This window comes from Lotus japonicus, chromosome 1, assembly GCF_012489685.1.
Source record: "Lotus japonicus ecotype B-129 chromosome 1, LjGifu_v1.2".
NCBI lineage: Eukaryota > Viridiplantae > Streptophyta > Magnoliopsida > Fabales > Fabaceae > Lotus > Lotus japonicus.
The window spans coordinates 44,300,549-44,371,871 of NC_080041.1; the positions used below are offsets into that span (position 1 = coordinate 44,300,549).

Genomic DNA, 71,323 nt, shown 5'->3' on the forward strand with positions numbered 1-71,323 from the left:
TTAGGTAAGGTCGTCAGGATAGTGCAATTGCTTTTGTACTTTGGATAGTGACATGACCTTTATCCTAGTTGACTTCTGATCAGAGCGATGCTTCATGTTGGAACTTGTGAAGCTTGGTGATCAGAGTTAGAGGGAAGCTTGGATCCTCTGACCTTTGTAACTTCTGCTTCTGGACTCAGAGGAGAAGTAATTGGTCTTCAGAGCCAGCTTAGTCTTGGACTTCAGAGTCTTCACTTCTCAGCTTCTGGACCTTCAGAACTTCTGGACCTTCAGAGCCTCTGGACCTTCAGAGATTCTGAACCTTCAGAGCTTCTGGACCTTCAGAGCGTCTGGACCTTCAGAGCTTCTGGTCCTTCTGAGCTTCTGGACCTTCAGAGCGTCTGGACCTTCAGAGCTTCTGCTCTTCAGAACTTCAAGTGATCTGAATTCATATCAGAGCTTTACTATCTTCAGATCTTCTGAAGCTTATTCTACTGTTCAGATTTAACATAGAGAGTGCGAAAGCGTTGCGTAGGTTACTCTTTGAGCATAGTGCTTCTGATTTATGTGTAATTAGACCAAAGTCAGAGCCTGTCATTTAAACACTCAGAAAACAACGTTAGAGTACTATAATTGTTCATACACAATAGTTAACATGTAATCATCAAAACATAGAGTTGTACTACATGATCAAAACTTGATCTTACAATTATTAACAAGTGTTTTGTTTTAATTAAATAAAATTACTTTTTTTATTTCATTATTATGCAATATGCAACAAGATTGTCATTAAAAAAAGACTTTTTTTATTTCATTATTATGCAATATGCAACAAGATTGTCATTAAAAAAAGACTGGGAACATAACATAGTGACCAAGGTATGCAGGACAAGATCAACCATCAAATGGAATTGGAAAGCAAGTGGTAAAAAATGACAATATTATAGTTTCTTGATAAATGGAAGAACAACCAGGAAATGAATACCAAGTGATAAATGAAAGCTTTTATTCACAACAATATGGTTGCAACTGCTGCTTGGGCCAGTGCAGTCACAACTGGTGGTAGTGGTGACTCCAGATGAAGAAGAAATGAAGAAGTGGGGTTGGCCTTATGAAATTTGAAATCGATAGAGAAAAATAAAAGAAAAGAAATGAATAACAAAGTTATAATTCAGTGGATATTGCACACTGAGAAATGAAACAAACCAAAGGATCAAAAGCTTGAGAATAAAAAACATTGGATCAAAAAATTGAGAATAAAACAAAACAATGGTATTGGGGGGGACTATAAAACCCAATATCCAAGTACCTTGGTATATTATTTGTATAATTGTTGGCACCCAAAAATCCGTTACAACTACTTTGGTAGTCGAAAAGATAAACTAACCACAACGTAGAGACTAACTGTTGGGATAACAACAAAAATATGAGATTAGTTGTTGGCACAATAAAGCGAGAGAGCCGAGTATGAACAATCATGCACCTGGTCATGGTTTGTGGACAAAGACAGAAGCTTAAGTGAAAACATATTAGATACTTTGAGTTTCCAAGACATTTCCCGTATTTTCTTTGTTCATTTACTTTTTCTCCTTTATTTTTTCAGCACTTTATTTATCTACAGCCCTTTACTTATTTTTTTCACCTTTGCTTTACCTTTCCAGCTTTTACTTTCATCCGTTTTAAGTATTTATTTATCCATTTTAGTCGTTACCTCAGTTTCAACTAGTTACCTCATCTTCAACCTTCTAATAAAAAGTCCACGTAGTTATTCCTCAACGAACTGGGCTCACCACGTACGCATGTGAGTGGAAAAGGAAGAAATTCATGACATGTAGATGGTGAGACATCAATTGGACTATCATAAAACAAAAGAAAATTTCAGGGACCTATTCCAAATGAAATTATTTTACAAGGACCAGTTTAAACTCGTCATTAAATGTCTAAAAATATATTTAATACAATAAATAAAAAAAAGGCACTAATATTTTCATCTCTCTATAGCTTGTACTCGATCTCTCTCGCTCACTCGCTCGCTCACGTTTTTATCTCATCTTGAATTTTGTGAGCGTTTGATTAAAATTCTGTAGAACTTGTTCTCCACTCCAGTCCACACAATCAAGGTGGAAAGAAACTGTCGCTGAAGATCATTCATCCTATAAGAGGTAATAGTGCTGAAACCAAATTGTTGGTTGTTAGGGTTTCTTAATTCCTTAGAGCTTTGGATTTCTTTGTGGGTAGGTTACAATTGTGATTTCAGTATTGTGTATTGGTAATTTAGTTTTGAATATCTGTTCTGAATCTTATTTGAGGTGTAGGTAAAGGCATAGGTATAATAGATATAGGGTTTCATGTTTTAGAGAATTTATGGAATTTCCATATAAAATTTGGAGAGTTTGGTATGAAACTTTGTGCCTCTGGCCGACAGAGCTAGTGAACTAAGGAATTTGAATTCTTGTGTTGATTCTAATTGGCTGATCTTGCTTCCGTCTTGGAAATTATTGGATTCGTATACATGTGTTTTGTATTTCAATCTTTTTTGGATTATTGAACTGGACGCTGCCGGGTGGGGTGTGAATTGAATTAGTGGATGTCAAGTGACTTTTGGTTAGCCTTGCGTCCTAGCCACAATGGTCTTGGCTAGCTGCCAAGTACAATGGTAACAATATACCCCCGAGATTATTTCCTTGAGTGATATCAAGCGTCAGTTGAGGGTATTCTAGAGCAGAATGTATGAAAGTTGTTTAAGCACAAGATCTTGACAATGGATAGATTTCCAATGAACCACGTATTGGAACATCACTCCTGTATCCTAGCCTCTGATTATAATATTTTAATCACACCACAAAGAGCGGTATATAGTTTGGGTTTATCAGTATAATATTTATGTGTTGTGTGATTGGTACTGTAAATTATTAATTTGGAGCTACCTGGTATGAATTGGAGTCTTGTAGACTGTATGTTCCTGAGTTACTGTTTGTGTGTCTAAGTAAATTATGCTCTTTTATTGCTGTTATACCATTTGGTATTTTAACTCAATTCTTCTTTGGTGCTATTCCTTGTTTGTTAAGTTATTCGGGGCATAGACATCCAACCTTCCGACTTTAGGATCGATGTGGAGTATGATGATGCAGAAAAATGGGAGTTAGGTCTAGTAGATAGTACGTTCTGTTGTCGTGGACCTGGATGGACCTTTGTCACTTGCGTGCTGGTGCGCAATCAGTGTCTATAATAAAATACTAGAGTTGGAGCATGTGGTAGAGTCCTTAGTCTACTTAATGACGGTCCGAGGATCTTCACCTCATAACTTGTTTATATTATGGGAATGAGGATATGCATATGGATATACATGTGATATATATAGGATGTTATCTATGTATGAGATTGATGTTCTACTTAGATGTTCTATCCAAGGTAAGTTATTTCTCTTGCTCAGTTATGGAAAAAAAAAGGTTCTAATTTTTTCTATACACCAATTTAGTCAAATCATGATGGAGTTGGTAGTCTAACCCTCGACCTAATTTTGGTTCTTGGTTAAAAGAAAAAAAATAAAAGTCCTGCTCCTTTTTCTAGTTATCTATTGGTTTGAATGAATCTCCATTTCGGTCAACGCAAGTCATAACCCAGGCCAAGCGTGCTCATTGTATTGTAGATACTATTTCTCTACATGAACAATCTCTCTCTCTCTCTCTCTCTCTCTCTCTCTCTCTCTCTCTCTCTCTCCCCATTTCTTCATCTTAGGACCAAACTGAACTGCACAATGTTTTTTGTGAGTGCTCATAGCTTTAGTTATCTATTTATCTGCTTGGCTATGCTTTGGTTGTTGATAGTGCGTGCAAATATATTTTTTTCTTAATTTTGTTTTGAATAATGCTTTTGTCTTTTAAAATTTCGTTGATTTCGTAATTTCTCCTATTCCCAAATGACGATTGGAAGTTACAGAAAAAGAACTATTATTATTATGAGAGTCTGGGGAGGGTAGCATCTTGTGAAACATGTGTTATTGGAGTTTGTGCTCTCTTTAATTTTATACATAATTTTTTTCATACTTTTTGTTATTATTATATGTTATCTTATGTTGATATTGACAGTACCAATGGTTTATTCATTTACTTGAGAACAGGGAATCTTTCGGCATATCTCAAAGCTCATGTTCAATTGAATTCAGTTTCTATCATATTAGTATCTAGTGCCAAGCCCGAAGGTAAAGAACTTACCAATGGGAACACAACCCCAACAAACATATCTAGAGGAGGAGGAGGAGCAGCTTCCAGGTCGTGGAGCTACATTTTCTGGTCAATCAATGTCAACAAGCAGAAGTGTTGGCTCGCAATCCAGCCGGAGCGAACAGACAATGGCAACACCAGCTAGTGACAACACTTTTCTTATATTAAACCATCTTGACATACATGGTGGCGATGATGTTGGATCACAGGGTGCAGTTGCGTGAGTTCTCTATTAAACTTGAGCTTGTGCTAGTTCATGTGATGTGATGCGGTTTAACATTTGGATTTTCTCTTTATGATGTGGCAGTTTATTTCTCATTTCCGATGATATACTATTTCAAATGAAAATGGATTTGGGTTTGGTTTTTTTTTTAAAAAAATTATTAAATATCTGCCATGAAGTTTTATTGAAGATCAGATGAGAAAAGTAAAAAGTTTTACGAAACACAATTATGAGGCAGGTATCTCATGAACTCTTTTGAATCTTCGTAAGGTTCCTGTTACTAGTTTATACATCGCGGTTGCAACATTTGTGTGAGAACTTTCTCTTTGTTAGCAGTCTTACTGGTAAATATTCAGCAAGTCTTCTCTTATGCAATGATCATTTCCTTTATTCTTTCATTTCCCATAGGACCCTTTTGATGGAAGAATTAGACTTTTAAATATTTTGAGAGAATGAGATCACTCTTTCTTGTAATTTTGTTTTTCGACATGACTTGTCTTCCTCTCCTATTGTTTGAATGTCAAGTTCTTTGAGATTAAGGCATTTGTAGCACTATCTTAAACGTAAAGATTTAAATGAATATTCTGGTATTTCACATTTTTATTTCCCAATATCTTGTATGGGTCTGTTGATTGGTGACACATAGTCTAGTGCAATGTTGTCAAGATTGAGATCTTACTTAGGATCAGTTGGGGGTGAAAGATTGTAAATTCAAGGATCGCAGATCATTTGTGTGTGTGTCTAGTGTGCTTACGAAATCTTCTGAGAGGCTTGTTTGTTGGGTCCAGGTGGGCCAGCATCCTGCCTGCTAGGTAGCGTTCGAAACGGGGCGCTGTCTGCTACGTTATAAGGAAATAACGTTGCGCCCTCACTAACACCAATTGGTTTTGGCGTAGTGGTAAGCGCGTGATCCTTCAATTGGTATCAGAGCCAGGTCCCGTGTTCGAATCCCACGGAAGGCATGCTGTGCAGCTAGTTTGGCTGGCAGGTGCTGGGGGGGGGATTGTTGGGTCCAGGTGGGCCAGCATCCTGCCTGCTAGGTAGCGTTCGAAACGGGGCGTTGTCTGCTACGTTATAAGGAAATAACGTTGCGCCCTCACTAACACCAATTGGTTTTGGCGTAGTGGTAAGCGCGTGATCCTTCATTGTTTATTAGTTATATAGAGGGATCATATGGCGTTTAGTTTAGGTTAAATTTCTATTGTTTTTGGATTTTGGAAGACAATAATAGTATTTTTCATGTTATTTTTTTTATATAATTTGTACTACCATAAATGTGTAAAAAATAATTAGTTTTTGGATAAAATATTGGCATTTCATGTCATTTCTGTTTGCTATTTCACAATTTCTTTAAATGTTTTTTATTACATTTTATTGATCGATACTCATTCCGAGTGTTTGAACAATAGCAAGAAGAAAAAGAGAGTCCAACGTGTTGTTGCAGGTGATAAGAGTGGAAGGGGGCTCCGCCAACTTAGTATGAAAGGTTCGACCAGTTTGTCCTTTTATGAAAAAAGGGTTATTGATACTATTCTTATTGTTTTTTTTTTTCTTATTTATTGTTGCCTTTCTCTAGTGTGTGAGAAGGTAGAAAGCAAGGGAAGAACAACTTACAATGAGGTTAGACAGATAATTTAAGTTAGTTTTTGCTGAAGTGGAATTAAAATTTGGCTTCTATTTATAATATAGTCAATGCACATAAATAAATTTGTATCATATAACAAGTGCGTGTTTTAATTAATTTTTAATATATTTCTGTCAATATGTTTGCATTTGTTTGTGCATGTTTGGAGCTCTAATTTGTAGTGTACTAAATCTAAATTGAGTCCATTGAAGAGCATGCTTATAAATTTTAAAATGGAATCATACTTAGAATTTCCTGTGCTTATATTCATTTCAATCTGTCATTCATATTTTCTTCTTTATGAGACATAACCATAATCCAGACATAAGAGTTACAACCTGACTTCTTAGATGCATATGATGTTTTCATTTAGGAATTCTTCGAGAACAACAATATTGACTCTGCTTGTGCTTCCTCTACATTTCATTTCTTCTGTTTCTATTGTTAATGGAAGCTTATATATTGAGGATTTAATGTAATTTGAGGGTAAGAGACAGGATAATATAATTTTAGGGAGAAGTTTTCTTCTCATGCTTGTTTTTATATTGATTAGATTTTCCAAAAGTTGAATGTATTAAATTCTCGGTTTGTTAACTACTTGTGAGAAAATACATATGCACATGGATGCCACAGTAGGAAAAATGACCATCCTGATACTTTTTTACAGATTCATTAAATTGGAGAAAAATTATAGTATTGGATCTATAAGCTAGTTAGACTTTCAAACAATGTAGGATAGGAGCTGAGGTTGTGGTTGTGCAAGTTATATCACTTTGTACATGGTCATTTCCCTGTATTTTCTTACGGGCTCTAGCAAGTGAACACTGTCTTTTATTGGCTATAGAAAAATTATTTTCATTTGTATTGTTAGGAAATGATTCTAAAGATACTATTCTAAGCCTACAAAACAAAACTGCTGAGAACATATGCATTTTCAGGTCCTTCTTTGAATCTTGTTGAAAAAGTCCTAATTTATTTTTAAAACTTGATGTACATTGTGGATGGGCTTTATGTTGTAGGTAGCAGATGAACTTGTGACTGAATTTGCTGATCCAAGCCATAACTCTTTATCCCCTGATCAGGTTTACTTTCTTCGCATAAATAATTTTAATAATATCCTCTATCCACGGATTGTGATGGACTTACATTTTTCACGGTCAACATTTCTCAGCAACAATATAATGAGAAAAACATTCGTCGAAGGGTGTATGATGCTTTGAATGTTCTCATGGCAATGGATATTATTTCTAAGGATAAGAAGGAAATACAATGGAGAGGTCTTCCTCGCACTAGTTTGAATGATATGGAAGAACTAAAGGTTTATAAACAGTCTTGAGTTGACCTAAATGATCTGTTTATTTTTATCTAATATGAAAATACAGTAAATGATAATTTTATTAACTAGAACTGATTCAACAGGCAGAGCGTCTTGGGATAAGGAATAGAATTGAAAAGAAAAGAGCCTATTTGCAAGAAATGAAGGACCAAGTAAGGACCCCTCGCCCTAGCTGATTTAATCTGTAAAATGTACTCCTGGGCTTGGCTTACAACCACAAAGAATATATTTTATTTTTTCATTTTGCATTTTCACATGGTTAGAGAAGGCCCTAACAAATGATTTTTTTCCATAATGGTCAATTTATTTATGTTAACTTCTTGTATTATTTTATCAAGTACATAGGTCTTCAGAACCTTATACAACGAAATGAGCAATTATATAGCTCAGGAAATGCTCCAAGTGGTGGTGTATCTCTGCCTTTTATTTTAGTGCAGGTACACTATTATCTCATTGTTTCCTGTTTTTGGTTATAGTTTGTCAACTTTTAATTGGTTATCAAGTTTTCCTCTTGATCTTCATTTTGTACGGTGAATCTTATATTTTGCATGTCTCAAGTTCAAAGTTCCTAGCAAGGAATAGATGATTGGCTTGAGATTTGAGTTGCATAAATCTATTATAATTTATTTATGCTTGCAGTGTATAGTTATTTCTCACTCCAGCTTCTTAGCTAACCACTAGAAATAACTTATTTATGGCAGTGTGTAATTTATTTATGCTGGCAGTGTATAGTTATTTCACCATCTCACTCCAGCTTCTTATCTAACCACTAGAAATAATTTTTCACCTTTCATGTGACATTCATTAGAATTTGTTAACTGAAAATTAAATGTTGTTGCTATGGTTATCATATGCCCCACATTAGAAAGATAATATCATTTTACATTGTTAATTGTTGAGTTCACTTTACATGGGTTATGTTAGGCAGTACATGTAAGAAGAGAAGTTTGATAGAATTTGAGAGAAAACATAGTGTATTGAATCTGAGAAAATAAAATTTTGTATTATTTTTTTCGTTCATAGCTATTATAGTACAAGATATGGGTATCTAACCCAGATTCTGTTCAAAGTACCTAACTGAAAGATAACTCCCAATTGTGACAATTAGGAGCAAGTGAGATGGTGAAGCCTGATAAGATGTATATGTACAATTTATTTATGCTGGCAGTGTATAGTTAATTATATATTAAAATTTTAGTTGGGTCCCTCTAAACATTTTATTGAAGCTCTGACACTACTATGGAAGATTCATGATGATTGCTCTAAGATGGTTGCAAGTTCATCATTTTTTTTAAAGAATTATTTTTTTAAAGAAATGAAGAAACTAAATTACACACAAATATATACATATATGTGTGTGTAGATGTATAATATAAAATTGAATTATGAATTGCTGGTATTACTTTTAAATTAATATAATTTCTGGTTTTCGGAAATTGCAGACTCGCCCCCATGCAACTGTTGAAATGGAAATATCAGAAGACATGCAACTTGTGCATTTTGATTTTAATAGGTAAAAGGCTTCAGTCACTTGGTATTCTTCCTGAAAGAATCATGATGGCAACATCTTGTCCTATGTTGTCTTAGTGTGAAAATTTCCTTATTCACTAGGGTCATATTTTCAAACACCAATTGGTCATTTTATGGTCTAACTGAGCTTTTCTTGAGAAATGTATTATATGCCTTTCTCATAGCCTCTTATTAAAACTTTATTTTGTTCAAATTCTTTTTCATATGTATGCTTACTTTTTCTTCTCTCTTTCCACAGCTCTCCTTTTGAGCTTCATGACGACAATTATGTTCTCAAGGAAATGAAATTTTGTGAGCGACCTCAGAATGATAACATGACGCCCAATCCTACTGATGGGGGTGAAGGTTCTAGCATGTTAGGTATGTATCATACACAGGTTCCTACTTTAGTTCCAAACCCGACAAATAGGCTTCCCGCATCACCACCACTACTTGGAATATTGAAGGCAAGAGATAAGAATGAGCATTGATCTGCAGAATCGTCTTGTCTCTATAGGCATTTCTGTATATTTTGTAAAATAATTTGCCAGCGACTAATTGCCCTTCATAATATTCAACCAGCTAGCCAGAGTCAATATCTAGGTTAGAAGCAAATTGGTCAGCTTGCTTCTCTATATTCTTCTTTGACAAACCCTTCGCTAACCATATCCATTATCCAGTTCTATTTTGTCCCTGTATGTACTCTTTTGTAGTTATACTAGAGAAATTTGTTTGTACTAGTTCATGAAGATCATGGAATGCTATACATCAGCGCATGATTTACTTTTTAATTCACATATTTTGGATTAAATTATTGCATCCTATGTCAATCGTGGTATTTGGACAAATAGATATCTTGCAGGTCTTTGTGTTTGCTAGAGTCCCCTTCAGGACCTGCATGACTTATGCAATATAATTTTGGGGGAAAAGTTTTTTTGGGTTGTAAGAAACACCACCCTCACCCCAAATCCCACCATCCATTCACGTTGTAATTTCCTAAGATACCCTATGTTTAATTGTTTTTTTGGAATTTACATTTCACTACACATTTTCATTATGAACGTACTGAAAATTAGAACCCAGCAACATAAGTTTGAAAATAGGTTTAGAAAACTTAATTTATAGTACACATTTTTGCATTTTTAACTTCTTAATTTGAGTTAAAAATATACCGGAGTTTCTGGAATCCTGGAGTGTGAATTAATATTACTGGCTTTCAGAATCCGGTATATGATGCTTTTATGCTTTTACTTTATTTTAGAAACTTAAGTTTTCGAAGCACATTACCGAAAAGTACAAAATCTAGTACTCCCTCCGTTCCAAAATGAAGTTTTTTAGAGTTTGTACTATATTCCAAAATATAAGTTGTTTTGCAAAACCAATGCATCTTTTCTCTCTTTCTTCCTTATATTACCCTCTTTTAATATTAGATCTCTTAATTCTCACTTTCAATTTTCACCTATCACGACTCTCACTATCCACTTAACCAATAATAACATTTGTGAGCGTTTGATTAAAATTCCCTAGAACTTGCTCTCCATTCCAGTCCACACGGTCAAGGTGGAAAGAAACTGACGCTGAAGATCATTCATCCCATAAGAGGTAATAACGCGCAAAAACCAAATTGTAGGCTGTATGGGTTTCTTAATTCCTTTGAACTTTGGATTTCTTTGTCATTAGGTTACAATTGTGATTTCTTTGTGCTTTGTAAATTGATTGTAGGTGAAGGCATATGTATGATAGATATAGGGTTTCATGTTTTATGAGGAACTTCGGCTTGAGGGTCGTCGAACTACATATGGGTGAATTGCTATTAAATTTTGATGTTATGCTTATGATTCATTCCATACAAAAATTGGAAATTGATGCCTTAGTAAGTGATGTTATTATTCCATTTTGTTTCTTCCTAATATTATGTCATGGGCGAGGTTGGTAAATCAATATTGGAGAAATAACATTGGTTCTTTGGTTGACATATTATTGTGGAAAAGTTAGTTATGGTTGATATATTATTGTGAAAAGTTTAGTTATGGATTAGCTTTTAATACTATGGCAATGTGGTTGAACATAGTATGAGTAAAAGCTTACTGATTATGCTTTAGAGAATTTATGGAATTTACATATAAAATTTGGAGAGTTTGGTATGAAACTTTGTGCCTCTAGTCGACAGAGCGAGTAACTAAGAAATTTGAATTCTTGTGTTGATTCTAATTGACCGATCTTTCTTCCGTCTTGGAAATTATTGGATTCGTATACAGGTGTTTTGTATCTCAATCTTTTTTGGATTATTGAACTTGACGCTACCGGGTGGGGTGTGAATTGACTTAGTGGACGTCAAGTAACTTTTGATTAGCCTTGCATACTAGCCGCAATGATCTTGGCTAGCTGGTAGCTGCCAAGTACGATGGTAATAATATACCCCGAGATTATTTCCTTGAGCAATATCAAGCGTCGGTTGAGGGTATTCTAGAGTAGAATGTATGAAAGTTGTTTAAGCACAAGATCTTGACAATGGATAGATTTCCACTGAAGCACGTATTGGAACCGGTGTTATTAAATATCAGTATCGGCCATGGCGGCGCCATGACGTTTTTCCATATCGGATTTTCAACATGCCACCACAAAAAGTGTATGGCGCTACGGTTTGGCATGGCAGGGCCATGGCGGCCGCGATTTCCATGGCGGTATGACGGAAATAACGGAAAATGACGGAAATTCCCGAATTTGTTTGAAAAAAAAAACTATACAAAGTGCCTATGGATTTTAATGGCCCAAGTCTATATTTCAGTTTCTAAACCCCAAATTCATTTGACCAAAAAGAATAAAAACGGGAGTTGGGTTTGGGGCCCCCCCTATGGGGCTCCGCGCCCCACTTAAAGTGGGGAAATTACGGAAAAACCCCCCTTTAAAAGAATACGGAATATTAAATTTCGTATTCAATACGGAATATAAAGTTCCGTATTATATTACTATGTAATCGACAGGGGTTTTTTCAAAACCCATTTCAGCGCTCCAAACCCATTTCCCAACCCTTGCTCTGCAATCTTCGAGACCGACGCTCTCCTTGCTTCAATCATCATCTGGACAGGGTACCATCGTCTCCATCATCAACCCCATTCTCCCCATTCATTGCATTGAACCTAGAGGTAAGTAAGTTTGGATTTCAACTTGAATTCACCATTTAACTTGAAATTATGGAATCTTTCAACCCTAGGATAGTCGATTTATGCTTAAGTAGATGTTAGGTTGGCTGAAATTGTATAAATTGGTCTTTGGGGCGAGTTCCAATCATGCAATGTCGTTAATGGAGTTCTGGTTCGATACGGAACATAATATTCCGTATTCAATATGAAACTTAATGTTCCGTATTGGATATGAAACTTAATGTTCCGTATTGGATATGAAACTTAATGTTCCGTATTTGGTGTCTGTTTAGAGTTATAAACTTCATTTATAAAATGTTTTTATAAAACTTAATATAATTAGCTTAGTTTATTTATAAAACCTAATCTAATTAGCTTAGTTAATTTATAAAATGTTTTTAAACTTATAATTAACATCGTGAATTATTTAGTGATTTTATTTAGAGATTTAATTGAGAAATTTAGTAATTGAGCGAGTATAATTTATTCAGTGAATTTATTTAGAAAATGTTTGCTCTGAATATATAGTGAGAATGAAGAACAGAAAGAGGTCTTGAGCTAGTGAGGATGCGGGGCCTATAGAGGATAGACACCGGCGATTACATGCTTCTAGCCGGCGCGGCGATCATGCTGCGACCTCTCAGGCGGTTGAGGCTTCAGCTCCAGCTCCAGTTGATTCTATGCAGTCGCCCATGGTAGAGGCTTCAGCTCCAGCTCCAGTTGAGCCTACTGATCCAGTTCCTACTCCGCCGTCTCCCATGGTTGAGGTACCTGGCCATGAGTCACCAGGCGAGGAGTCATCAGGCGAGTCGTCATCCGGCGAGTCGTCATCCGGCGATGAGTCATCCGGCGATGAGTCATCCGGCGATGAGTCATCCGACGAGGAGTCATCCGACGAGGAGGGGTCATATGACGAGGATAGTATTCCTCCTCCTGATGTTGATGCTGATGTCGTGCCAGAGGCACAGGGTGGCGAGGAGGACCTGATCCAGAGGTTGCCGCCGTTTCCGGGGGGGCCTGTTGATCTGTCGCTTCTCACGCATTATGCTGATCACAAGGCTCCCTGGACGTGGCATGCACTCCTACGCACAGACGAGCGGTATGTGGACCGTCGACACTTGAGGGTGGCCACAGCTGGGGGGAAGGTTTGGAACCTTGCTTGTGATGGTGATTCAGACAGTCACAGGAGGGTTCGAGAGTTGATTGAGCAGACGGGTCTTCATCAGCTACCCTGGTGCAGCTACTCGGAGACAGATGCAGGCCTCATTTTGGCCCTTGTGGAGCGATGGCATGAGGAGACTAGTAGCTTCCACATGCCGTTTGGGGAGATGACCATCACCCTGGACGACGTGTCGGCTCTTCTCCATCTCCCCATGGGGTCGAGGTTCTATACGCCTGGGAGGGGGGAGAGGGACGAGTGTGCAGCGCTATGTGATGAGTTGATGGGAGGATCTGTTGCTCGTTATCATGCTGAGTTTGATAAGAACAGGAGCCAGACTATTCGCTTTGGGGTCTTGCAGACCCTGTATGATGCTGCGTTGGAGGGTATGTCTTAATTATTACTTGATTAAATAGTATCTATTATTATTGTATTGTTATAAACTGTTAACTCAATTCATTTCATTGTAGAGCACCGATATGAGGACGCTGCACGGATTTGGCTGGTGAACCAGCTAGGCGCGACGCTCTTTGCTAGCAAGAGCGGTGGATACCACACGACCGTCTACTAGATAGGTATGTTGCAGGATCTCGGTCGAGTGTCCGAGTACGCGTGGGGCGCGATTGCGCTCGCTACGTTGTACGACCAGCTTGATCGAGCGTTCAGGAGGGGGACGGCCCAGATGGGAGGTTTCAGCTCACTCTTGCTAGGATGGGCCTACGAGTACCTTTCTGATCGCGTCATTATCCGGAGGGCGGATCCGGAGTACTCGCAGGCCCAGCCTAGGGCGCGGCGGTGGGTTACGTCCCGGGTCGGGCATGCAGGCCTCGATGAGAGGCGAGTCATGCTCGATGAGCTGACGGTGGATGACATTATATGGACCCCATTTGAGGACCATCGGGCTCATCGACCACGGGATCAGAGGGCCATGTATTCTGGCTACATCCGGACGCCATTTGGCCGTGTTGTTCGACGACATCTACCAGAGAGGGTTCTGCGCCAGTTTGGCTACATCCAGGATGTCCCTCGACACCCCTCCGAGATCCAGACGACTGGGTCCCTTGCTGAGACCGCAGATGCTGCCTATGCTGATTTTGTGCCGCACCTGCTTCCTCAGGGGATCCCTGCTACTCATTCGGGAGAGGCTGTGGAGGAGTACATGAGGTGGTATGGCGGTGTGTCCCATCGGTTCATCATCCCTAATGATAGGAGGGAGGAGTTCAGTGCTGTGGTAAGTTTGAATTTTATTTTTCATGCAATTGTGATTTTTTGTTCATGATATTTTATTTGTACACTCACATTTATGTACATTATTTTTGCAGACGGTTGTGCGTCGGGCCGTGGACTTGTTGGATCAGTCACTGGAGGTGCCAGATGCTCTTGCAGTTGGCACGCATGCCCGATCCCTCACTAAGAGATCCAGCGCATTCATCGGTACCCAGGGAGTAGCCTTTGCTGCTGTCCGAGGAGCTGGAGCTGCAGGAGGCAGAGGTCGTGGAGGTAGAGCGCGTGGAGGCAGAGCCCGTGGAGGCAGAGCCCGTGGAGAGGGTGCACCTGCAGAGGGCGCTCGTGGAGGCAGAGCTCGTGGACCTAGAGGTCGGAGGGGTGGCGGTAGGGGTGGCAGTAGGGGTCGGGGCGAGTGACTGTATATTTGTATATTTTTTTGTGTACTTTTATATTATGACATGTGACGACATTGTATGGACTCTTTTTATATTAATCACGCTTTCTATTTCCACCTATTATGTTTAGACTCTTATAATGAAAAATAACCTGTATAACTACACCGTGAATAATGAAAGGCAAGATAAGTAACATAAGGCCCATCAATATACCAATGACCATCAAATTACTATTATTAAAAGCAGCAATGAACAACATAAGGGCAAGGCCCATCAGATTAATATTACAGAGCGTTTACAAATGAATATTACACAAAGTGTGGTGTCAGTCTGTGGTGATGTCTACATTGCTTTGGTGACTAAGAGGAACACCAAAAGTAACAAGCCAAGCTTCGAATTCTGATGTGAACCTGTGTAAACGTGTAACATATGGGACGCACCAGCTTACTGATATAGGATCAACATACCGTTCCCACTGGAGAGCAATTGGCGGCATAGAATGTCCAGGAGTTAGATGGAGCTACATTATAGAGAATAACAATAAAATTAGATAACTTACAAATACAACAAATTAATTCACAAACTGGATATTAGTGTACGCAATAAAAAAATACCTGTACAAAGTGATTTATCACATGACCAACAGCTATAACGCGATGTACAGGAGGTGGACCTTCTCCTCTTAGTGGAAGGTATGACCAACAACCCTGAGAAGAGATGGATATGAAAACCACTTGGAACCTGGTTGCTACAAGGTATCCCATCTCTGGCAGTTGCATCCATTTATCCTCGGTAGCCGAATGACCAGGAGGAAGAGTGAGTCGAGAATGTAAGGCATTAACCACATGTCTGGACCACATTTCATCATACAATCCTCTGTGTCGTTCAAGTTCGTCTATCAACGCTTCCCTAACACATGACCAACCTTCCTCACCTGATGGTAGTCCCAGTAATGCAGCAATGGCTCTATAGCCACAGTTACCATCGTCCTCAACATTCTGAACTGTGTGTATATATGGGTGGAAAAAGGATGGAAAATGACCCATGAAATAGCTTGTATCAGACTTCTTCACACGCTTCTTCTTCTTTGGTGGTTGCGAAGCCTTCTTTGCCTCTTTGATCTCCCTATCAACATGCTCAAAACCTGAAGGATCTCGTGTCAAGGATCCTATTGCTTTAACCTTGGGTGGTTTTCTTTCGTTCGCCTTAAGAGTGCGCTTGGACCTTATCTGAACCTCAGGAGTACAAAGTGAACTGCTTTCAGGACAATAGATAGCTTGAAGCTTCCTCCTTACCATACTCTGCCCTCCAGTATCCAAAGAACTGAAATAATGTGTCAATGCCTCAACTTCTGGTTGCATATCTCCATGGTTCATGCCGCAAATATGGTTGCTGATAGTATCTGCAACAGGTTCAGGTACATGCTCCCAACTCAGTCTCTTCCAGAATGGATGAATTGCCTCATATGGAATTCTTTCATAACCTGTAAGTTCACAAAAGTGTCACTTTTAATAACAAATAGAATTAATTGACAAGAGAGTGGTTGACCGGTGACCTGCAAGTTCACAACCGCAAGGCAGTCCATGAGTCTCTCTCAACAAGCAATCGCATCGGCCGTAGGACTTCATTCTTATATGTTCAGCATCAAGGAGCTGCAGGCATTTGTTTGACACAAATCCTCTAATATTTGTGTAAAATGGGCACATGAAAATGTGATCAATTCTGTGAATACTGCGCTCAAACGATGCTAATATTTCAGTATGTCGATTACATGTCAAACTATGCGACGCATCCCAAGAAGTGGCTAGGTCACCCTTGCAATCCCGCAACATCTTCTTCAAACTGGCATGTGCACCCTCAGCCCTGCAAACAACAAACAGATATCTTATTAACTCTCCAATGTAAACAATCTATCAAATGAAAAACATATAACAAGGCATAAATTAAGCTCATATAATTTTTGTACCTGTTACTTGTTGTTGTTCCAAAGTGCATCACATGATTTGTCCATGCCTTGGCAAATTTTTCCTTGTGGACCAACCATGTAGTAGAACAATAGGAGGTAAAGTTGCTGTATTTGTCCTTGCACATATTAAACAATTGCATCCATTGAACTTCAAATTCTTCAACTGTTGCAGCATCCACCACCTCTCCCCACTTCCCCATAACCAATTCAGCAAAATCATCTGTACCAAAACACACTTGTTGATGTGCCACAAGCATAATAAATGGCTGGTGTTGGGAAGGCTTCGCTTAGCAGCACTCAATAAGGCAAGATCCCTGTCAGTAACAATCACCTTAGGCAACATGGCTTGATCAGCTAATAGAGACTTCATACACTCCAGTGCCCAAACGTAGTCATCTGTGCCCTCATTAACAATGTAGCAAAAGGCTATGGAGTATGTCTTATCTGTGGAAGTCAGTCCAACAATCTCAAGCAATGGAATTTTATATTTGTTTGTCTTGTATGTGCAATCCATAATCACTACATATGGAAATGTGTTGAACAGTTTGATAGCATTTGGATGAGCCCAAAATACATCCCTAATGACTTCCGATCCAGGCTCATGTCTTTCAAAGTGGACGTACTTGTCACCGTCCAACTTCTTCAACAAGTGTTGCATTTCTGTCAATGACCCGCGGAGGGATTTTCTTAACCTCTTGCAAGCACCATAAATCTGAGATATGGTAGTCAAGTTTAAAGGATTGTTTTCCTTCAAAGTCAACAGCATCTTTCTCGGTGGAACCCAACTCTTTGACATTTTTTCCACTTGCTCCTTCTCTTCGGAATTTAGACGACCAACAAAATTGTGGCCAAGTAGTGACCTAGCTGGTTCATGGTTGTGTGTACCTTCCATCACCTTTAGCCGCCAATCTCTATCTATGCCATTTTTCATAGGTCGTCCTTTTAGTCTAAAAGGACATTCTGTCTTTTGTGTTCTCGTTCCTTCAACAAGGTCAGGGTCTCTATAGGGAACATACTTACCATGCTTCTCGCACCCCAACATGACATAAGTTTTTCTGCTTCCATTCCCACCGCTATCTGACTTTGTGATCAACACAACATATCCATTTTCAATCGCAATTCCATGAACCCAATTGATAAGATCATCACGGGTAGGGAAAATCTGTTCAATGATGCATACCCAACACACAAACAAGGCATAAACAAGGGTGATCAAGACATAATAAGAATTGATATATTACACTTTCAAAACAATGCAAAAATCTGTTCAAAGAATACCTGATCAGTTGTAAATAAATGCGAGACATCTATACTTATACACGGGGGTACAAATGCTGGTGGTGGCACCTCTTCAGGTTGAGCATTGTTCAATCCAACTTCAATCAATTGGGATTCATGAAATAAAAATGATTCTGTCATCCCTAGAAGAGAATACGGAACTTTATTATCCATATTGAATACGGAACTTTATAATTCGTATTGAATACGGAAATTTATAATTCGTATTGAATACGGTATATTAATTTTCGTATAGACTCCGAAACTTTATATTCTGTATTTTAACACATCTCAGAATTCAGAAAATCATCATTCTAACTACTTAATCTACTTAATCTAACTACTTAATCTAACAACTTCAACTACTTAAACTAACAACATACAACAAACAACTAACAACACTACCTCAAATGCTATCTTTTTGCATCCAATGGTGGAGAGCTTGCCAATGAAGGAGTTGGTGGTGGTGGTAGGAAGAATGGAAGTGAGGATGAAAGTGAGGTAGGAGAGGGTGAGAGAGAGGGTGGTCTGGAGGCATTGAGGGGGTTAAGGGGGCTGGTGAGGGGTTGGTGACGGAGGAGTAATGGTGGAGGGGTTGGTAGAGGGAGGAGTAATGATGGAAAAGGTGATGACTGTCAGAGTTATAATACGGAATTTTAACTTCCGTATTCTATTTTATTGAATACGGAAGTTTAAGTTCCGTAGGGCATTTATGGGTTAAAAAAAAAGAGGTGGGGCGCGGAACCCCATAGGGGGCCCAAACCCAACTCCCAATAAAAACCCCCAAATTCAGAATAGAAATCCTAAAATTTCACCCGATCTCCTTCCCATAGCTGCTGCCCCATCCACCTCCGACCACCGCTCCGCCCATTCCCGGTTACCTGCGGCCGCGCGACCACCGGCGACTACCCTCACGGCCACCGGCGACCACTCCGGTCTCTGCTCCATCCAAGCTCTTAGGTAAATTTTCTCTGCAATTTTTTCGTTTTTCCACTCTGGTTCTGCGTCCTCTCACGGTTTCTTAGTTTTCCTCTCTCTAATCTCCCAAAGGCTTGTTTCTTCTCCTCAGTTGTTACAACTTACAAGTTACAACCTTCTGTTCCTTCTCCTTTCTCCTCTGTCACTGTTTGCTTAAATCTTTGTTTTCTTTCCCCTTTTTAGTGCTGGTGGGCGTTCCTCTGTTTTGCAATGGCAAGTGGCATTGACACTCAACTTTCTACTCTTTAGACTTTATTTTTCATGTCAATTAAAACATGAGGTCTTGAATTTGTCATGATGTTTTGGTAATTGGTATGTAATAGTCTCAATGGGAGTATGAGACTTAATATCTATCTAGTATAAAGTATCTATTGAACCTTTGTTATGATATTTGCTATTGTATCTATGATGTTGAGCCTATATTTGATGATATAAGTTGTTATTAGTTAGCAGAATTTTTTGTTTGTTGTGTTGTATAATTGCATTATGCAGGTTTTTAATGTGTGTATGTATAATTGTATATATATATTATAGATATATAATATATATATTAATTTTTTTTCTTAAGGCCGCCATGGCACCGCCGTGGCATCTGCCATAATTATATGGCGGTATTTTGGCTTTCCACCATGGATCGCCATCCGTCATTGATAACACTGATTGGAACATCACTCCTGTATCCTAGCCTCTGATTACAATATTTGAATCACACCACGGAGAGCGGTATATAGTATAGGTTCATCAGTATAATATCTGTGTTGTGTGATTGGTACTGGAAATTGTTAATTTGGAGCTACCTGGTATGAATTGGAGTCTACAGGAGTCTTGTAGACTCCATGTTCCTGAGTTACTGTTTGTTTGTCTAAGTAAGTTATGGTTCTAATTTTTGCTGTACACAAATTTAGTTAAATCACGATGCAGTAGAAAATGGCAGTAGAAAGTCTAACCCATGACCTAATTTTGGTTCTTCTTAAAAAAATAAAAAATAAAAGTCCTGCTCAACACAAGTCATAACCTAGACCGAGCGTGCTCATCATATTTTAGATACTATTCATCTACACGGAAAATCTCTCTCTCTCTCTCTCTCTCTCTCTCTCTCTCTCTCCCCACTTCTTCATCTTAGGACCAAACTGAACTGCACAATGTTTTTTGTGAGTGTTTGTAGCTTTATTTATCTGTATATCGGCTTGGCATTGCTTTGGTGGTTGATAGCACGTGCATATATATATTGTTTTCTTGATTTTTTTTTGAATAATGCTTTTGTCTTTTTAAATTTCGTTGATTTCGTAATTTCTCCTCTTCCCAAATGATGATTGAAAATTACAGAAAAAACTATTATTATGGGAGTCTGGGGAGGTTAGCAGCTGGTGGAACATGTGTGTTTGGAGTTTGTGCTGTCTTTAATTTTATGCATATTTTTTATTCGTACTTTTTGTTATTATTATATGTTATCTTATGTTGATATTGACAGCACTAATGGTTTATTCATTTACTTGATATTGAACAGGGAATCTTTAGGGATATCTCAACGCTTCTGTTCAATTGAATTCAGTTTCTATCATATTAGTATCTAGTACCAAGCCCGAAGGTAAAGAACGTACCAATGGGAACACAACCCCAGCAAACATGTCCAGAAGAAGAGGAGGAGGAGCTGCCAGGTCGTGGAGCTACATTTTCTGGTCAATCAATGTCAACAAGCAGAAGTGTTGGCTCACCATCCAGCCGGAGTGAACAGACAATGGCAACACCAGCTAGTGAGAGCACTTTTCTTAGATTAAACCATCTTGACATACATGGCGGTGACGATGTTGGAACACAGGGTGCAGTTGGGTGAGTTCTCTATTACACTTGGATCTTGTGCTAATTCATATGATGCGGATGCTGTTTAACTTTCAGCTTTTCTCTTTAGGTTGATGGCAATTGGATGATTTCCTGTGATATATTATTTTAAATGAACATTGATTTGGGTTCCTTTTATATTTTTTAACAAAAAGTTATTATTTAGTTATTAAGATGTTTTATTCAAGATCAGATTAGTAAAGTAAGAAATCTCAAGAGGCACAATCACTGGGCCGGTATCTAATGTTCCTGTTTCTAGTTTACAAATCAGGATTGCAACCTCTGTGTGATAGCAATCTTAATGGTAAATATTCAGCTGGTCTTCTTTTATGCCCTGATCATTTCTTTTGAATCTTTCATTTTTCAAGTGAATATTGTTGGAACAGTATCCTGGGTTCTTAATGATTTCTTTGTCTTTGTGTCTATCTCTTCACTGACAAGATTTCTTTTGGGTATGTGCAGTGTGCTTGTGAAATCATCTGAGTGTCTTGTTTGTTAGTTATATAGAGGATATAGTGCTTTTGTGCTTAGTATAGTTAAAAAAAATTTGGTTTTTCTTTTTTTGGATTTTGGAAGGAAGGAATTATTTTTCTTTTTTCTTTTTTCTTATTCTCATTCTTACATCTTTCATTTATTAGGTTGTGCAAAAATACTTAGGTTTTGGATGAAATATTGGGCATGAAATGCTATCTATGACTTGCTAGTGTCAAGTATCTGCTTGCTGTTTCTCAATTCCTTTAAATGCTGTTTTTTATTTTCTTTTTGTTGACTCTTACCATTGTGACTTTTAAAACAGTAGCAACAAAAAAAAGAGAGGCCAACGTGCTGTTGGAGGTGATAAGAGTGGAAGAGGGCTACGCCAATTTAGTATGAAAGGTATTCCAATTTGATCAGTTTGTTCTTTAATGAAAAAGTTCATTGATGTTTTATCTTACTGGCCTTTTTTCTCACTTATTGTTGGTTTGTCTCCAGTGTGTGAGAAGGTAGAAAGCAAGGGAAGAACAACTTACAATGAGGTTAGGCAGTTACTTTAAGTCAGTTTTTGCTAAAGTGAAATAAAATTTTGGCTTTGGTTTTATATAATTTAGTATATGCACATAAATGTATTTCTATGTCATAACGTCTCTGTTTTTAAATTAATTTTCAATATATTTTTTTCTCAATATGTTTTTCATTTTGCTGTACATGTTTGAAGTTCTATCTGTACGGTACTAAATTGACAATATTTTGCATTGAAGAGCATACTTTTACATTTGAAAAGGAAACACACTTAGAATTTCCTGTTTTCATATTCGTTTCAATCTATTATTCATATTTTCTTCTTTATCAGGCATAACCATTATCCATAAGAGTTGCATCCTCTGATTTGTTAGATGCCTATAAGATGTTTTTATTTGGGAATTCTTCAAGAACTAGTGTTAGGATTGGTAAATCCTAACAGCCAAACAGTAGACGAATAAGGATAAAAGAGTAATTTGGTTTGGTAATTTTTTGAATAAGAAGCTGATATTATTTAAAATAAAAAAGACACAAGAAGGAGAACCTTCTTAAAAAGGTGAAAACCCTTCCAATCCCTTTACAACTCAATTACTCAAATCATGACTCTAACCTAAGGAGGGAGGAGGGTACTCCTATTTATAATAACTAATCCTAATAAACTTAACCCCTAAGAAATAGAAAAGATCGACTAACAAAAATAAAAGATAATTCCTAAATTAAAAGACACTCTTAATCTAAAAGATAACCCAACCAAAATAAAAGATCTACTCCTAAAATAAAATATAAACTCCTAAAATAAACTAAACCTAGATATTTAGAATCCTAACATACAGTCTTGAATCTGCCTGCTTTCTTTCCCTTTCATTTCTTCTGTTTTTGGTGTTAAAGGGAGGTCTATATTTTGAGGAGTTAATACAATTTGAGAGGAAGAGACATGGTGATGTAATTTGAGGGAGATGTTATCTTCTCATGATTGTTTTAACTTTTAATATTGATTAGATTTCTCAAAAATTGCAAGTACTGAATTCGTGGTACTTTCACTACTTTTGGGAAATGCATAGGCACATAAGTGAATGCCACATTAAGAAAAAGGACCAGCCTGATACTGTTGTAATAGATTCATTAGATTGGAGGGATAATATGGCATTGGATTGATGAGGTAGTTAGACGTTCAAACTATGTAGGTTAAGAGCTGAGGTTGTGGTCATGTTATATCACATCCTACATAGTTTCATTTCCATAAACTTTCATATGGGCTCTAGAAAGTGAACATTATCTGTTATCATTTCCACCATCTATATCATTTTAACTCTTGCTCTTTCCTATGGTTGGACATTACAACAACTTGATGTTGACAATGCTTTGCTGAATGGTCTGTTAGAAGAAGAGGTATATTTATCCCAAGCTCTAGGATTTGAATCTTCTCTTCTGACAAAACACTGGTCTGCAGATTGCACAAGACACTTTATGGTCACAAATAAGAGCATCCACAATGGCAATTGCTTATATGGGTTGCTTAATACTATTTATGTGGGTCCAAAATGCCATAGTATTTAAGCAATCCATAAGCACCTCATGCACATTTTACTCCAATGATGGTTTCTTATTTTTCCCATAAGCAACTCATATTTTTTATTTGCACTTAATTTAGGAGAGAGAATGAATTGTCAATGCAAGAGAGAGAAACAATATTATTTTAATCATAAGGCATGGTTGCTTGTAGAAGCACCAAACCTTTTTTTTAAGCTCTTTGGAGTGCCACCTAGACTTGCTCCAATGGTGAAAGTAAAAGAAGGTATGGTTGTGATAGGATAAAGAGAGTAAGAAAGGGAAATGGATATTATTGTTGAAGTAGAGATGAAGAATCTCTACAGAAATATTTTACACAGCAGGAATTCGAGAGTTGCCTGCATCTCTCCTTAACAACCAGTTACTAAACTTCTGAATGATCCTTCATAAGGTACAAACGGCGCCAAATGTTCCGGTATAGAACATTGCTAGGCAAGGTAGTACCTAGAGGGAGGGGTGAATGCCTTAAAGGGAGAAGAAAGAGGAGAGGTTATCATCACTGAATTTCACTTGTTTATTGAGGAAAATGAATTAAAAGCCCTTACAACAGATAACCGCTACCTATTTATAGTGTGTGGGGGGTATGGGCCCTGCGCAACTAACTTGCCTTGGATGGGCCACTTGGGCCGCACCCAGGCCCTACGTAGAGGCCAAACGCCCCGCCACATGGCGGGCTGCCCCAGGGCGTTGCCCCTATAGGGGCTCGCCCGGTCCATAACCATTCCTAATCCGTTTATTAAAATATAACTGCTATAAGACAGCAAACACAACTGACTACTAATTATTAACTTCCCAATTGCCACAAAACTAATTACTAACTATTAACTTCCCAACTGCCTGGTAACTACCCTATCAGGTTGCTTAGTGATAAGATACTCATAATAATCCCATTGTGGATGCTCTAAACTCCTAAATCTTGGTTTGACAGACCTAGCGACTCTTCTTCAATTTGGGTTCACCTCAAGCAAATGGGACCCTCCATTGTTCATCTACTCATCTAATAGTGCTGTTTATATTCCTGTTTTTATGGATGACATAATTGTAAGAGGAAATTCTGCAGCTCTCACTGACAAGTTTACTAATCAGTTAAATTCAGTTCTTGCTCTTAAACAATTGGCATTTTGAGTTATTTTCTGGGCATTGAAGTCAAGCCTGTTTCTAAGACTTCTGTTCTTCATACACAAAGCAAGTATATTCAAGCCATTCTTGCTAAGAATAACTTGACTTATTGCAAGCATATATCTTCTCCTATGGCTAGTTCTACAAAACTGTCTAAGACTGATGTGATTATTTATTTTCCTTTTTTATCCTTCTCTATACCAATCTAAAGTGGGTGTTCTTCAAGATCTTGCAATAACTAAATCAGCTATTCAGAGTTTACTAAGCAAAGCGAAAAAAAAAATACTGACATATCTAAAAGAATCTATTCCTTAGACTAGCCATTCTTTCTTGGTTATTGTGATGCTAATGGGGCAAATGATTTTGATGATGGTTTCTCCACTTTAGGAATGTCTTTTGCTTGGACCAAATCTGATCTCCTGGTGGTCTAGAAATCAGCAGGTTGTGGCACGCAGCAGTACTGAGGCAGAGTTCCCAGCTTGCGGCAGGCATTCTTTGGATTTAATCTCTGCTATAGGAGTTTAAGAGTTACTCAAATGGCTAACATCCTTTTGTGACAACCATCACCATTGTAGTCAAAATCGGGATTACGACCAAAATTGGGGAGGGTTGTAAATCGTAAATCGCTAAATCCAACAGAGTTCATAGGAATGTCATACATAAGTCATAAAGTACTAAATCAAAACACCATACAACTTATAAAGCATAAAACTCAAACATCGAGTTCTCATCAAAGCATAAAACTTAAACACAGTTAGCGATTTTGGGGCGATTTAGCAAGCGATTTAAATCGCCCAAGGGTTGTAGATCTCTTAGCAGAGTTTTTCTTACTCAAAACCCTGTCCTTCATGCTAGAACAAAGCGTATGAAGCTTGACCTTTTCTTTGTTAGAGAAAAGGTCATTAACATATTCCTGCTCACTTACAACTAGTTGATGCCTTTACAAAACCTTTCTCATCACCTTAATTCAAGGAATTATTACTTATTAGTGTATTGCATTTGCACTTGTATATTATTTTTTTAATGTAACTGAGGCAGTTATAGTTAGTTGTGGCTAATTGTATTCAGATACAGTTTTTTAGTTTCTGTTAGTGGTTTTAGTTAGAGTGGCAATTACTCTTGTAACTGAACCACAACTATAAGTACATTTGTGATGATTTATTCCATATCAATGGAACACGTTCTCATATTTCTGTTCATATCATATCTCAATAAGATCATATGCATTTTCAGGTCTTTCTTTTAAACTTGTTGCAGAATTTTCCAAGTTTTTTTTTAAATTTGATTTGGATTATGGATGTGATTTATAATCTAGGTAGCAGACGAACTGGTTGCTGAATTTGCTGATCCAAGCAATAGCACTTTATCCCCAGATCAGGTTTACTCTCAGTCTAAGTGATTTCAATACTATCTGCTATTCATAGATTGAGTTGAACTTAAATTTATTGTGGTGAACCTTTCGTAGCAACAATATGATGAGAAAAACATTCGTCGAAGAGTGTATGATGCTTTGAACGTTCTCATGGCGATGGATATTATTTCAAAGGATAAAAAGGAAATACAATGGAAGGGTCTTCCTCGTACTAGTCTGAATGATATTGAAGAACTAAAGGTTTACAAACTACCTTAAAGTTGTAACTTTTTTGGATCCTAGTGGATTATTCTTTCTCTACTGTGATATTCGTAGCTAATCTGAAAATGCGGTAAATGATCTTATTGTTAAGTATAATTTATTCAACAGACCGAGCGTCTTGGGCTAAGGAATAGAATTGAAAAGAAAAGAGCATATTTGCAAGAACTGGAGGACCAAGTAAGGACCCTTCACTGTAGCGAATTTTACCTATAAAATATACTCCTGGGCCTGGTTTGCAAGCCCAAGGAATATTACTTTTCCATGTTATATTTGCACTTGGTTAGCAGAAGACCCTAATAAATAATTTTGTTCCTCAATGGCTAGTTTCTTCTTTGTTAACTTCTTGCATTGTGTTATCAAGTACATAGGTCTTCAGAACCTTATACAACGAAATGAGCAATTATATAGCTCAGGAAATGCTCCCAGCGGTGGTGTATCCCTGCCTTTTATTCTGGTGCAGGTACACTATCATCTCACTATCTCCTGTTTTCGGTTATAGTTTGTCCACTTGAAATTCATTCTCAATTTTTTCCTTTTGATCTTCAATTTGTATGACGAATTTATATTTTATTGGTCTCATGTTCGAAGTCCCTAGTAGGATTTACTTAACCAATTGGCTTGAAATTTGAACTGCATATATCTATTATTATGAAATGAGATCCAGCTTCTTAGCTCTAGTTGAGGGTTAGCCTGTAAATGAGGGGGTCTCTAGAGGGTTTGGCAATCTTTATGGATCATTTGGGTTGTGAAATATGGAGAGTGGTTGAGACTCTCGAATATCTCAGCAACATTTGTACGTTACTCAATATTATCAGAGTTCTATCAATTGGCAACAGAGCTCCGATCTTGGAGCTGTGGACAATTGTTTGTGATGATGATTCAAGAATTTGATGGAAGAGAGGCTTATGGGTGGCTCATTATCGTGGAGCAGCATTGTGAGGCCATGGGAATCTCTGAAGAGAAGAAATTCTCAGAGGCGGAGAAGGCTATGTCACGTGATGCTATCTTTTGGTGGTGTTTCTGGAAAAGACGCAATGAGGAGGTAACATGGTGGGATTTTGTGATGGCATTCCGGAGAGAATTCCAACCTGAATTGGAATCTTACGTGCCAGTACCAGTCCAAGATTCAGGGGAGGAAGAAATCTCCAGAAAGAAAGAAGTCTGGTAGAAGGAACGGAAAACTGATTTGGCGGTACCGCGGTAGCCAAAGCAGAGGCGAATTTAGTGCGGAGAATTCTGAGACGGAGCGAACCGCAGAGGAAGCTTCGCGGAGAAAGGAGGAGGCCGCAAATGCGGCGGAGCAAGCAGCAGTGGAACGCATGTTAGACAGAGAGGCGAGAGAAGAACGAAACAGAAATCGCAGCCCTCTTCCTGCAGCTGCAGAAGGGTTCATCAATGGAGGAAAGCCAGAAGCAAATCTTTCAAGGGAGGAAGAAGGATGACTCTTTGGTTCTGCCCCAAATAGTTGATTTAGGGTTCGAAAGGGCAAGGCCTCTACGGAAACCACCGAATTCATTTCTGTGCAAGTCGGTGTTTGCAAAACGGGCAGTGGCTGAACCGTGGACGCTTCTTCCTCAGCGGTTCTGCAGATCGGACTGATATGGATGCTGATTTTAGGCAGATTTGAGTAGTTTGGTTTAATTTAGGATAAATCTATTTTTAATTTTATATCCTTATTAGTTAAGAGTGGATTGCTTTTCTTTATAAGATAAGATAAGATTTAGTTGTTTCTTATCTTATTAGATATAAGAACTTTTTAATTAGATAGGATTTTATTCTATCATATCTTATAAGATTTAGGATTTGTTTCATAATTGGATAGATTCTAGTTTTCTATTTTCTTGTACTCAACCCTTCTTATAAAAGAGGATTTCAGCATTGAATAAAATCAAGTCAAGTATTTTCTCAAGAACCGTAACGTTTGAAGATGCTCTATCAAGGACGAGCCGCTTCTTCTTTATTCAGTTTGGGTCGCAAGAAGAATTCTCTTGCGTCTAGACCCATGACCAGATCCTCCGGGAAGGGACATCACATGGACTTAGCCAACCGACAACCTGCAAAACCACCAGACCACGATGTTCGCGCAGTGGTGACATACGTGGTGGTGACATGCTGTTGTCGCCAGCTTGGAGTGCGTACAAAAGGGAGCAGAGGGAGTTCTCTTTTGCAGTCCCGCAACCACCATACGACCACCGGCAAGGTTCGCGATATTTTTTTTCTGTTGAGAATTATATAACACAGGAAAGTGCGCAGAAATGAGTGGGTACCAGCTGACCCGTCTCCAACTCGAATGGGCCAAGCCCAAACCTCTCATGGAAGGAGTTGGGCCTTGCATGAGATTAGAGCTGACTTGGTCAAGGGATGCAGGACTTGTGTTGGGCCATGTAGTGCAGCATTGGCCCACTATTTTGTGTGAATCTGATTAGTCACATGTTTTTTGTAATTTTTGCCCCTGTTTTCATTTCTTTACCTTGTTTTGACTCCTTAGCCCCTCACCTTGAGGACAAGGTGAATCTTCAGGGGCGGAGTATTAATAGGTAACCGCATTAGTTAGTTAGTAGAGGGTTAGCCTATAAATTAGGGGGTCTTAAGAGTGTTTAGCTATCTTTAGGGATCATTTGGGTTGTAAATTAGGGAGTGTTTGAGACTCTCGAATATCTCAGCAACATTTTACTTTCCTTTCTTAATATTATCAGGGTTCTATCCGTGGGTGAGAGAGTTTTCGTGATTTCATCTGCACATTTAGCTGGAGCTTCTTATAAGAGTGAGGGTGAGAGAGAGAATAACCAGAGTGATTGAGAAACTAAAAATGAATGCTGTCATGGATGTTTTTGCAGTACAATATACACTTAGAGATTACAATCCTTCACTAACTTCCGTTTGACCACATAATTAACAACATACTAAAAGTAACTCCAACTAACAATGTTGTCATGATCGCGATCCAGATCGTAGGATTGTGCCATCTTGCAATCCCTGGGCAATTGTGTGATCTGGATCGCATGCAGGATCTTGAATCGAAATGGATGCTGGATCACAATCTTTTAGGGAGGATTGTGGGATCCGGAACCAGAGCCTTGAGGTTTGCTTTTGAAGTTGTGATTTAGGGTTTCAGCCTTCCATTTGTGATCATTAATCGCGATTCGCCCAGTGAAACCCTATACTTTGACTCACCTCTGCCCATACAACGTTCCCGCACGAGAGCACCGCCGCTGATGTTCGTCATTCATGCACAAGCAGCGCCGTCAACTTCCGCGCACATGTCACTTCATCTCAGAGGATCTCTTTTCTGGTTTTTGTACTCCTCTCATCTCTAAAGTATGGGTCATGTGTTTTCCGCTTCTCTCATATGCTTACTTTTTAGGGTTAGGATGGGAGTGGTTGTTCTCTGCCTTTCCAATAAGATCCTACGATCGACGATCTTTTACCTCCCCTTCCGATCCTGAGTAAGATCTCAATCCTGACAACATTGCCAACTAACTTAGGCTAGGATAAGATACAACTGAGTAAATTGTACTTGCATACCCAATACCCCGTCAAGCTCAACTGTGACGATTTATATCTCTTCTTGTCAAAGAAAAGATCCTTGTCAAGCAGCTCACAGTCCACCCATAGTTATCGATCACGACAAATAGCGGCGCTATCGCGCCGTTGCGTCGTGTCGCGGCACTTCCCCGCGATTCTGAATCGATCGCGTCGCGGAACGCCGTAGCGGCTGTTGCGCCGCGAATCGCGGCCAAATCGTGTTCAATCGCAGCACATCGCGGTGCTCCAGGTTGAAGATGGGTCTGGTCCAAGGAAAATCCCCAAATTGCCCTCAAAATTTTAAAATTAGGTTAATATTTGAGGGTACTTTTGGGATTTCGCTCTTATTAAGTGAAACGGTGCGTTTCACTCGCCTTCTTCAACGCATTCTTCTTTCTACGCATTTCCTCTGCAATCTTCGGTGTCGTTCCTTCAGCTCAGCCACCTTCGACCAGAAGTCCAAAACCCATGGCCACGGCGCAATCTGACAAGCACCCTTCGACCAGAAGTCCAGATTCCAGGCTCCGGCGACCACCACCCCTGTTTCCCTTGGGCCTTTGTTCTGTTCTGAGTTGCTCTGTTTTTTATCTTCTATTTCTCTATTTTTCTTTCCTTTCTTTTCCTTCTTATTTATTATTCTGTTCTCAAACATACTTCTCCAGTTCTTCTCCTCTAGTAGTCCTCTCTTCTCTATCATTTCATCATGTTATGAATTTGAAGTTATATTTATCACTTTTTAGTAATATGTATACATTGATTATATAATATTAAATGTGAAAAATCAAAATAGCGGTCATCCCGCTATCCGCTATCCCACTTTTGGGGTCGGCTGCTACGCGCAGCGATCTGGGATTGACTACTATGAGTCCACCATATCCATGCTGACAAGGATCTTTTCTTTGACAAGAAGAGATATAAATCGTCACAGTTGAGCCTGACGGGGTATTGGAGTATGCGGGTACAATTTACCCAGTTGTATCTTATCCTAGCCTAAGTTAGTTGGCAATGTTGTCACTTGTCAGGATTGAGATCCTACTCAGGATCTGTTTACAAGGACGTGATTGACATAACTACTAACACAATTGCACACTATATATCACACTACCTGCAAGCTCAAGGAGGGTGTAGTGCAAGTGGATCTAGGAGCTTGGCCCTTATCTCAAGGAAGTGTGTGGGAGTGAGATTTGGTGAGAACATCAACCATTTGAAAGGACGCCAGGATGTGTTGAACTATGAGAGACTTGCTAAGCTGCATGTGCTTGGTACAGGCATGGAGAGCAGGATTGTTAGATAGTTATACCGAGCTCAAGTTGTCACAAAAGATTGAGGGCAATATGTGAGAAACGTGGAGCTCATGTAAACGAGTCAGATGTGGAAGAAGTTCAGTTTGAGAAAATTTAAGATAAAACAGAGTGTATTGAATCTGAGAAAATGAAATTTTGTCTTGCTCTTTTCATTCATATCTAGTGCATCAGGTATTTATAGTACTTGATGCGGGTCACAGTTCTGGACTCTGATAACTACCTAACTGAGATAACTGCCGAATGTTACAATTAGGAGACACTAACAGCTGTCATGAGTCTATGCAGACACGTTACTGAGTGCACTCACTACATCTGATCTTGACTAAAATATGTCTCTATGGCCTATATAGGATTCTTGATGATAGTTCTAAGATGGTCAATTATATATATATATATATATATATATATATATATATATGAATTGCAATTTGCTCGTTTTACTTTTTAACCAACATCATTTCTGCATTTTGGAAATTGTAGACACGCCCCCATGCAACTGTTGAAGTGGAAATATCAGAAGATATGCAACTTGTGCATTTTGATTTCAATAGGTAAAAAGCTTCAATCACTTGGTATTTTCCTGAAAGAATTATGATGGCAATATCATGTCCTGTGTTGTCTTAGTGTGAAGATTTCCTGATTCACTAGTTTCATAAGGTCAAGTCAAGCACCAATTTATCTTGTTCTTGTCGAACAGAAGTTATATTGAGAAATACATCCTGCCACTTTTAAAGCCTCTTTTAAAACTTTCTTTTGTTCAAAATATTTTTCGATGTATACTTACTTTTTCTTCTGCTTCTCTGTTTGCAGCACTCCTTTTGAGCTGCATGATGACAATTATGTTCTCAAGGCAATGAAATTTCATGAGAGACCTGAGAATGAAAATATAACACACAATCCTACTGATGGAGGTGAAGGTTCTAGCATGTCAGGTTTGTATCATGCACAGGTTGCTACTTTAGTTTCAAACCCGGCAGTTAGGCCGCCTCCCTCATCACCACCACTACCTGGAATATTAAAGGCAAGAGTTAAGAATGAGCATTGATCTGCAATTGTCATATTGTCTTGCCTCTTTAGGAATGTTTGTATATATTGTAAAATAATTTGCCTGCAATTAATTGTCTGTCTTTATATTCAGCCAACATCGCCAAAGTCAATCTCTAGGTTAGAAGCAAATTGGTCCTCTTGCTTCTCTCTATTCTTAGGGATTGATTTTGTCAAATTCATTGCTAATGCTAACCCGCATCAAGTATTTGCCCTTTCGCAGCTAGAGAAATTTGTTTGTATTAGTTCATAAAAATCATGGAATGCTACACATCAGCATAGGATTTATTTTTTTGTTCACATTTTTTAGACTGAATTATTGCACCTGGGCTAATACATCTTGCAATATAATTTTGGGGGAAGAAGCTATTCGGTAGATGTTTATGCAAATATTCTCCCTAGATTGATGGGAGGGGTGGAATGTGATGAAATGGAAGAGAATGGTATTATGTTCTTGTGTGGTTTGTTAAGTGAGGATGAAATGGTAATTCCATCACATTCCATTACTATCAAATTTCTCACCCCCTAATTTGGATTGAATGAGATGGATTAGAAACACTCATAACTACTAAAATTACAAAATTATTTTTCTACCTCCACCTAGTAGTTGTAGGTAGAAAAATAGTTTTACACATAATTTTATTGGCATGCTGTAATCAGTTACATTTTGTTCAAAATGGTACTTACTGTTTTCTTTTCCTCTTTGTAACAAAAAAAATGGTATTTTAACCTCATTTATTATTATATATCATCTCATTTTTATTTAATGAATTTTCTATTTCAAATAATAATAAATTTTCAATATAAATAATTTTTTTCTCCTACAATGTGACATTTTAGTTGAATATTAATTTTAAATTAAATGTTAAAATGTATTATGGAAAATTGTATGTTTTTGGATTTATTTTTATGAATTTAAGATAAATTTTAAAAATATAAGATTTTATAGTATAATATCAAGTAATGTAAAAACTAGGGAAAAAAGTTATATATCGCATAGATATTAGTGGTTTTAAAGTAAGTGTAATACGAGAATAAAAAAGTAATAATTCATTCTATTATGTCTATTACTAGTGTTTTTTTACTCGTGCGTTGCACGGGGAATATGTTTATTGTATTTGATACGTCAATTAATACCTTGATTATTAAAAATATATTAAACAATGGATGAAATAGAAGAGTTAGAAATGCTAAGCAAAGTGGACATAAAGACTTCACTTCTAAGCCTGATTGAGATCAACAGAAACTCGTTTCACATTCTTCGTTGATGTACACTTGGGGGTGTTTGGTAGGTGGGCATCTCAAAATATTCCCGGGAATGTGAGGTTGGGAATGCAACATTCCCATGTTTGGTAGAAGTTTTACATTTTTTATTCCCGGGTATGAAAGATTCCCAGGTAAGTAAATTACACATGAGTTTTGAAATTTTATTCCCATCTCAAAGAAGGGGAATCTTACATTCCCATGGGAATGGAAGTTATTTTCCACTATCTCTCTCTTCCACTACTTATTATATTTTTATATTTTTCTATTAAATGATTTTGAAAAACATTCCCGGGAATAACTTATACTAACCAAACACATTTCCATTTTACCTGGGAATGATTTTACTGGTAATGAGATTCCTGGGAAACAACATTCCTAGGAATATTTTTGTAAAACTTGTAACAAACGCCCCCTTAGAGAATTAATAACCGAGATTAGCTTATAGAAATCTCATTGTAGTACTACAACCGTGAGTAATATTTATCTGACACTGAGAGGATCCTAGATCATAGGGCAACAAAAAAGTGAAGGGATACAAAATGGAAACATATCCTCATTCTTCTTGAAAAGCAGATAATAAAACAGAAAACACAACAGAACCCTCTTAAGAAGTTGCAATAGACTTTGCACATGGACTCAAGGGATGCTTAAAAGGGAGCAGAATCATACAAATGCTTAGAAGGCACCACAACAAGGCTTAGAAGAGATCTGAATGAAAGCTCATGAATTAGCTCAATTTCTTTGTTTTCTTTTCAATTCATTAGCAATCTAGACATTAAAAAATAAAGGCTTAAATAAGTTTTTGGTCCCTAACCTTTACTAAATGCTTGGTTTTCGTCCCTCGCCGGAGCAAAGGTGGGTTTTAGTCCCTAACCTTTGCCACAAGATTTGGTTTGGTCCCTCCGGAGCTCTGGGTCAACGCCGGAGCTCCGGTGACCCATGTGGCATGACCACGTCAGTTTAATGAGCTGACGTGGAATTTAATTTTTTAAATTAAAAAAACCTAACTAATTTTTTTTAAAAAAAATTGTTTAAAATAAAAAAAAAACTTAATTTATTGTTAACTTAAATTCTAATTAATGACCAGTGGGCGTTGAGCAATTTGACTGCAATTATTTGGGCGATTTGGATGTGTAGGAACAGAAAGCTTATTAATGGATATACCCTCAATATTCAGCAAACTTCACCAAATGCTTGGACACACCCCACCTTGCTATGTCTATGACAGTTTCAGAGGAAAGCTCTCCTTCCCAATCTGAATCTGGATCTAACGCTAGGCACGAGAAGGGATGGACCACGAAACTTCACCAAACTCGGAAGAAACAAACCTCTGCTCCGGCGACCACCACGCGCACCCACACCCCACCGTTCGGACCCAGATCGAAGAGACTCAGGATCCGTGCGCCGCCGCGCCGACATGCGCGACCATCACCCAGACCTCCGTGTTCCGGTCTCCTTCTGCCCCTGCTCGCGATCTCTCTCACTCGATGCTAAGATCCATGGTGCCATTCAAATCGAAGATAAACCCAGATCTGTGCAAGGAGGAATGAACAAAACCATTCTCGGTTGCAATTTCCCTTTTGCAATTTCGGATCTTCTTCTCTCTTGAATGTTTCCCCTTTTTTCTTTGGGTGTTGATCTCGTGTGAGGAGTGGTGGCTTGATGCGTGTTGTCTCTGTGGAATGGGAAGGGGCTTGGGGGTGTGCAACAGAACTGGTGTTGGATTTCATGGTGGTGGATTAAGTTGTTAAATACAGGAAATGCATTGTAATGGATATTGGCGTGATGAAACTGCACAAAAATATGTGAAGGTCGAGTACAAAGATAAGATGATTTGATGAAGAAGAAGATATTATGTTTTTTGGTTGGTGCTTGCTACCATACCACAACATTTAGTTTGGGTATGATACATGAAATAATATGGACCAATTAGAATCAACTAGGTGGCATTAATTAATCATTTTCTCCTTTTATTTTTTCTATGAAATAAAGATTATTTTTAATTTCATTATTTACTGAATAGTCCTCAATTAATGCATCAATTGAGAATGACCCTCTCCTCCTTCTCCCCCTCTCCTTCCTCAATCCTTCATCAAGTTCATCTTCTTAAAAAAAAATCCAGAAATCAAACTTCTTCAACGAAACCACATATTCAACGGAATTGTATGCCAGCTTGAAATTGGAAATCAAAACCCACATATTCAACGTAACCACCATCTACACCAAATTTTTCAACTTCATTTAAAATTAACAAAAATAGAATTAAACTCAGGAATCAGGAACTAAACTGATAAACCCTCAACATTGAAAATCATCGAACCAAAACTAATAACTGCTACACAACCAAACCTAAGCTCAATCATTGAAAACAAAAACATTCAAAATCAAATCCCAAAACGATGATGATGTAAGAAGAGAAACAGCATATACCGTACGGATAATTTGAATCCTATCGAACTAAACAATGAATCCAAATCTGAAAACTGCAGAGTAAAGTTAGCGGTGGGTGGAGTGAGCGTACCCTAGAGTCATTGGGGTCGAGTTGGTCGGTGCCAGCCATGGGAACGATCGATTTTCAGTTGATTCAGATCGGAAAGACGGTTTGAGAATAGAAGAGATTGTTCAAGATCTGGCAGGAGGAGGAGCAGTAGAAGGAAGAGGTTTCTTACCAGACATCCACACCATCAGCCCTGAACCCGCCGCCGAATCCACCGCCCTCACCACCTGCGCCGAATCCACCACCCTCACCACCTGCGCTGAAACCACCATCACCACCTGCAACAAACCCACCGCCCCCACCACCTGCGCCGAATCTACCACCCCCACCACCTGCGCCGAAACCACCACCACCACCTGCAACAAACCCACCGCTCCCACCACCTGCGCCAAATCCACAACATTTAGTTTCATTGCAGATCTGAGATTGAAGAGGAAGAATGGACTTCAGTGCAGATCTGAGGTTAGGGTTGCGGTGGGAGAGAGAAACCCAACCCATGAGAGAGGCTTGGCAAATCGGTGTTTGCGGCTATGACAAAAGCAATACCATCGTTGGAAGGGCAACAAGATGACGAGATGATTGAGAAGGTGAAGCAACATGAGAAAGAAGAAGTGAAGTTTGTGAAAGGATCAAGAAATCGAACTGGGTGTGCATAGAAAGCTCTGGATCCAATTTGGTGATTCATTCATCTTTTCTCTTTTCCAGATTTGTATTGTGACTGGGTTTTTGTGTTTATGTTTTCTGTCTTTCTTTTTTCCAGATCTGAATTAGATGTTGATGAAGAAGATGATGATGAAGGATGAATTTCTGGGTTAAGATGAAGCTTAATCTCTTTTCCTGATTGTGAAAACCCTAAAATGCACACAGAAGAAATTTCATGAAATTGAGTTACCACTTAACGAAATTACAAAAATGTTAGGACTATAACATAATTAATACAAATCCCTTTTTTTGTTTTTCGTTATTTTTAAAAAAGAAAAATAAAGAAGTCAAAGTTTCCGGTCAAAGCAACTCCTATTGGTCCACATCACTCAGGTATGATACAATTGTGGTATGGTAGCATTTACCTTTTTGGTTATATGAATTTCTTTTTGAACCTGAAGAAGATATGATGTTGAAGATGATAAGATGAAGATTTAATTTGGGATTTAGAATTTTAAACAATTTCTTTTTTTAAATTAATTATGTTTTTTTAATTAAATTAATTTAAAGAAAAAAATTCCACGTTAGCTCATTAAACTGACGTGGTCATACCACATGGGTCACCGGAGCTCCGGCGTTGACCCAGAGCTCCGGAGGGACCAAAACCAAATCTTGTGGCAAAGGTTAGGGACTAAAACTCACCTTTGCTCCGGCGAGGGACGAAAATCAAGTATTTAGTAAAGGTTAGGGACCAAAAACTTATTTAAGCCAAAAATAAAATCCATCAGCTCAGAAACTTGAATCTTCATCGCCTAAAATTAAAAATTAAACAATAAATTCATATAGAAGACACTAATTATTAGATAGTAGATACAAATGAAGTTCCCAATTGTGGATGATTTATCTCCTCTAGCATGTGAAAGTGGTCATATTTTCATAAACTTGAGGAGATTCAGTCAATTAATAATCAGTCAATTAATAATCACTGCAGGATCAAGCAGAAATAATAAAGCTATCATCATGATCCTGAGACTCAAATACAAAATTATGATCTTTAAGGACTAAGATTGCGAATGGAATGAATCATTGCAAATTGCACTTGGACTTCAAATATGAAAATAATGCAATTAGAGACATATGGCCCCGAAAACAAATATATGGTCCCGCTAATCTTGAGCCAATTTAAAATTAAAGCAAAATATGGATGAGAATAGAACATCATGGATGCCAAACATTGAAAATACGAAGGCTCCAACAAAAGAGAAAATGAAGAGACAAAGACCTTCAAGATGTTACCTCATTTGGCCCCTTATACCTTTACACAAACATTCAATAAAAAAAGGAGTAAAAGAAATTAGAATCTAATATCAAAATACATAGAAAGTAAAAGAAATACTACACCTATGATTCAGCCTATTTTCATTTGAATCTTTGTCTGATGTCACCTAATTCTAAGAGTATGCAAGCTCAATCCTCTTGGCCATGAACTGGAGAGAGGACTCAATGAAAGAGTTCAAATCATGGATCACTGACAAATCACCCCATTCAATCTTGCACCCTTTTAGTTTAGCATCCACATTCAAATAAATAAAAGCAAATCTGAGGCAGTTCTGCACAGAAAGTATGAAAAAAGAGAGCAACAATGCATAAAGCCATAACTGCAACCATGAATACCAATCAAATGAGGTGAGAAACAAAACCATCCATTACAAAAGAACACTGATTTGGATATAATTGTGAAGACAATGTAGATGTTAATGGTACATATGACAATAGCAAGCGATGTTAACAACTTTGAAGAGGAAGAGTAAGAAAGATCACCACTGGTTCAAGCACAGGAACTCTGCTTCACATAATCATTCTCAGTCTGAAACAAATCAATTAATGGAAACCATTAAATATAATCTTGGTCAGCCCTTATAAAAAGGGAACCATAAAAGAGCCATAGAGAAATAGAAAACTTAGAAGTGTTCAGAAACTGTGAGATAAAAAAAATTGAGGTCATAACAATCCTTCCTAATTCCTGACAACTGTACATTGTGGCAAATATATAACCTAGTTGTCATCACAAACTTCTGGTGTTAGTTTCATTCATTTACCATGTCAGCCTCTGCATCATCAGAAAACATAAGAAAAAGGTTAGAATATGATAAAATTTGAGAAGACTAATTTATAGACTTGAAAGTGAAACATGTCATGAGAAAAAACAGTACCAAAAACTTCTATTCATCAGACAAAGATATGTTGATGTTTGGGGATGTCCTCTAAACTGAATATTCTTCTGAACCATTCCAAGTAGCAGCAGCATCAGGGGTGCCATCTAGGCTCTGTTTATCACTTGGAACACTCATAAATTCTCTCTGGATTTGAAGCGGTATCTGAGACAGTCATGTGGAAATCCTGAACCAAACACGACATCGGAGGAGATGGACGGAGTCTGGGCGACGCAACAGCGAGAAAGTCAGTCGACGGAAGATGAGATCAGGTAGAATGATGGGGAAGAAGAGAACATCAAGGGCCTATCGTAGTGGTTTGGAACCTGCGATCGAGATGGAAGCAGGTGAGTCAGAAGCCATGAGCCTCATGGATGAGCCTGATGGAGAAGCGGTGGTTCAGAGGAGAGATGAGAAGATTTTGGGAAGGGAGAATATGATGAACATAAAAATATGATGAGCCTGATGGAGAAGCGGGAGGAGACATATTTCCCGTGATTAAAAATATGAATTGCAGATCCACATTTCTACACAACTGTAATCAACCGTGAAAGCTCTGGTCAATTATACCCCAATTGTAACATAACATAACATACATTTGAATTGCCATTATTTCACAGTTCCAAAGTGAAGTAAAAAATGTGATATTGAAGCAGGTAGTGAAGAATTGGTAAAAATAGGAGTTCATTGAGATAAGAATATAAGCATAACTTGCAATGAATATATTTTTGTTTGGTAACTGAAGAGTTAAAGCAAGATGGAGAAAACGAAACAACCATACATCAGTTTTTTCATCATAGATCATAGCACGAACCTGAGCAATATCGTGAGTCTCAAAGGTAATCACACTGCTCTGCCATGGGATTAACCTCGTCGAAAGCAGGGGAGAAGAGAAGGGACAGGTTTACAAATAAAAGCTCTCTAGTAAGGCAAATCTTGTAAAATTTTAATATTTTATAAAAAAGATTCTCAAATTTAAAATTACCATTAAAAAATAGGTTTCAAGATTTGTTATGCAAATATGAAAATTCAATAAAAATTAATTATCTAAAGATAAATCAAAAATAAAATAAAAGAGCAAAAATTAAGAATTAAACAACCTAAATCCTAATCAAATTTAAAATTTAAAATAGTGCTAATTAAAAATAGATAAAAATTACAAAAATCTATCAAATCACAATAAAACCTCATAAAATCATTAATTAAAAAAATCCAAAAATACCATAAAAATAAATTAAAACTCTCAAAATAAATAATAAATAAAATAAAAGACCCAAGATAAAATCAAGAAGTAAACAACTTAAATCCTAATCAAATCTAAAATTTAAAAAGGTACTAATTAAAGATGGATAAAAACTACCAAAATCCAGCAAATCACAATAAAAACTCATAAAATCTTGTAATAAATAAAAATCCGAAAATTTAATAAAATAACATAAAAATTAATTTTATATGTCAAGCAGTATCTTAGATAACTCGGAAAAATCTTTTAAATTTTAATGGATTAAAAAACATAAATCCTAATCAAATCTAAAATTTAAAAAGTAATAAATAAAGATATAAAAACTATAAAAATCTAGCAAATCACAATAAAAACTCATAAAATCCTGAATTAATTAAAAATTCGAAAATTCAATAAAAATACCATAAAAATTAATTAATACTCTAAAAATAAATAATAAGATAAATTAAGATAAAATCAAGAAATAAACAACCTAAATCCTAATCAAATCTAAAATTTAAAAATGTATTTTTTTAAGAGAATTAATCTGAGAATGACAAGTGTAATTTTTTTTAATAGAATTAACGTGAGAATCACATGTCACTAAGAATTAACGTGAGAATGACACGTCACTTAATCAGCCTGATAGAAGTAGGAAAATTCTTTTAAATTTTAATGGATTACACAACCTAAATCCTAATCAAATCTAAAATTTAAAATGGTAATAAATAAAGATAGATAAAAACTATAAAAATCTAGCAAATGACAATAAAAACTCATAAAATCGTGAATTAATAAAAAATCCGAAAATTCAATAAAAATACCATAAAAATTAATTAATACTCTAAAAATAAATACTAAGATAAAATCAAGAAATAAACAACCTAAATCCTAATCAAATCTAAAATTTAAAAATGTATTTTTTATGAGAATTAACCTGAGAATGACACGTGTAATTTTTTTTATTAGAATTAACGTGAGAATGACACGTCACTAAGAATTAACGTGAGAATGACACGTCACTAAATCAGCCTGATAGAAGTAGGAAAAGCTTTTAAATTTTAATGGATTAAAAAACCTAAATCCTAATCAAATCTAAAATTTAAAAAGGTAATAAATAAAGATATAAAAACTATAAAAATCTAGCAAATCACAATAAAAACTCATAAAATCCTGAATTAATTAAAAATTCGAAAATTCAATAAAAATACCATAAAAATTAATTAATACTCTAAAAATAAATAATAAGATAAATTAAGATAAAATCAAGAAATAAACAACCTAAATCCTAATCAAATCTAAAATTTAAAAAAATATTTTTTTAAGAGAATTAACCTGAGAATGACCTGTGTAATTTTTTTTTATTAGAATTAACGTGAGAATGACATGTCACTAAGAATTAACGTGAGAATGACACGTCACTAAATCAGCCTGATAGAAGTAGGAAAAATGTTTTAAATTTTAATGGATTAAACAACCTAAATCCTAATCAAATCTAAAATTTAAAAAGGTTATAAATAAAGATAGATAAAAACTATAAAAATCTAGCAAATCACAATAAAAACTCTTAAAATCGTGAATTAATTAAAAATCTGAAAATTCAATAAAAATACCATAAAAATTAATTAATACTCTAAAAATAAATAATGAGATAAATTAAGGTGAAATCAAGAAATAAACAACCTACATCCTAATCAAATCTAAAATTTAAAAATGTATTTTTTTATGAGAATTAACCTGAGAATAACATGTGTAATTTTTTTTATTAGAATTAACGTGAGAATGACACGACACTAAATCAACCTGATAGAAGTTCTTCTTTTTCTAATATACTAGTGTTTTTTACCCGCGCGTTGCACGGGGAATACATCTATTATATTTGATAGGTCAATTAATACCTTGATCATTAAAAATATAATAAACAACAGATGAAATAGAAGAGTGTGAAATGATGAGCAAAGTGGATAAAAAGTCTTAAATTAAAACCCTTGTTGCATAGATTGAACTTCGTACAATTGAATAACTAATAAAAAAATTGGTTAACAAAATCTCAAATTATGCAAAAACATATTAGGGGATGTGGTTTAATGATGACTAATAAACAATAGCTGATTTAATCTACAATGAAAAAAAGAGAAAAGATTCTTTATGTACGTGATTATGCGAGTTCATTTTTTACACAATAAAATAAACTAAGTTTGACCCCTATCAACATGAAGTCGTTTCACATTCTTCATGAGCCTAAAGACAATAACACAAATTATAGATATGAAGAATCACCAATAAAGCATTCAGAACACATTTTAATCTTAGAAAAAAAAGAATGTACCGCGAAATTTGTTATTGTATTTGATAAATTAATTAATACTTAATGAAGGTACTTTCTTGTTAAAATATATTTCTTCCCGTAGGAGAATTTAACTCCTATAATAATTTGTACAAAAAAATTAAAGTGGACTATATTATTATGTAGTAAAAAATTAACATCAAACTATATTATATTATGTTTTTCTTGTAACAAAAAAGAAATCTTATTAACATTTATTTTTATGTAGAAGTATTTTCATGTAAAATATTCTTCCTATATATAAAAGCTTTTAGGCTCTTTCTAATACATTTAGATCCAGCTTCTCCTTACTCTCAGGATGCCTGAAAGTCTTTTCTCAAGTCTATCTGGTGGGTAATATCGATGAAGATGATGACACCCACCATACCTTGCTTGCTTCAAGGTCGATCTCTTGTATCCTCCTCCTGCCGAAGACTTTAAGAGTAAAACTTGCCATTCCAACTTTCATCGATCGAGTTTCAGTTGCTTTTTCTGTTGATCCAGGTGAGAAAGCTTACTAAGGCAACCTCTGCTTTTGTCTATCTCCCAATATAAGAAGCATGTTGCTTTGCTCTTATAGTAGTACTAATGGGCGTACTTTAGAACAAATTTCTAGCGAAGGTCTTGACAGTTTGGAACTGAAAGGTTTGGTTTATTAATAATATCTAGTAGTTTCATCATGCTATTCTGCTTTTGAGCTTGTTGTACTTACCGGAGCATTTCTGCGATAAAAAAATTCAGAATAGTAAAGCAGTCATAGTATGCTCCCTTTACTTGCTCTAGTGCTCAAGTGATAGCTGAGTGCATACTGTTTACATCTGAATTATATATAAAAGACTCTTAAAAACAACTACTTAATTCTCCATTACAAAGAATATACATTACATCAGAACCTAATTATTATTTGTCAGTGACATAAGTGTCGAAAATAATAGTATTAATAATGGAAATTTCGAATGGTGTGGATAAGGATTAAAAGTCCAATCTCATAAGAAAGAAAAATCTCTATTTACATCAAAATCTCTCTCAGATTTCTCTACCTCACTATCACCACCGTTTTTCTTATAAATTATCCACAAACACACTCACAAATTCAACACAGTACCTAACATCATATGCAAATTTTGTTTTCACTGCAATCAAAGTCTGTTCTTTGGCATAAAAAAGCACTTCATAAAGTAAGAAGGTATCACATTTTGAATTTAAATCATTAAAATATTTATTTCTAATTAAAAAATCAAATGAAACTTGCTTCCAAATCAGCAGCAATCCTAGGTGCTATTCCTGATTGTTGTCCAACTTTAACATGAATTAATATGAACTCATGCTAATTCAAATGAAACTTGCTTCCAAATCAGCAGCTTTCAGCCGTATCTGCATTCTAAGTAACAGAAAATCAAGAACTCATGAAGTGAGATTGATAGACATGTTAGAGTAGGATAGACTAAAGACCACCAAACATAATAGCAATATGTGCAACATCAATCTAGCTATGATAGTGCAAAGATAGCAATCAAATTTGCAGATAGATATGAAAACCAAAGAATGAATTGAAGCCACTTTTTGGCTATGGCCTTCCAGTGGTTTCCATAACCAATCAAATCTATTTGTAAGGGGAAACTAATCACATGCTACTAAAGAAGATGAATGGAAGACAACCCCCATAGAAATTTTAGACCCATTATATTTTTTGAACGGCTAAAACAACTCTTTGCTTTATGTAGCATTGTTGTTGAAAGTACAATAACCAAATCAAAAACATATGCTGATACTAAATCGTAATGTGATAATTACACACTCATGCAAGCAAGACTTCCAATCACACTAAAGTTTGATTAATTGAACCATAGTAGAACAATGATTAATTATAAAATCTAATATTGCCTTCGAAAAGTGACTTTTAATATATGTAATGATGATAGATAGATGTAGAATTGATGAACTAAGTCAGTAAAACTATATATACATCACAGTAGTGCAACACCAAACACACATCTCTATCTCTTATCTGGTGAATATATACATATGCATTAAAGTAGTGCAACACCAAACACACATCTCTATCTCTTATCTGGTGAATATATACATATAATGGATTGAGAAAAACCTCCATGAGTACTGGTTTCACATGTTTCGTGGCTTACTTGAAATGAGAGCAAGATAAGATCTTGAGTCATCAATCATGTTTCATCAAAATTCAATAAAAATACCATAAAAATTAATTAATACTCTAAAAATAAATAATAATATAAATTAAGATAAAATCCAGAAATAAACAACATAAATCCTAATCAAATCTAAAATTTAAAAATGTACTAAATAAATATAGATAAAAACTATCAAAATCTAGCAAATCACAATAAAAACTCATAAAATCCGGAATTAATTAAAAATCCGAAAATTCAATAAAAATACCATAAAAATTAATTAATACTCTAAAAATAAATCAAAAATAAATTAAGATAAAATCAAGAAATAAAAAACCTAAATCCTAATCAAATCTAAAATTTAAAAATGTATTTTTTTTATTAAGGAGAAATAAGGTAAGGAAAAATCAGGGCACATGTGACAAGTGGGGCCAAGGAGAAAGAGCTTACATGTAAAATATTAGGTGAGAATTAATCTGGGAGCGACACGTCACTAACTTGGCCTGTGAGAGCGACACGTCATGCTAGAAGTTGTTCTTTTCTAATATATATTGATTGATATTGATATTGATTTACATAACAGACTAGCAAATAGAGGTACTTAAGAGCAACTCCAACGCTGGTTTCTTAGCCCAGCTGGAGTTGCTAAGGAACCAAGGGACAAGTTCTTATGCATTGGAGCAGGATTTCTTAAATTCTTGAACAGTGCCCAGAGTTCCTTCTGTAAGGAACTTTGCTTTTTGGTTTCTTAATTAAAATACAATATTTTCTCTCACATATTCACCAACAGCTTTCAGAAGGAAATTAACAGAAAGGATGAAATTAAACAATTGAGCTTCAACAGAGACTTAACCAGAGGACGAAAATAACAATTTTATTGAAAAAAATTCAAACTTTACATTCAAAAAATAAACTTTATTTACATATATTAAAATAAAACAAATTCTTCAACTCTCTGATCCAATTGTGGAAGCTCTGATCTAAAAGGAAGAGTCTTGCATGTGTGAAAAGAAAGCTTATTTGCAAGCTTCAAGGCTTTGAAGCTATGAAACAGGGGTGGATCGAGGCTCTATGGTGGCGGTGGTGACTGCATGTTGTTGTTTGGTGGCCGGCTGGGGCTTTGGAGGCGTGGACTAGAGAGAGGGAGAAGAAGTGAGGGAGAGAGGAAGGTGAGGGAGATCAGAGGAAGAAGAATCCAGATTCAGGTGAGGGAGGGGAGGAGAGAGGGGAAGAAGAAGAGAAGAGCGGCTAGGGTTTGGAAGTGATGAATGGGGGGAGAGAGTGGAAAAGTTGAATATATAGTGGGTGATCGGCTGAGCCGGTCATCCCACCGTTATTTACCGGTCCAGAACGGCTGGAACCGGTTTTTGATTTTAAATATTAAGTAAAATTAATTTTAAATAAAATTTGTATAAATAACTAATTAAATTAATTTAGTTGAAGAATTGATTTAGTATTAAATTTTAAATCTAAATTGGGGGAAAATAAATATTATAAATTTATGTTGTGGTGACACGGGTGAGACCCTTCAAATAGTAATTTCAAAAACCATGGGTTGGAGTAAAATCTGCTTCAGTTTCTTAAGAGTTCCTTAAGCCTGAAGTGTCAGTACGTGCCCACAGGAATAGTGCAGAATAGTACTAAATAGTGTGTAAGAAACCAAATAAGAAACTTTGGCATTGGAGTTGCTCTTATTGTGTTTCGTCTCATTTTTATTATGTTCTATTATATTTCAATCCAAACATAATCTTAGGGAATGATGGTAGTAAACATTGAAAAATATATCAATGGAAAAATCAAATATAAAATTATCGGTTTTAGTCCAAAATATATGGCATTTTACTATGATAAGGACTATATATAGCTGTCCACATGAATCTTTGGGTTTTAATTAACTCACACCTCTCTTCTCTATAATTTCATTCATTTTCTCTTTCTATCCATATTTTTTCCTAACACATCTTATATCATATTTTTAAGGCTTAAATACTCTTTTGGTCCTTGAAATTGTAAAGGGAACCAAACCTGGTCCTTGTAAAATTTTCGCATCAAATTGGGTCCATAAAATAGTTTCTTTAATCTAATTAAGTCCTTTTACTCAATTTTGACCAGTCAATAGTCTAGTGACAAGCCTAGTCATGTGAACTTTTTCACATCAATTTAGTCCCTTAAAAAATATTTTAATCAATTTTAGACCCTGCTTTTTCACCTTCCCCTTCCACCTTCTTCCTCTTCTAACTCAAATCCTTAAACCTAGAAATTCAAAACCCTACGAAAATTACATGTTCATCATATTCACCTTGTTCTTCCTTTTTAATTTATGGGATTTCAGTTATGGCGGAAGAGGAAGAAGGTGGAAGAGGAAGAAGATGAAGGTGGAAGAACAAGGACTAAAATTGATTCAAATATATTTCAAGGGACTAAAATTAATGTAAAAAGTTCACGTGGCTGTCCTTGGCTGACTAGGCTTGCCACTGGACCGTTGACAGGTCAAAATTGAGCAAAAGAACTTAATTAAATTAAAAAAAAAATTTAGGGACCCAATTTGATGCAAAATTTTTATAGGGACCGGATTTGATTACCTTTACAATTTGAAGGACCAAAAGATTATTTAAGCCTATTTTTAATTTCTCTCTCACTTCTTCCTTTCTCTCTTGGGTGTAATTGTATCTGATGTAACTCTTTTAAAAACTCTTTAAAATGTGCAATATTGGTGAGTGGCTAAGTTTTATAATCCAATGGCAATTTTTTTTTTTTAAATGGAAAATAGAATGAAAACGCGAACGAAAACTTATCACTTGATTCTTTAGGGACATTGTAGTCTCTCTACATTAGAGTCGAATGTCTCCAACGTCGACCCTACTCGTCAAATTTCAGTTTTTTGTCGCTTAAAATTAGTGCCAGCCTTACCTATTGATAGAGTGGTTCAACTTCAGCCCATTCAAAGACTCTTTGCAGGGAATATGATGTCCGATGACAAGGTGCAAGACTAAAGGAAAAAATCAAGCCTTACAAGAACTTTCCTTCAAATCAATATTTGGATCCAACTTGAAGGCTTCAAACGCTCAATCTGCATGTTCAAGATGCACTCATGGTCTAAAATTATCCAAACTAGAGTTCTATTATTATTCAATATTCATAGATAGTAAATAAGTCCAATTTTATTATTTTATTTTGAATTTTGAGACATATTTTAGGGGTGAATTTTGTGATGACATTATGTACTCCCCTCTAGTTGGTTTTTAATGTCTTCTATAACTCATTGAGTCATCATTAAGTATAGTGGGATTTTACTTGAGTGTTCAATGCTAGTGGAGCTATAAAACACTAGTGGAGTTCATGAATCACTAATGGAGTCTTAACTCTTAAGTGTCAGTGGAAGCATTAATACCCAGTGGAAAGTATGCACAAATCAGAATTTGAATCAAAATGATATTTTGAGTTTTCTCATATTGTGAGAGCTTCACTTTGTTCTTGGATTAAGAATTGATAACTTTGGTTCTACCGGCAAGTCGCGGTTATGGTCAAGTTCCTTTATCTTTGATAACTTTGGTTCCACCAACAGGTCGCGGTTAGTGTCAAATTCTCTTTATCTTTGATAACTTTGGTTCTACCAGCAGGTCGTGGTTAGGGTCAAGCTCCAACCTTTTGTTTACCGGTTTTCAAGATGATATGTTGTTTCCCCCGATTTCAAGTTCCCTTTAACTTTGATAACTTTGGTTCTACTAGCAGGTCGCGGTTAAGGTCAAGTTCCAATCTTTTCCTTACAGGTTTTCAAGACGATCTGTTGTTTTCCTCGATTCCATTTCCTTAAACCGTATCATTTGGTATTAGAGAAAAAAAATTCAGTGTGCTTTTCTTTACAAAAAGAATCATTATTTTTCCATTGCTCTTGTTCATTCTAGTTATCTTAAAAGAATAAAGAGATCATTTTTTAATCTTTTCATTTCCTTTATCGTTGAAGTTATCATCATTATACTCTTACTGTTTCTTGTTGTGTAGAACCATTCTGAAGTTCTTAATTTAAGAGCTCATATGGTGAAGATGAGTAGCAGAAGACAAGAGTTGTGAGATCTTTGAAAGGAAAAAGCTTAAAATTGAGTGAAACACGAGTGATTAAAATATTTTGAGTGTTAGCACGTGAGATTGTGTGAGTGAGAATTTTATGACTAACTATTTCGTGCTACACTTAATCATGAGTGGAAGAGGAAAAGAAGAGCTTGATCTAAAATTGTTGGCAAAAGTTCTTCAAGAACAATTTGATGCCTTAAATAGAAGTTTAGAGACCTTCATCAAGGTCTAGGACCCTTCGTAGGCAAAACAATAAAGAGGAGGAGTATTCATATGGAAGACACATTCTAGGAGGCATGAAGGGAAAAGATTGAGAGAGTATGAGGGAGAACTGTAAGGCCCCGAATTAAATAAATAATTTTATGTATTTAATTTTCGTAATTTTAGCACCGTGCGCTAATCTATTGTGTGTTTGTGTTTGAATTATTATCCACGTCACAACGTTGGAGAATATATTATGGAATATTTGTCTTGTATTATTTGATTAGATGTTTATATTTTATTACCTTATATTATTTTCCCAACGAAAAAAATAATGACGCAATCGACGCATGTCGTTCAATTATTATTTGGGTCGTGCGAAATAAATATAGATATATCTTCCAACTTAAATTTAATAGTAATGCATGGAATTTAATTATGTGATAATTAAATCTGAAACATTTTATTTTATAAAGTATCATTTGATATTAAAAATAATATTATAATTATTTCCATGATATTCTTCCTAATCATAATGCTTAGATGTATATTTCTTCCACCTTTTCCTCTCTCTTTAATTAAAGGATGACCTACACTAACATGTTTTAGGAAACAATATATATATATATATATAAAACAAAACATAACTTTTTTTTTTTTGAGAAAAATAGATTATTATATTAATAATATGGATAAATCATGAGAACAATCCTCTCATGTAGATGGGTTGAAGAGAATATAAAAATGTAACATGGATCCCAATATCAGGCAAAGTAGCAAAAAGCCTTAACAACCCCTAAACTATTTTGGTGTCTCAGAAGACTTATGCAGAGCCTCATTAAAACCCCCTTAGAAAAAACCCAGTGGGAAAAACCCCAAGGGGAAAAAGAGTACTCACACAAAAGCCAACAAACCAAAAATAGTCTATTCTCCTAAGCTTCAAGTACACATCATGACCTGAAGCTCATCAACAAGAGAAAACCAGTATAGGAGCATTATAATATTTCTCCAAACCTCAACACATATGCATATGCTTTGACAAAGGCACCTCTTCATGATTTCTTTGATGCACCATTCGTGAACCATGCTCCATGGGAAGCCTTCTAAGCATCACATCTCATTATTCCACCCTTCATTCTAGTGCCCTCCCTGATGAAAAAAGTAACCCATTGGGTCTGCACTCCTATCCCTTCAAGCAATGACAGAATTATTCAAATAATACAGGTCTTTTCGAGCATTGGCGCCACGGTTGGCCATGAACCATTTGCTTCCCTATAAATATGCCTAACCAGAAAATAAATCACAAGCTGGATAACTGCATCGCCTCAAAATTGCCATAACCTTTGCATCAAATGCAAGCCCATTCCAATGTTCTTCGAGAAAAAAGCTTTACTTTCATTCTTATAATTTTTCAGAATTCCCCCGACTCCACATAACCCAGGACTCTCCTATGGTGCGCCATCAGCGATTATTTTCAGAACACCTGCGGAGGGTGGCACACACGACAATTTTCTCCTTCTTGAATCCCGGGTTAACATTCGAATGTTCACAAAATCTCTGCTGAAGCTGAACCAAGAATAGTCTCCATTGGCCAGTGGCAGGTCCATTACCACAATACCATCCACAAAATTGCACAGGATAGTATCAACAACTTCATCGCCACTCTTCTCTCCCCCAGGTTCGATGAACCAATAAAAACCCCACCCAGTATAAACTGAACCTTTTGAATTTAAAATACCTGCTAATGAGTTTAGAAATAGAGCCCTCTCATTTGCATCATTGGGGCAGTAGATATTCCCAATAATCACTTGTTCTGGCAAAGACGAAACCTTTGCCACCAAAATAATGAATCTTGGCCTTTCATAATTTCTTCAATTGCACCTAAAAGAGCCTTCTGCCGCCACATATTCACACTGAAGTTTGATAGACTTTGCTCATTTTCCCCCAATCTTATTTTCTCTTCACCAAGCTTAGTTTCTTACCGAATGCAAAATTCCACTTCAGAATTCTTTAGCAAATTCACTACACTTCTTCTCTTTTCTGCGCATCCAAGCCCCATTACTGACCTGGTCCCCCCGGTCTGTCTTCTTCCAATTCCTCAGCTAATCCCCTTATGGCTTCTTCATCACTCCCAGGATAGCGTAATCCTACGGATTTTCCCAATAACCACGCTTTCGTTGCCCTCGTGAAATACCCACCTGCACCTGCTCTCTCAGCTGTTGCTTGCAAACTCGCAATGGATGGGTCAAGACCACGAGAACCCTCTGTGACCTCTCTCAGAATCGCAGAGCCCACTTCTGTTCTAGGTTTCCGCCCTCTTTTGCGCCCTGTCGATGATTTCAGGTTTCTTTCCGGTGCTAGTGTTCCCAACGCCTTTAGTTTGTTTCTTCGTCCCACCCCTTTTGTGATAGAATGCTTATGGAGAAACATAGCACACTCTTCTGGAATCAGTAGTTCGTTTTCCACCTCTCCCTCATCGATGCTATTCCCACACCAGCTTTCTGGGCTTGCGGGTTCTACAAAGCTCTCGATTTCTGATGGACCAAGAGGGGGCTGGCCCAACACCTCATCTTCATTCTCTACAAGGCAAATTTGTACTCCTGACTTTTGAAATATTGAATTATGGGTAGTGGGTAAAACCTGGTTTGCCCGTGGGTATTTTTTACTATTTCCATGTAACAAATAATCTGATAGAATTTCAATGGGCCAGCTAACTCCATACATAAACAGGTTCCATGCCTCTGTTGGAATTTCCACCTTCCATAAATTCTCATTAGAGCCTGACCTCCTCCCCAAAAAGTGTAAATTAATTCTCTCTGACACATTGAACTCCTGGTTCCACATCAGCTTCGAGGTCCACTCAAATTCTTTAGTTCCAAGTACCATGTCTCCGCTCTTATTATTTTCCAGACTCCCTAAATCATTAGAGATTGTGAGACACAGAGCGTCGCCTTCACACGTATCCTTGGTGGTCCCCACTGTCGAAGTTGTCGCTTCCTTTTCCGGTGAGATCATTCTTGATGACTCCTCAACAACCGATATCTCCGGCGACATGGGCGGTTGAACGAACGGCAATCTGGACAACCAATTGGATTCCTCCAACATCTCATAACCAAAATGATCAACTTCAATCAGAACGCTTATCTCCTGATTATCAACACTGACTGGGATTTTGTAATTCTCTAAATAGGTTCTGCAGAGCTGATTAAAATTCTAGCAAAATCATATCTTTCTTTCTTCTTAGTTGAGCTGTCCACTTTAACCAGCGTCCCCATACTGTTAACTACTTTTGAAAAAAACTCCTCCGTCCAAAACCCAATCAGAATTTTCCATAATCTCAGCCAGGTTAAGAATCCACAGGGGGTATCCCCTTGTTCCACTTTTGCCGCTTCAAAAAGCCTTCCTTCCTCTTTTAGCTGACTTGACAAGAACTCATTACAGTCTTGCACTGAGTCGAATTCAACAATCATCTCCAAAGCACCAAACGGCTTTACCCGGTAATTTTTGAATCCCAATTTCTCCAGATGATCATGGATTACAGTGCAGCTTGACACCTGTCTGGTTTTTAGTTTCGCCATCCTAGGTAGGTTTGAATTCTTCTGCATTCTCACCTGTTTCCATATGGTTTTCCTGGCTCTCAGCGCTTTCTTTCCTCTTGACACGCCACTCCATTCGAGAAGTATTATTTTTCTTCCCTAACCCACCAACTATCTGTTCTTTACGTCTCCATGCCTGTTTTCTTGGTCGTCCCTGTTTAGACCTGGGTTGAGCCTGCTTTCTCTCTTCTCCATATCTTAGAGGAAACCTTGCTGTGTGTACTGTTATGAAAGCACTGTTTAGCTTTTTCCTATTAAGACCCTGGATAGCCCGAATGCCTTCTTCCCGTGTACCAAACCTTACAAACCCAAATCTAAATTTCCTTCTTGCCCTCCTTTCTTTCTGAATGAAGACGCATTCAACCTTCCCAAATTTCTCAAACATCCTCCTCACTTGTCTGTAGTTTGCTCTCGCATCCAATCCATCCACAAATAATGTAATACCTTCATTCCACTGCTCCTGTCGTTCTCCTCTCCAATCACTTGCAGCACCTATGACATCGATTCTTCTTCTCCCGTTTGGAAAAACCCTAGCAGAGCCAGTGGGGCTCATTCCCTCCCAAAACATAACTTACTAGTATGTATACCCGTGCCGATGCACGGGGGACATGTTTCCAAGTATATAATAATTTGCTTTTACTATATAGAATTATTTATTTTGTATGAATGAATAAAAAATATAATAATAATTTATTTTAGTTTTAATTTGTTTAGGATATAATAATACAATAATTTGTATGATTTTTATTTTTATCATTTTATTTTCGTTTTTCATTTTTCCAAATAAGAGGATAGAAAATATGGATTACATATTAAATACATTTTTTTACACTATATCATTGTGATTTCCTAAACTTTAAATAAATACGGATGAGTATTCAAAATTTAAAGGATGCAATAATAATATTCTCTTATATAAAATACTATAATATATTTATAAAAAATAAGAACATTTAATTAAAAATCGTAATACATATATCTGGTGGAAAAACACCACATTCCAGTAAAGCATACAAATTTTTTGGATATAAAATTCAATCAATCTAATTGTTCACCACCTAAATAAATAAAAATTACAATAAAAAAAATTCACAACTGACTTCTGGTTGGTTTAATTTTTCACAAAATTAAATCGTTCATGACTCCAACATGAATAACATGTGGATCATCTTTATGAACCCCGAACCAAACAGAATGATTCTTTGTAAGTTTATTCGCCTATATGAATTTCTTCCACCCCTTTTTCAAAGTGCATTCAGACTCTCGCCTTGGGCTCTAAGCCAATTCACACTAAAATCTTCTATTTCTCTGATCTCGTAGAATACAATATGTTGGGTTTTTTTGGTAGCAAAGCTTCTTTCACAATCTCTGCTGGATGTACCTATAAGTCACATAAAATTAAAAACTATTTAAGAAAAAAAAAAAAAGGTGTCAGTACAAAAGAGATCACAACCTTTCTATTATCAATGATATTAGAATTCTGCAAGTCAACTTCTGTATAGTGAAACCTTTCAAAATTTGAGAACTCCGGCTCACAGGAGTAATCAAGTCGTTCTTGTTCAGCAATCTCCCAACCTATACCAAATGATACATGAGGCGTTGGATAGCTGATTTTATTTTGTTCTTGTTCTAACACTTTTATAATTTCAAAATCAGTAGCTCCGGCGTAACACAAATTAACCCATCCTCCATCTTATCATGATAGGATAGGATAACAGTTAAATACTCTCTTTCAGTATCGGAACCCCAAATTAATTTTTTCAATACATAATGATATTAAATAATAAATAGAAAAATATTATTTTTAATTAAAGTAAAAATAAATAAATACTATTCATTAATAGTAAAATAGACTATTCACTTATAAACATTAATTCATTAATAGTAATAGGTTAATTTTCTACTATCATCAATTGTTAAAATCATTTGTCTACATATATAATAATTTAAACATAAAGTACTTTACGTTAAAAAAAAGTACTTTGGAGAAATTAATATTTTAATAATATTTATTTAATTTATTTAACCTCTATTTTTTTTTATCACTTATCACAACTAAGTTAAAAACAATTGATTGACTACATAATTTTAATTAAAATAGGCTCTCTTAAAAAATAAGCTATTCAATAAAATTAATTTATTAATATTTATTTTAAAACATATATATGCTCATTTAAGAAAACATAAAAACATTAATTAATAGAATAATCACTTTTTAAAATCATAATTTAAAGAATTAATTTTGTAAATGTATTTTTTATTCAAAGGAAAATTTGATACATTTTTCTAATTATATATCATATCCTGTTATTATCCCGTGCACCCCAAACACAGGATAGGATAAGAGTCTATCATGCTCTTATCATATATTTTCTTTATCCAACTCCCTGTCCTATCTTTCTCTTATCCTAATCGTATCAGCTTTTTACTATATAACCTAAACATCAATAAAATAGACTATATATATTCAATATCTCTCTCTCTCTCTCATGTATAAAGGACTTATTCCAACAACTCCACCATCTGAATTAGCAAAAGAAGATATTTCTTTATAAATTCTTGACAACAATAATTATAACTAAAAGTTCTTTCTTGTAGAAACAGGAACATCCTTGAAAATACACAATTTATAACATATGGAAAATGTGATACTTTTTGGTATATCAGACTTATAAATTGAACCATCCAGGAATTGATCTCTGGACCTTTCACACTCAACCCATAAAATTATAATAAAATTTGTTTTTTTCTTATTTTTAATTAAAAATATTTTAATGTATACGATCTTCCCCATCGTATTGTATATTCATAATCAAATTGTAATGCTTCTGTATATCTACTCCTAAAAATATTTAAAAAGTCTACAAAAATTATATAAATTATATTAAAATATTCAACTCGAAGGTATTTTCATGCAAAAAATGTTCCTCATCATATCAACTTTTTACTATATAACCTAAACATCAATAAATGTAGACTGTATTTTTTCAATATCTCTCTCCCTCCCCCTCTCCTTTCTTTCTCATGTATAAATGACTTGTTATTTCAACAACTTAAAAGCATTTTCATACAAAATGTTCCTCATGTAGGAGCTTTTTACTATATAATTAATAAATATATACTAAATATGTTTATTTTTCTCTAATTCCCCCTGGAAGCCCTATATTCACAATCAAATTATAATGCTTATATATATCTACTCTTAAATTATTTAAAAAGTATGGGAAAATTATTAAAATTATAACAAAACATTTTCTATTAGTTTCAACTTGAAAGCATTTTCTTGCAAAATGTTTCTCCCCGTATGAGTTTTTTATTTTGTAACTTAAACATAAATAAATATAACTGAAAATGTTCTTCCCCCTGACTTCCCAATTTTCACAATTAAATTATAATGCTTCATATATATTCCATTAAAATCATTTAAAAAGTCTGAAAATAACATAAACTTATTTGGAAAATTTTATCGAAAATGTCTGATAGATACCGTGCAAAATAGTACGACATATTTATCATAATTTTATATTTTTTTACTTATAAAAATATTTAATTATAACTCCTCCATCTGAATTAGCAAAAGAAGATATTTCTTTATAAATTCGTAACAACAATAATAATAATTAAAAGTTCTTTTTGGTCAAAACAGAAACATCCTTGAAAATACATAATTTATAACATATGGAAAATGCGATTTTTTTTGGTACATCGGACTGATAAATTGCACCATCCAGGAATTAATCACTGGACCTCTCCCACTCAACCCATAGAATTATAATAAAATTTTCTCTTTTCTTACTTTTAATTGAAAATATTTTAATGTAAACGTTCTTTCCCATTGGATTCTATATTCATAATCAAATTGTAATGTTTCTGTATATCTACTCCTAAAAATATTTAAAAAGTCTAGAAAAAGTATTTAAATTATATTAAATACATGGCGTGTTCCTTCCAACTTCCAAGACTCTTTATACCTTGCCCTGTTTACTGAAACCATGTTGCAACAAATGGCATTGCCTTGTTTAAATCTCAACATTTCTTCTCTTCTATAGGTTTGTAACCTCTCCTATTCAATGTGTCATATGACTTCTAGCCACATATGAAATTGCAAGTAAAAAATATCAGAATCTTGAAACAATACAGAAGATGACTAAGTGAGAAGCCCTCTTCCTGCCACAGTTAAGACAAAAAAAACACAATTTTCAGGTTTCTTTCACTTGACAGTACAAATTTTCACTGCAACCAAAAAAGCATAACTATCTAAGGAAACTAACTGATCCAATCACAAAGAACATATAATTTTGCAATCAATAAATCCAACTTAGATAAACTCAGCCATGCTCCATCATTACCCTCAGTAAACACTGCCAATAATTTACCAAAATAAAACACTCATTAAATAAGTTCAATAGTGCTGCATCCTAACTTTGCAATCAATTGAGCAGTGCTCCATCCTTATCATCAGAAAACAAATCCATCAATAAACCAAATTATTTTCCATTAATAAAGTTCTATGAAGATGCTTTATTTAAAATAATATGGGGCCTTCTTGAAATGCTGATTGCGTCGTCCAATTCCATTATAAACAATGCACACTTTCAGTTGTCGTTCACATATCAGGACAAATGTAGCAGCAGTTAATTTTTCAAGGTACACACATGAAGGTTGTCAGTCAGTTTGTAATGGTGTTTTATGTTTCATGAAAATTTTCAAATAAGAAAGCCACTTTTACAGAGTCCAGAAGACCATACCATAACACAAAGATGATACATAATACTAATATTACATAGTTTTTTTTTCTAAAGAAAAAGATTTATTGATGAAGAAACATTCTCATGAGAACAAACCTCTCATGAGAAAAAGAGAGCAATATATCTCACATATTCTAAAAAACCTGATGCCTCATTAAAACCTTCATAGGAAAAAAGTCCAATAGGAAAAATCCTAGAGAAATAAAAAGAGTACACACTCTTAAGTATGTCACAATACTAAAGATATTAAGCCAACAAAGGATCATAAACACTTAGGCCTCAATACATTACATCAAAAAGCACCAAAAGCTAACAACCTTCCAAATACATTCTGATAGTGCATCGGAATAGCCCTTTCTTTATCTCCTCAAAGTCCAGCAACACACGTACATCAGCAACCTTGATCACCAATCAGCCTCTGGTCTTTCAAATCCACAGCAGCCGTAAAATGATGAACCAAGAAAAAGATTGTATTGAATGATTAGAACCAATTCAATCAGCAACCTTGATCACCAATCAGCCTCTGAATGATCTATCAAAGCCTTATAAAATCAAATGAAATAACTCATGTATAGAAAATATACCAGTATATACTAAAAGCCTCAAACCAGCAAAAATCAATGCAACAAAAATAATCTGCATTATAAACTGCACCAGCCGCTTTGCAGCAAGAGAAACAAAGAATATCACCTACATTTACCACCATAGAAGAAATTGACAAAAACATTTGCTCTAGGTTGAAGAAAAAGAATCTAGTGAACTAATAGATACATTCATCTTGCTCCCACTTGATTTTGTGAAGGAGTAAGTTAACAACCAACACCTTTTCTTTTAGACAAAAAAATCCAACTTCCTCTTCTTAGAACCAACTTTAAATGAATGCTATTTATGTAATTTGCTTTTAAGATTTTAAATTCAAAAACTTAACTTCTCTCTCATCATTTAATTTCGGCCATCTTTCTTCTTCCCCCAAACCTGTCTGTTTTTCAAGCTTCTATTTCTTCTTTATTCCTGCTCCATTTTCTTGTCTCGTCTGTTGTTCCCATGCATGCCCTCCATTAATCTACTGATGTATGTTTTTTAAACTTTGACCATGAATTAATAATCTTCAATTAGAAAAAACAACCCAAAATATGAAACCATGAAACAGACAAAATGTAGGACTTAATTTGAATCTTTTGGTTGCTGGAATTGAAAGGAAGAGGGAAGGAGAGAAGTTAATTGCAGAGGTTTTTTTTAAAGAGTTGCAAAGGTAAAATACGGAGGAGAGGAAAAAGAAGCAACTTTCATTTTAAAATTAATGACAGAGATTAATAAGGAGAGAGAAATTGTTAATTTTAAAATTGAAATAAAATTGAATTACAAGAATAGCCCTCAAGTTAGTTATCTTGAAGAATAAATTTGTGGAGTTTTTTGTCTAAAAGAAAAGGTGTTGGTTGTTTACTTACTTCTTCACAAAAACAAAAACAACTAGGAGTAAGTTAACAAAACCCATAATATATATATATATATATATATATATATATATAATCACTCACGTGACTAGTGAGTGATGAAAATAAAATAAAATACATATATATATAGATAGGATAGAAAACAAAATTTTTTTGATAAGTCACGAACTAAAAAAGAAATATACGTATATATATATACACTATATATATATATATTGAGTGACTAGTGAGTGATGAAAATAAAATAAAATACATATATATATAGATAGGATAGAAAACAAAAAAAATTTGATAAGTCACGAACTAAAAAAGAAATATACGTATATATATATATAATATATATATATATATATATATATATATATATATATATATAGATATTTATATTTGTCAAACACTTGTTTCTTGATCACTTAAATTTGCTCAAAGTGATCAAACTTCAAATTCTATTATTTCTTAAAGCTCCTTATAATATTTGGTATAGTAATATATCATCCTTAGATTTTTCTCTTAACTCTATGAGCTAGATCCTACACTACAAAAATAAACATATTCCCATTATGAGCAAGTATATATTCTATCCTACCTTCCAAATTACCTTGTATCGTTATTCTTATTTAGACTAAATGAGGAAGTAAACAGAAAAAAAAGAAGGAAACATTGAAGAAGTGATAGTCACTTACGTTACTAGAAAGACCCTAGTATATTATAGAAAGAAAAAGAAAAAGAAAAAGAAAAAACAAACACTTCCTTCATGATGAAGGAATTCCAGCAGATTTTTATTTACACCAAAACGTTGGCAAAGCTAAGCTATAGACTTGATGGACTGGGCGGGACATAAAGAAGATTATGCCCGCCCAAAATGAACAATAAACGATTGAAGACAGCCATGGCGGGAAGTACGACACAACGAGCTTCTTTGCCCTTCCTTAGATGATGGACCCACAAGCCAGCTGGACGATTCCTTTGGATTTGTCTTATATGTACAGGGATTTGGGCCCTGATTGTCAGGCCCAAATTTAGGAAAAGTCCATGTCATGACTTCACCCTCTATAAAAGGGAAGGTCATCAGCTTGTACAACTTAACTTTTTTCAGCATTAATGAGAATATTCCTTTTATGATATTCTTGCTATTTTGAGTGCTCTGCTAGGGTTTACTTTCTGTCATTATCTTATGTAAGCTTTCCCTAGTACAGAACATTGGCGCCGTCTGTGGCTCTGACCTAGATCTTCCGGTGACAGAAGGCAGGAGTTACGAGCCATGGAGACTCGTTCATGCGGCGTGGGTCGACGTGATCATCGCCGGCGCGGTGGTGGTCGACACGGCGGCCGCGGCGGCGGACGGAACAACAACCGTCCCATACTGGACGAGCAAGAGCAGGAAGCTTCCTTGGAGGGGGTCCCTCAGTGGCACCGTCGCCAGCGTCGCTGGTGAATGCAGCTCCGGGAAGACCTTCAGATCTGATCGCTAAATCAGATCCAGGCGTTCGGCGGCGTTCAACGCCGCCTGACTACGTGAACTTAGAAGACCTTAAAACCACTGCTCCACGGAGGACGAGCAGTTGCAAGCCCAAGTTGAGTATCTTACTCAGAGGCAAGATTTCAAGCAAGGGCAACGTCTGGAGGCGGAGGACGTAGTTGAATTTCAACCTTTTGTTCCAGCCATCACCAAGCTGGACATACCAAAGCACCTGCAAACCATGGCATTAGACGCCTTTTCGGGCGACTCTGATCCTATGGAGCACCTGAGGTATTTCAACACTAAAATGGTGATCGGTGGGGCAACGGATGCGGTAAAATGCCGATTATTGCCTTCCACGTTCAAGGGCATGGCGATGCAGTGGTTCATCCGACAACCGCCCTTTTCCATCGATAATTTCACTGATCTGTCTACTAAGTTTCTGACTCAATTCTCCGCCAATAAAACCACAAAAGCAACAATGTTTGATCTTATCAGTGTAAGACCCGGATTTTCGGAACAAGTTAATTTCCGACTCACGCGTGGAATCAGTGTAAGTGTGACAGGAGTTTGATATTTGAGAAAGATTAATGAAGAAGAAAGTTCAGGAATTGCTCGAGGAATGTGGCGTTGTTTCTTTCGGAGCTAGTGCGAGTCGTCTGCACACCTGCCTTATGGCGAGCATGTCCAGAATAGGCTAATTTCGCTTTTAAAGCAATGTTTAGGCGATATTTCGAATTCTTGGAAAATTTAAAGATTCTCTTTATTTTTCCTTCGACCAGCATTTCATTTCGGAACTCTGGACTGTACGCACGATAGTATTTACTTTTCAGATGTCCGCCGACGCTAATTTCTTTGCTTCGAAACCTTAGTTTTGAGCGAAGGATGAAGACTTTTTCTATTCGGGACTTCTAACGAAGATTCCGTCCGCGCTGCCAGACTTGTTTCGACATTTCCAATCTTTCTTCTGTTGGAAGTTTTGTCGTCTGAGCATCACAGCAAAAAGTAGTTTTTCGGGACAGACTAACTTACACCGCTTTTCGCGTTTTGGATATCGTTTTTCCCAAATCTTAGATATTTGTTTTGAGTTCTGGAATTCTGACGCCAGAATCTCTCTTAGAATTCCACGGTGATCGTGCTGCAAAAATCGGAATCGCGAAATTTTCATTTTCCCGCGATTTCGCCTGCCTATAAATAGCTCAAAAAGCAAAAATTCCTTCATTTTCTTCCTTTTGTGGCTGAATTTCGTGGAGAGCAAGGGGGGAGGAGATTTTCGCGAAAACTTGACCAATCTTCGTGCAGTTCGTCCCTACTTCTAGGTATCGAGGTAACTAACACGATACCTACCTCTGATTGTTGTTTCTGTTGCGTTTCTGAAGTCGTTTATGTGCTCACAGTTTTGAGCTTTTTCTAAAATGGTCCGATTTCTTCGATTTCTTGGTTGGGTTATGTTCCTTACGTTCCCCTGAGTCTAAAACCTCTGTCAGTAAACGCTGATTGTGATCCAGTTGTCCAGGATCTGAAAAACTGTTTCAAAACCCTTTTTGTCTCACATTTCGAAACTTTATTGTCGAAAAGACTTAATCTGACTTCGTGCCTTTAGGATTTGTTGTCACGGATGTCATGAGGATCATTGCTGTCAAATTTGTTTTCAGAACTGATAACTTTGAAGTTTTGAGCCTTTATTTTGGACCAAAATGCCCCTGGATAGTCGTATTTCGGCTCGATTGTCCGAAAATTGTTCTGACAGTTTCTTTGCCTTAGTTTTACCCTAAAACTACCTTGTGAATTGATTTGATCGAAGTAAAAGAGTCGAAGCCCTTTTTCCTTTGAGGCCGTGGGTTATTACCTTTAGGGGGGAGTTTTTCGTTTTCGAAAACTTGTCCTTTCGTACCCGATTGTCGTATTCTGAAGCTTTAATGCCTTGTCTATCGTTTATGTATTGTTTTGCGATCGAACTAATTGATTTTGTTTGGTTTCTGCTTTGTTTTCCTCCGAGGTTCAGTTGAAGGAACTTTGGAATACTCAGAGCAATTGTTTGAGGAGAACTTTGTTTGCGAAGCTGGAACAGCTCGAGGTTAGGGCAACTTGCTATATTTAGATATGATTGCATGATAGGCGTCGATAAATTCGACTTATGCTTTATCTGATGTTGTTTATGATGATGATTTATTGTTATGATTGTTTTCCTAACTTATGATATTGATGATGTGTTGAATTGAGCGTTTCGACGCAACTTCGGAGTGGAGGTTCATTGATCTGGTGATCTTTGACATTTCGGGTTGGATGAACAACCCTAGGCAAGTCCGAATGTGGGGTTTGAGACTTAGCCATTTGTTGGGATTCGTTGGAATTCCTAGACTTTCCCCGGGAAATGTATTTTGGGTGGTTGATTTTTGGAAACTTAGAATGATAGAGCTTTCGAAAAATAAAGACTTGGGAAACTTAGACTTTGAGAAATAAACTCATAATTTGACTAATTTGAATTGAAATCATTTTTATTAACGTTTAAGCATAGGAGAACTGAAGGGGAAAAATATTTACGAAAGGCGGGGAAAAGTCGACTTATGTTGTGGGTTTGGAGAGTTTGGAATTGGGAAAGCCATCAAGGTGGGCTATGGTGATGATTGAAAGTCACCGAGTACTCTAGTACTCCTGGTAGTGTTGTTTGAGTCGTGTTGTATTGACCGGCACAGACTCTGGGTTTTGTTTGGGCTGTGTTGTATTGACCGACACTAGACCCTCGTGTATTCTTGTTGGTGGAGTTGTGTTGTATTGACCGACACTAACTCTTGGGTTGTTTTGAGTTTGGGTCGGAGCAGTTTTTGACCATCGAGATTTGATGAGTTAGATGACTCAAGAAGTCATCAAGGGTGATCGCACTCCTTTCATAAATAATTGTCTTTTGTCGCCGAATCGACATATACCTTCGGGTACAGTATATCTATATACCTTCGGGTAAAGTATATACCTTCGGGTACAGTATATCTATATACCTTCGGGTACAGTATATACCTTCGGGTACAGTATATCTATATACCTTCGGGTACAGTATATACCTTCGGGTACAGTATATCTATATACCTTCGGGTACAGTATATCTATATACCTTCGGGTACAGTATATACCTTCGGGTACAGTATATCTATATACCTTCGGGTACAGTATATACCTTCGGGTATAGTATATCTATATACCTTCGGGTACAGTATATCTATATACCTTCGGGTACAGTATATACCTTCGGGTACAGCATGCCTTCGGGTAACTCGGGCATTCGTTGGAGGGAAAAGTCGACCCGCAGGGTTAGGACTGATCCGACTATGTCAAGGTTGTAAGTGACACCCGAGGGTTATGGTCGGCACAATGCTAATGCTAGGACCGACTCGATCGTGCCCAGCCTATTTCTTCCGGAACCTTCTTAATTGACGTTGCATTGACATATCATGCACTCTAACTATATCTGTTGAGATATTGATGATTTGATGTTGATAAACATCGTTATGTGTTTTGATGATTGAATTGTATTAGGGAGTTGATACAATACATAACTTATATGTATATATACAACATATATATATACCCCCTCTATCGCATGTTGATTGTATATCTATTGTATTCTGTAAGTTGACCCTAGCACCTTGGCTTTGTTTGTATGTTTGTGTTTGGGCGGTCGGCCTGCTGCCAGGCGTCTGTCAGCCGGTTCGTGATGATTCGTTGTGCGGGAAAGACCCGGAGCGAAATGTCTATTACTGAAGCTTTCGACGAGGACCCGGACTTCATGGCTGATCGAGGGAGAGTCGATGATAGTAGTGTGGGATATGGGTGGTTAGAGTCTTTTGAGTTGGTTGTCACTGTCATAGCTCTGATTCGTCTTACTTTTGGGACCGGGTAGGTTCCCGATATATGGCTTTTGTGTGGTTCTCTTGCTGAGGATCACAGAGAGTCTGTCGGACTATAGGGGTCTTGGGTTGAGGCCATTTTGAGGCCGACTTCCTCTTGGATAGTGGTATATTTGATGCTTTTGCGTACAGTTTTGGTTTGTATATATTCGCCTACGAGCATGTTACCTTAGAGTCACTGCGTGTGCGCGTGACGGGATAGTGCAGCAGAGGCTGTACCTTTGTATATGTTGTTTATCGGTTAGTTTAGTTGTTGGGCTTTGTTTTTATTTCTTTATTGCTTTTATTAAAAGGAAACAATCAAAAAAAAAATTACCTGTTTTCCGCGTAAAGTTTATTTTTGGTTATTAAAGTGACACCTGGAAATCGGGGTGTTACAATCAGCATACATGAGCAACCAGGCGAGAAATTAAAAACCTACATGGCACGCTTCAGCAAGATGGCGGTACAGTTGGAGGAGGATAACCCGGATGTATGCTTGGCATCGTTCAAAAATGGCCTACGCTTCAGCAAGATTTGAATCGAGACCTAACAAGGTGGCCGGCGAAAGATATGATGGATCTTCGTGCTCGCGTTCAGGAATTCATATTGATTGAACAAGATGATCTGAAGAAACAAGAAAGAGAGGAAGGACGCAAGCAGTCTCAATCTAGCGGTGTTTCACAGGAGAAACCCAAGGCGGGGAAGGAAGCCAGGGTAGCGCAAACCCCCCGTGTACCAAGACCGGGACCATATCAAAACTCCAAACCTGGCTTTCAAAATACATGGCACAGAAATTCCCAAGGTCCCACTGCAGCCACAACTGGTCAGCATGGTGCTTCGCCAGCGCCAGTCCCACTTACTAAGTTGAATGCACCCTTAAGTACCATTTTAAGGGCAGTTGGGCAGACAAACGTTGTGCAGTATCCGCCACCACCACGACGGCCGCCAGCTAATGTGGATACCAATAGGTGGTGCGAATACCACAAAGCGTTGGGGCATACGACAGATAATTGTTGGAACTTGAGGCGGGAAATTGATCGCTTGATTAAGGCTGGCCATTTGGCAAATTTTGTTAAAGACACAACAACGCCGGAGGCCGCTAAGATAACCCAAGGGGACAAAGGCAAAGGGAAGGAGATAGTTGAAGAGTTGGGCGATCCTGTTGGAGAATGCTCATCTATTGCAGGAGGATTCGGCGGGGGTACAATTTCAAGTAAGGCTAGAAAACGCTATGTGGCGGCAGTACACTTAGTACATGAGGCGAACGAAGGCGAGTGTTGGGTGAATCATTCCCCTATTATATTTACCCCTCAGGATTTCGCGCATGTGATCCCCCATGACAACGATCCAATTGTGGTAACAATCAGGGTTAACAATTATGTGACGAAGAAAGTGTTTTTAGACCAGGGATCTTCGGCGGATATCATTTATGGAGATGCATTTGACCGCCTGGGGTTAAAGGAATCCGATTTGAGGCCATATAAAGGAACCTTGGTAGGATTTACAGGGGACCGTGTCAATGTACGGGGATACGTGGAAATACCAACTGCTTTTGGAGAAGGGGAGTTTGTCAAGAAATTTCAAGTAAAGTACTTAGTCTTGGCGTGCAGAGCCAACTACAATGTACTCTTGGGGCGAGACACCCTCAACAAGGTCTGCGCGGTCATCTCAACTGCTCACCTAACTGTCAAATATCCAGCCTGTAATGGGAAGGTCGGGATACTGCGTGTAGACCAGAATGCAGCAAGAGAGTGCTATTTAAGAAGCGTGGCGCTTTATGAACGAAAGGCCGCCAAGGAAAGTCATCGAATTACAGAAATCTTCCCACAAGAAGGATTTAGTTTAGACCCAAGAGATGATGCTGATGATTTTCACCCACAACCTCTGGAAGAAACCAAGCAGGTGCAAGTCAAGGACAAGTTTCTAAAGATTGGTAGCAGTTTAACAAAAGAGCAAGAGGAAAGACTAATCACCCTTCTAGGTGATAATTTGGATCTCTTTGCGTGGACCATCAATGATGTACCAGGGATCGACCCCAATGTGATCACTCACAAACTGGCCATACGACCAGGGGCGACCCCAGTCATCCAACCAAGGCGAAGAATGAGTGATGAAAAGAACAAGGCCGTACAATTAGAGACTGAGAAACTAATCAAGGCTCGCTTCATCCGTGAGGTACAGTACCCAACATGGCTCGCCAATGTTGTGATGGTCAAAAAAGCCAATGGGAAGTGGCGAATGTGCACGGACTACACAAGCTTGAACAAAATGTGCCCCAAAGATTCGTATCCACTTCCCAATGTTGATAAACTTGTGGATGGAGCTTCCGGGAATGAACTTTTAAGTCTCATGGATGCTTACTCGGGCTATAATCAAATTATGATGCATCCCTCGAACGAGGAAAGTACAGCATTTATGACCAATCAGGCGAACTATTGTTACAAGACAATGCCTTTTGGTTTAAAGAACGCAGGAGCTACGTACCAACGGCTCATGGACAAAATTTTTTCAAGACAAGTAGGCAGGAATATGGAGGTATATGTAGATGACATGATTGTAAAGTCCGCCAAGGCTGGTGATCATGGCGGTGATCTTATGGAAGCATTTACTCAATTAAGAACATATCAAATGAAGTTAAATCCTGAGAAGTGTTCTTTTGGGATCCAGGGTGGAAAGTTCTTGGGGTTTATGTTAACATCAAGAGGAATAGAAGTGAACCCTGACAAGGGAAGGGCGATCTTGGAGATGAAAAGCCCAACAAGTGTAAAGGAGGTTCAACGTTTGACAGGACGAATGGCCGCCTTATCACGTTTTTTGCCAATGGCGGGTGACAAAGCGGCCCCTTTCTTCACCTGTCTAAAAAAGAATGCAAAGTTTCAGTGGACAGAAGAATGTGAACAAGCTTTTACCAAGTTAAAAGAAACATTGGCAACGCTGCCAGTACTGTCCAAGCCAACATCCGGCGTTCCCTTAATACTCTATTTAGCAGTCACTAACAAGGCGGTGAGTACGGTGTTGATTCAGGAAGAAGGAAATAAGCAGAAAGTTATATATTTCGTGAGCCATACTTTACTAGGGGCAGAGTTGCGGTACCAAAAAATTGAAAAGGCGGCTTTGGCAATTCTGAAAACAGCAAGGCGCCTCAGGCCTTATTTCCAAAGTTTCCAAGTCAAAGTTAAAACTGATGTTCCCCTAAGGCAGGTACTTCAGAAGCCTGATTTATCAGGGCGATTGGTTAGCTGGTCAGTTGAATTATCGGAATATGATATACAATATGAGCCAAGGGGCCAAGTCACAATCCAAAGTTTAATCGACTTCGTGGCGGAATTAACACCCACGGAAGGCGAGAAGACTCAAGGAGAATGGGTCCTATCTGTAGATGGATCCTCCAACAACACTAGAAGTGGGGCTGGGATAACCATTGAAAGTCCAGATAAAATGATCATTGAACAGTCTCTAAAATTCGAGTTCAAGGCGAGCAACAATCAATCCGAATATGAGGCTCTGATCGCCGGCTTAAGACTAGCCATTGAGTTGGGGGTCCAGAAGTTATTTATCAAGGGAGATTCGCAGTTAGTGGTTAAACAGGTGACAGGCGAGTATCAGGTGAAGGATCCGCAACTTTCCAAATACTTGGAAGTGGTGCGCAGATTGATGATGGAGGTCAAAGATATTAAAATAGAACATGTCCCGAGGGGACAAAATGAGAGGGCTGATGTGTTAGCAAAATTGGCAAGCACGGGGAGATTGGGAAATTACCAAACAGTCATTCAGGAAACCCTGCCTCGCCCAAGCATTGATTTGGTAGAATTAAAGTTGAAAGCGGTAAAGTCAGTAGGTGAGGGCGAGCCTTCTTGGATGGAGTCAATCAAGATCTTCCTAGAGAACCCTCCAAAGGATGATGATTTGAACACGAGAGCAAAACGCAGGGAAGCCAGTTTTTACACACTGGTGGATGGTGAGTTGTATCGGCGGGGAATTATGTCTCCTATGCTCAAATGTGTTGATACCAAGGACGCCCCCGGAATAATGGCGGAAGTCCATGAAGGTGTGTGTTCCAGTCATATCGGCGGGCGATCCTTGGCTGTAAAAGTTTTGAGAGCAGGATTTTATTGGCCAACAATGAAGAAGGACTGTCTGGAGTATGTTAAGAAATGTGAAAAATGTCAAGTCTTTTCTGACTTGCACAAGGCTCCACCGGAAGAATTAACAACCATGATGGCGCCTTGGCCATTCGCCATGTGGGGGACTGATATTTTAGGACCATTCCCTGTAGCGAAGGCACAAATGAAATATATCATCGTGGCGGTTGATTACTTCACCAAATGGATAGAAGCTGAGGCAGTGGCGACTATCACAGCCGCCAAGGTCAGAAATTTTTTATGGCGAAGGATTGTGTGCAGATTCGGGGTCCCTATGGCATTGGTGATGGACAATGGAACCCAATTTACAAGTAATGTTACCCGGGAATTTTGCACGGAAATGGGAATTGAAATGCGATTTGCCTCGGTAGAACACCCACAAACCAATGGACAGGCCGAGTCAGCAAACAAGGTTATTTTAGAAGGCTTAAAGAAAAAGCTGGATGAAGCGAAAGGACTTTGGGCGGAAGAATTACCAGGCGTCCTATGGGCATATAACACCACTGAGCAGTCAAGCACCAGGGAAACCCCATATCGTTTGACTTATGGAACGGATGTCATGCTCCCTGTGGAGATTGCCAACCAAAATTGGCGGGTGGCTCGGTTTAATGAGAATGACAATGGAGAAAATTTGATAGCAAGCCTAGTTAGGCTGCCTGAAGAACAACGGGAGGCGCATATAAGAAATGAGGCGGGAAAGGTGAAGGTTGCTAGAAAATTTTCAACAAAAGTGGTGCCAAGAAAGATGAGGGTGGGAGACTTAGTGCTCCGAAAAAATACCATACCTGACAAACACAACAAACTGTCGCCCAACTGGGGCGGGCCTTACAGGATTATAGGAGGAGGAGCGTATAAATTGGAACAACTTAACGGTCAAAAGGTTCCACGCACATGAAACGCCTCCCACCTGAAACAGTATTTTAGTTAAAAGAAACAACAAAGGTGAATGAAGCCGCACTCTTTTTCCCTTTCTTCGGAAAGGTTTTTAATGAGGCGGTATATGTAAGAATGAAGGAACAATTGTTTCCATATATGAAAAGTAATGAAAAGATCATTTCAACAGTATTGCTTATCTTTTGATTTATATTACGTGTTTTATGCAGTGCAAATCGTATCAAGGTATACAATACCGCGAGGAAACCTTTCGGAATAAGAAAGTATCGCCATCAAATGTTAAAAGCCTTGGTAATTCTAGTGGCCACTAGAAACCAAGCCACGTTGAAAAATTGGCTAAAGTATATGAAGCCAAATGAAAAGAACAATTTAGTAAACAACAACTTAAAAGTAACAATGATTGAAATTAAACAAGTCATATTGAAAAAAGATAAAGGGGCGAAGCCCATACATGATTTAAAACAACAAGGTGAAGGTATGAAAAACGGTAGAAAGGGGGGGGGGTTTGAATAACGTTTTCAGTATAAAACTTCCACCTTAAAGATTTTGACAAATCTTCCGAGCTGGAACTGGAGGACCAGTGAGGTCAGGTTCTCAGGAGTACTGTCAGTTGGGGCCGTATCAGCATCCGAAGGAGAGGGGTTTTACCCCAAGATCTTTTAAGTCTTCGACTACTGCCACTCCAGGGGCAGGAAGCCAATCAGCACATCCTGAGGTGACATGTTTCAGGTGTGGAAAGAATGGACACTATGCTAATGCATGTCTGGACCAAGGGCCTCGATGTTTTAATTGCAACCAGATAGGGCACTTGGCCGTGAACTGTAGGACGTTCCAAGCGGGACCGTCTGACAACAAGATGAAGGGTAAACTTCCTGCCAAATCTAAAGGGGCGAGGAAGCAAGTAACGTGTTACAGGTGCAAGAAGGTGGGGCACCACTCTAACAAGTGTTCAGACGGGAGACCTCTATGTTTCAACTGCAATCGCCCGGGGCATCAAGCCAAGGATTGCAATGTAACCAGGGTTGAGCCATCTGTGCCTACGGTAAGAGGAAGACATCCTGCTGCACGGGGAGGAGTCTATGTCTCGTGCGGCGAGGGAGCTGGTCGACTTGTCAGAGGAGAGCGCACAAACGATGGTAACCTTCTAACTATTCTTTCTCATTCTAGTATAATACGCTTCATTACTCTCGTAGAACGTGCAACACACCTAACTTTCCCTTACTGTCGAGCTTTGACTTTATAGTTATTACGCCTAATAATACTTTATTTGACCATTGCTCGTGTTTAAACTATAGAAGTTACACGAGGTTTAGAATAACACGTTAGGCCTAGAAAGTAGTCTTGCACCGATGCGTTTAACAAGAAGTTAGAAGCTGAAGGATGAATCTCAGAGAGATTCCGTATGGATAATATACGTATGATGTCGAGAGTGTGTAGTTCCGTAGCGGCATCATTGAGGATTTAATATCAAGATCTTTGTGACTACTGGATGTTAGGAACTCATCGACTGTTCCAGTGGGTCTTTCTAAATCTTTACCTTCGATGTATTAGGCCTGATCAACTTAATGTTGAGGGGGTGATATTCGGAATCAGAACTGGCAATGGACTTTGATAGATGGATTGGTAAGATTAATTTGATTGGATCGAGGATTAGTTGAGTTGGGAAGTAAAGTTCTTGTTAAGCAGTTGATTTCCTTTGGGAAGGAGTTATAGTTTTAAGAAATGGATATTCATTTAAGAAGTATTGAAGAATTTAAGGACATTTGAGGTCCAAACTTGGTGAAAGTTTAGGTTTTAAGTCTATGAATTCTTGTCTTAAGTGCGTAGAACTCAAGGTTTGTCAGGTTTTGATCAAGAGACTAAGTATCGGATTAATTGGAGGACGATCTAGTTACGAAAATAATGAGTTAGTATGAAGATGAATACTTGAGGTTGTTATATGTGGACGGTGTTAGGGCTGACTCGATGGTGTCCATCGTTCTTCCGGAATGCATTTTGTTACCCAGCATTACATTTCATGCAACATACATGCTGACTTAGTTGCTGAGTGTGATTGGTACCTATTTATCCTACTTGAGGCATGCTAATTGTTATTATGATTCTTTCAAATTCATTGTGATATATGCAACCCTAGGATGTTATCCCTAAACTTATAAGCCTGAGAGGCTCAATAATTATTATCCTATATATCTGGCTTTATTAATTATATAATTCTTTGGAGTTGACCCTCGCGTCTTCTGTGTGTGTTTGGGCGGACTACGCCATTGTCAGTCGAGTATGGCGGACTGGTACGAGACGGTCGTCCCTTCGGGGGGACCAGGTTTGAGATGTTGGACCAAGACACCCCGGGCTCATGGGTGGTCGACCCCGCCGGCCACCGAGCTATCTATTCGGGGCGAATAATGGAGGATCGCATTGACCGGATACCAAGCCTGACGCACGGAGTTTGGAGGCACTACACTGTCAGCTTCAACTTGCCACCGGGTGTA

The 71,323-nt window shown here is 37.2% G+C and overlaps 7 protein-coding genes across 9 annotated transcripts in view; 4 read left to right on the forward strand and 3 right to left on the reverse strand.

Annotated features, from left to right (window-relative positions):
* Positions 1–4,134: 4,134 nt before the first annotated feature.
* On the forward strand, positions 4,135–9,385 carry LOC130731851 (transcription factor-like protein DPB). Its single transcript, XM_057584048.1, has 10 exons — positions 4,135–4,422; positions 4,782–4,784; positions 5,835–5,911; positions 6,002–6,045; positions 7,069–7,131; positions 7,221–7,367; positions 7,469–7,537; positions 7,724–7,822; positions 8,828–8,898; positions 9,154–9,385. Exons 1-10 carry the CDS (start codon positions 4,196–4,198, stop codon positions 9,383–9,385), a joined length of 1,032 nt encoding a protein of 343 aa, XP_057440031.1. The 5' UTR covers positions 4,135–4,195.
* Positions 9,386–12,795: 3,410 nt separating this feature from the next.
* On the forward strand, positions 12,796–13,783 carry LOC130736421 (protein MAIN-LIKE 1-like). The gene is made up of 2 exons (XM_057588260.1): positions 12,796–13,582; positions 13,667–13,783. The coding sequence occupies exons 1-2, from the start codon at positions 12,796–12,798 to the stop codon at positions 13,765–13,767; spliced, it is 888 nt and encodes a 295-aa protein (XP_057444243.1). The 3' UTR covers positions 13,768–13,783.
* Positions 13,784–15,393: 1,610 nt separating this feature from the next.
* On the reverse strand, positions 15,394–17,056 carry LOC130729482 (uncharacterized). Its single transcript, XM_057581284.1, has 3 exons — positions 16,785–17,056; positions 16,374–16,681; positions 15,394–16,301 (listed from the first exon to the last, which is right to left on the reverse strand). Exons 1-3 carry the CDS (start codon positions 17,039–17,041, stop codon positions 15,409–15,411), a joined length of 1,458 nt encoding a protein of 485 aa, XP_057437267.1. The 5' UTR covers positions 17,042–17,056; the 3' UTR covers positions 15,394–15,408.
* Positions 17,057–18,867: 1,811 nt separating this feature from the next.
* On the forward strand, positions 18,868–32,439 carry LOC130729570 (transcription factor-like protein DPB). Of its 3 annotated transcripts, none has more exons than XM_057581525.1 (10): positions 18,868–19,022; positions 20,548–20,870; positions 21,676–21,755; positions 21,852–21,895; positions 25,882–25,944; positions 26,032–26,178; positions 26,308–26,376; positions 26,568–26,659; positions 31,509–31,579; positions 31,839–32,439. In XM_057581525.1, the coding sequence occupies exons 2-10, from the start codon at positions 20,644–20,646 to the stop codon at positions 31,883–31,885; spliced, it is 840 nt and encodes a 279-aa protein (XP_057437508.1). In that variant the 5' UTR covers positions 18,868–19,022; positions 20,548–20,643; the 3' UTR covers positions 31,886–32,439. The 3 variants fall into 3 exon arrangements, with proteins under 3 accessions (XP_057437508.1, XP_057437435.1, XP_057437379.1); XM_057581452.1 differs by having other exon boundaries at positions 21,679–21,755; positions 26,561–26,659; XM_057581396.1 differs by having other exon boundaries at positions 18,869–19,022; positions 26,561–26,659.
* A 3,181-nt stretch (positions 32,440–35,620) lies between these two features.
* Positions 35,621–36,333, reverse strand: LOC130736428 (glycine-rich protein 5-like). Its single transcript, XM_057588265.1, has 2 exons — positions 36,008–36,333; positions 35,621–35,687 (listed from the first exon to the last, which is right to left on the reverse strand). Exons 1-2 carry the CDS (start codon positions 36,331–36,333, stop codon positions 35,621–35,623), a joined length of 393 nt encoding a protein of 130 aa, XP_057444248.1.
* Positions 36,334–52,236: 15,903 nt separating this feature from the next.
* LOC130736434 (uncharacterized) lies at positions 52,237–52,806 on the reverse strand. The gene has a single exon (XM_057588272.1). The coding sequence runs from the start codon at positions 52,804–52,806 to the stop codon at positions 52,237–52,239; it is 570 nt and encodes a 189-aa protein (XP_057444255.1).
* A 15,408-nt stretch (positions 52,807–68,214) lies between these two features.
* The window catches only part of LOC130736441 (uncharacterized), a 9,110-nt gene continuing 6,001 nt past the window's right edge, over positions 68,215–71,323 (forward strand). Inside the window, exons 1-2 of the mRNA XM_057588277.1 lie at positions 68,215–68,646; positions 69,044–69,059. Coding sequence (XP_057444260.1) covers positions 68,215–68,646; positions 69,044–69,059 — 448 coding nt within the window. The remainder of the gene's footprint in view (positions 68,647–69,043; positions 69,060–71,323) is intronic.

Excerpts from the sequence above, each read along its gene's own strand:
- LOC130736428 (XM_057588265.1), bottom strand. The coding sequence starts at position 36,333 with ATGGGTTGGGTTTCTCTCTCCCACCGCAACCCTAACCTCAGATCTGCA. Across the intron at positions 35,688-36,007 it reads GCTGATGGTGTGGATGTCTG|GTTTGGTTGTGTAGCAGTTA; the intron begins GTAAGAAACCTC and ends GATTGAGCTTAG.
- LOC130736421 (XM_057588260.1), top strand. The coding sequence starts at position 12,796 with ATGGTTGAGGTACCTGGCCATGAGTCACCAGGCGAGGAGTCATCAGGC. Across the intron at positions 13,583-13,666 it reads GTATGATGCTGCGTTGGAGG|AGCACCGATATGAGGACGCT; the intron begins GTATGTCTTAAT and ends ATTTCATTGTAG.
- LOC130729570 (XM_057581396.1), top strand. The coding sequence starts at position 20,644 with ATGGGAACACAACCCCAGCAAACATGTCCAGAAGAAGAGGAGGAGGAG. Across the intron at positions 25,945-26,031 it reads GCACTTTATCCCCAGATCAG|CAACAATATGATGAGAAAAA; the intron begins GTTTACTCTCAG and ends AACCTTTCGTAG. Across the intron at positions 26,660-31,508 it reads TGCCTTTTATTCTGGTGCAG|ACACGCCCCCATGCAACTGT; the intron begins GTACACTATCAT and ends TGGAAATTGTAG.
- LOC130729482 (XM_057581284.1), bottom strand. The coding sequence starts at position 17,041 with ATGCTTGTGGCACATCAACAAGTGTGTTTTGGTACAGATGATTTTGCT. Across the intron at positions 16,682-16,784 it reads GGAACAACAACAAGTAACAG|GGCTGAGGGTGCACATGCCA; the intron begins GTACAAAAATTA and ends TGTTGTTTGCAG. Across the intron at positions 16,302-16,373 it reads TTGCGGTTGTGAACTTGCAG|GTTATGAAAGAATTCCATAT; the intron begins GTCACCGGTCAA and ends GTGAACTTACAG.
- LOC130731851 (XM_057584048.1), top strand. The coding sequence starts at position 4,196 with ATGGGAACACAACCCCAACAAACATATCTAGAGGAGGAGGAGGAGCAG. Across the intron at positions 7,368-7,468 it reads ATGATATGGAAGAACTAAAG|GCAGAGCGTCTTGGGATAAG; the intron begins GTTTATAAACAG and ends CTGATTCAACAG. Across the intron at positions 7,538-7,723 it reads TGCAAGAAATGAAGGACCAA|TACATAGGTCTTCAGAACCT; the intron begins GTAAGGACCCCT and ends TATTTTATCAAG.
- LOC130736434 (XM_057588272.1), bottom strand. The coding sequence starts at position 52,806 with ATGAGCCCCACTGGCTCTGCTAGGGTTTTTCCAAACGGGAGAAGAAGA.